Source organism: Cannabis sativa, chromosome 6, assembly GCF_029168945.1.
Source record: "Cannabis sativa cultivar Pink pepper isolate KNU-18-1 chromosome 6, ASM2916894v1, whole genome shotgun sequence".
Taxonomy (NCBI): domain Eukaryota; kingdom Viridiplantae; phylum Streptophyta; class Magnoliopsida; order Rosales; family Cannabaceae; genus Cannabis; species Cannabis sativa.
In genome coordinates, this window is record NC_083606.1 from 48,252,691 (window position 1) to 48,324,779 (window position 72,089).

Genomic DNA, 72,089 nt, shown 5'->3' on the forward strand with positions numbered 1-72,089 from the left:
AAGAATGGGATACAATAATCCGTTGATTTTGACACGAATCTACTAAGTGCGGCGATTTGACTAGTTAGGCTTTGTACCTCTTTGGTTTTTGTTGGCGAATTCATATCCAGGAGGGCTTGGATTTTTTCTGGATTGGCTTCAATTCCTCGAGCGTTGACGATGAAGCCTAGAAACTTTCCCGAGCTGACTCCGAAGGAGCATTTTAGGGGATTCAGTTTCATGTTTTATTTTCTGAAGACTTTGAAACATTCGTCCAGGTCGTCTATGTGTCCCCCAGCCTTTCTAGATTGGACGAGCATATCATCCACGTACACTTCCATATTTCTGCCGATCTGATCTTTAAACATTTTATTGACCAGTCTTTGGTATGTAGCTCCGGCATTTTTAAGACCAAATGGCGTGACTTTGTAGCAGTAGAGACCCATATCTGTCCAGAAACTTGTATGTTCTTGGTCTGGCGGATGCATCTTGATTTGATTGTAGCCCGAATAAGCATCCACGAAGCTTAATATTTCGTGCCAGGTTGTTGCATCGACGAGCTGATCGATTCTTGGAAGTGGGAAACACTCTTTAGGGTATGCTTTATTGAGGTCTGTGAAGTCAATACAGACTCGCCATTTCTTGTTCGGCTTAGGCACGAGTACGGGGTTCGCAACCCAACTGGGTAAAAGGCTTCAATGATGAAGTTGTTGTTGTGCAGCTTTTGAACTTCGTCTTTCTGGGCTACTGCTCGTTTTTATCCAGCAATTTTCGTTTTTGCTGAACTGGCCGGATATTAACATCGATATTCAGGACGTGCAAAATAATAGAAGGATCGATCCCGACCATAACCGCATGTGACCAGGCGAAAACATCTAGGTTTGCTCTCAGAAATTTTATCAATTCCGATTTTACTCCGAGCAACAAACCCTTTCCGATTTTCAGCTTTCTGGCCGGGATAGCTGGATCGACCTCGATCTCTTCTAATTCTTCCACAGGTCCAACATTGCTGTTTGGGTCCCCAAGTCGAGGATCCACATCTTCATCCTCACCTTGGGAAGTTTCCTACTTGGGAATATTTATTCCTTTGTTCGGGCTCTGGCTGGAGGATACTTCCTTGTTAGCCTTGGCCACTGGAAGGTTGTAACATTCCCGAGCAGATTGCTGGTTCCCTCTAAGACACCCTACCCCGTTTTTGGTTGGGAACTTCAGGCACGAGTGGAATATTGATGTGAGAACTTTTAAGTCATACAGGGCTGGTCGGCCTAGCTTTACATTAAAGGCTGAAGGAACATCCAATATCAGGAATTGTGCCATGATAGTTATGCTCGTTGGAGCTTGTCCAACTGTGAGGGGTACGCGGATTTGTCCCAGAGGCGCAACTCCTTGACCGGAGAAACCATAGACGGGCTGAAGGCATGGAGTTAAATCCTTGAGCTGGAGCCCCATCTTCTCGTAAGCAATTTTAAACAGAATATTTGAAGAAGCCCCATTATCGATCATGGTTTTGGACACCATTTTGTTTGCTATCTCGACTTCCATGACTAGCGGGTCGTTGTGCGGAAATCTAATCTGGACAACATCTTCGTCGTTGAATGTTATGATTGGCTCTCCTGCTCGTGGAACTTTGGGCTTCCTTTCTTCCACGGCCAGGATGACTTCTTCTTGCTCGTATTGAGCTGTGGGGGCATATCGCTCCTGAGCTTTTCCCGTGTCTCCAACGATGTGCGGGCCTCCAATGATGACTTGCAAGTGTCCATCTATTGGTGGAGGCATCAGATCCTGGTTATTCTGACCTTGGTTGGCCTTGACATACTTCCGTAAGTGCGGGTTATTTTTCTTGATCAGAAGTTCTATTTCCCGCTTCAAGTTGTAGCATTCGTTGGTGTCGTGGCCGTAGTCTCCATGGAACCGACAAAATTTTGCCATATCCCTTTTGCTGGTATCTTTCTTCCTGGGCCCGGGCTTCTTGTACGGAATTAGCGACTGAGTCGCTATGTAGACACTTTCTATATCTTCAGTTAAGATAGTGAATGCAGTGTGTTTGGCGCGATCACGGGGAGTCTGTCTGGGTTTTTCGGTGAACTTTCCCTTCTTCCCGTTCCCTTGCTTGTGGTTTTTTCCTGAACGTTTGCCACTTGAATTGCAGGAATATTGAGGAAGCTGGGCAGACGTTCTAGTAGAAGGAGCCTTCTTTTTGTTCAGCTTTTGCTCACCTTCTGCTCGCTGAATGGCTTGTTCGAGCTTGATGAAACCTTCGGCCCGGTCAAGGAAATCACTCATTGAGTCGACCGGTCCGTTTTTCCTTATGTCCTTCCATAGTTCGCTAAGGACTTCAATGCCCCCCAGTATCGCGGATAACTTTCCATCCTCGGTTACCCGTGATACCTTGGTTACTTTCGTCATGAATCTGCTGATGTATGCCCGGAGTGGCTCGCCTGGTCGCTGTTTTACTTCGACCTAATCTCCAAGATGCAATGGGAGTTGGCGTGAGGAAGAGAATTGTCCATGGAATTCCGAAGAGAAGGTTTTCCATGAACTCAACTTTCCTGGAGCAAACTTGAAATACCATTGCTGTGCGGCCTCTGGGAGAGTTGCGTGGAAGATTCTGCAACATACGTCTCCTGGCACCCCTTGTAAATCCATTTGCATCTCGAAATACTTGAGATGAGAGAGAGGATCTTCTCTCCCACTGTACATCTTCCACGTTGGCATCTTGAACTTGTGAGGTAGTGGCAGGAGGTTGATTTCTGGTGAGAAGGGAGTTCCGCGTGCACGGTCTAACTCAAGATCGTTGTTACGCTGCCCAACCATGCCATGAAACATATGCTTCAGTTCGTAAAGCTGAGCCTGTACGGCTGGGCTGACTTGATTGGCATTCTAGTCGGGTTGGGCCACGTCAGCATCTTTCTGAGCGGGGATTTGAGTATGGACTCCGGACTACACATTCGTTGTAGTATTTTGCTCGTCTGTTCCCTTTCTTTTGTTTAGGTCGTCCCTTAGGTCACGGGTTGTTCCCAACCCATCAAACATAGAAGAACATGGCTGCCTTAGCGATTGGTTAGCTTGGTTGGCAGGTGGAATGGCTCCATTATTTTGCGTGGATCCATCGAGCATGACTCCTCCTGATGAATTCCCGGACAAGGTCTGTCTGCCTACCTCTTGGCCCATGAGCGGAACTCGTGACCGGGGATTGGACAGCTGACTGTTGGTTGTCTGGGAAGCATTCACCGTTGGGTAATCCTCGGTTTCTCCAAGGGGAATGACGCTCGACGCCTGCTGGCCTACAGTCTGATAGGCTCTTCGTATCAGCACAGTGGCTTGCCGACTACGATCTTCGATTTCTGCATGGTGAGCCCTTAATGCCTCCATCTCTTTGTCCCTCCACTCGGTGAACATACGCCTCTGTTTGTCAAACGCGAGGTTTACTGCGGCACGTAATTCCTCCTGATCGTGATCCAGTGTATTGTTGTGACCATGCATGAGTCCAAGCGCAGCGCAGAGGTTTTGTAATTCGGTTGCATCTTCGATGGTCGTCTGGGCGTTGATGCCTGGTTGAACAGTCATGTTATGAGTGTCCTGGCTGTGTGCGGAACCGTTTTCTCCGGTCTCTTGCACACCAGGCGCAGTTGCAGTAACAGGAGTTGTTCCATCATTCACCACGCTTCCCGTCTGTCCAGGATTTACAGCGGGTGGAACCCTCGAACTCCCTGGGTCCTGCAACATCGGATCCAGCGTCTGTGAGTTTGCTGGGTGGACAGGCCTCTACGAGTTTGCACCATCGTGTCGAAAGAGCGATCTGTGATTCTTCTCTCAATGAAAGCACCAAAATGTTGACTTCACTTTTAGCCAACGACAATGAGTCTTTTTGATAAGCGATAAACGATATGTCATAATAAGAATACGTAGTAAAGCAATAATATGACACAGAAATTTTATAGAGGTTCAGCCCCGAGCAGTTCGGTAATAGCCTAATCCTCGTTAGTTGTATTGACTTACGAATAAAGAAGAAGATTCCTTTTCTTATAGCTCCTACAATAATATCTCTGAATATATAATTCTTAGATAGCCTTAGCTTATAGCATTTCGGCGTACAATTTCTCCGTCCTTTGCCCAGTGAACATTCCTCACTATTTATAGGGCAGGAAACTTGAGGAGGAAGAGTTTGCTCTCTCGTTACAATGCGCATAAACAGAAAGATCGTGTGATCAATGCTGAATGCTAGGATCGTGGGATTGAGGCTGAATACACTGATAGTGGGATCGTGTGTATGCCACATCCACGCAAGTTGATCCCTAAGTTATAGGGATTGAGCTGGTGATTCACAATGCGCTTGGTTGAATTCGCTAAGTGTTGCTCATTCTGCTCGGCTCGTTGAGTATTCATTCCATTATGGACATGCCAGTGAGGCATCCTGCTCGGCATGTTGATCCGATAAGGTGCTCTAAGTAGATGCCACGTGTCACCGTTCTCGTGATGCCACGCTAGAGTGCTAATTTTGGGATAACACTAACAAATCAAATAACATGTATAACACTATTGAGATCGAACCTAACCATATCAGGATTAAGATCATTTGATCTTCGATCAACAAGGTGATATTAAATTGAATAGATAATACGGTAAGTTTATCATATTTAATCAAAGTTCAATATCGATACTTTCCAATGTATACTCCATACATCCGATACTGGTAAACTTTGCCAATGCCCTGGAAAGGACATAACACTTATCCAAGGTGTAAGTATACCTATCGCTGATTATCATGCCAGTCTAAAACCAGTGAACTGACAAATCAGGGAATTAAACTTTCGAACATGTAATCAAGATTATATTCCACTGTGCTGACAACACTATAATAATTAACAAATACATATGTTCTGGACTTAACAGAATTTATACATTAAATATAATCATGAAATAAATCATGTGAACCATGCAACATAAAATGTGATTTTTGATCTTTATTAGTAAGTAAATCTAATCATATTGAAATGGGTTTTATTTAGGGCACAAAACCCAACAGTACGAGCGTTGGCAAAATGCCAACAACAAAGCTCGATACTTCATACTTTCCAGCATGGTTGACACCTTGAAAACAAGGTTTGCAAACACTGTCACCACTGCAGAAATCATGACAGAGTTAACTAATATATACGAAATGGCATCAATCCAATCTCGCTTTGAAGCGACAAGGAAATTTATCAATGCACGGATGAGTCCTCATCAGAACGTGCGTGATCACCTTCTCCAGAGGGCAACTTATTTCCAGGAACCTTAGAATCATGGAGCTAAAATGGATTAGACAACTCAAGTAATAAGTCTAATCTTGAATAGTCTGACTCCAGCTTTTCTTCCTTACACCTCCAATTATGTCATGAATAAGAAGGAACAAGACTTTCACGAGTTGTTTGACGACCTTCTGGCTTTTGAAAATTTGATTGGAGGACCAAAGAAGAATGGGTCTAAAGCTCATAATTCTTGAAATTGTAATGGAGCGACTCAGGCTGAGGCAAACTTTGCCTCTACTTCCAAACCCAAGAACAAGAAGAAGTGGAAGAATAGCAAAAAGCCTATTAAAGCTGTGAAAACAGTTAAGAAGAAAAAGGTTGTTGCCACTGGTGATACACCAAAAGGAAAATGTTTCTATTGCAATGAAAAGGGCCACTGGAAACCCCAATGCCCTAAATTTCTAGCAAAGAAAAAAAGTATTTCTTTTCCTATAAACTAATGTGTTTTAGTGAATTATTATCCTCTTCGATTATTAATTCTGGACCTACTAACCATGTTTATTTGTTTTCTTCTTATTTTAGCCATAACTACTTGAACTCGGATGCTATCTTAGCAAGTTGAACCGGATAGTTGGACAGAAGGGTGGAAATAGTCCAAGATGAAGATGAAGCTCGGAATCTTCTTTATTTTTTGAATTAATTATTTTAGTTTAAGAAAAATTTGGATTTCGATTATTAGTTTGGGATTTTATTCCCTATTTTTCATATTATTGAAGACAATTCCTTTAATTTTGGAGAATTTTATAATAAAGTTTTCCATTTTGGAAATGAATTGCATTTATGAATTGAGCTTTATTTACTTTATCTTATGTTTGCCAGTACCATTTATATTTATATTTTTTTTTTATGCTTGTGTATGTGTTTTTATTATTGATACAAATTCTATAGTATCTTCAACGAGTTAATACTACATAAGCACTTAGAATTTCATTTCTATGTTTATGAATAATTGTTAATTCTAAAAACAATTATTAAGAATTTGTTTAATAGAAAGATATTTTGATCTGATAGGGGTGGAAAAAGTTAAGAATAATATGCAGTTCAACGATCTTTTATATCTATTGAACTCTGGATTATATTCATAACTCCACATGATCTCTATAACACTAAGAGATGGACCATGATCTCTATATCCCTTAGGGGTGGATCATAGTCTCTATATACTTAGGGCTGGACTATAATATTGAAATATGTAGTTCATTTTGAACTCTGGACTATACTCAATACACCATAGTACTCTTTGTCACACATATTTTAAACATGGATGTAATATAATGAATTAGTAAAATTATCAGAATAAATTCTTGATCTTGATTTATGTTCTATTTAATATATTACTGTTGTAATAGAAATTGATACTAACAAAGTTCTTTGACATTGTATCACACTACCTTATTTGAGTGGGAGAATTTTAAAATTCTTTAACCCATCTTCATTTGGTTGACACTTGTGATAGGAACTTTAGAACACAACTGAAAAAGTAAATCTAACCATTCATATGGATAGAAATAACTGATAAAAATTATGAGAATAAGATAGTAGAATTCGTGCATAGTCTATTCGAATGACTTGGGCAAAAATTCCTAATCCTGATAAAATTTTATTGTATCTCTATTTGATTACTTAACCTCCTGCAAGTATTTCACACTCAATTTAAAATACTAGATTGCTATGTTGATGACTTAATCTAGAAGGAACTTACTGTTTCTGACTAAGATAATATGTCACAACAAGATATCCCTCAAAACAATAGTAAGTGGTTAAATGTACTTTTATGTATGAATTTAACCAGACTCCTACTGTTGAGTGGGAGCCATCTGAGATGTAATCAAACAAGGAACATTAAGGGACAGTCAAGAAAGATTTATGAATGTGACCTATGTGCTAGATAATAAGGAGGTATATATTAGTAGTCCATATATCTACACCAACTCATAAGGTATACGAGATGGTGGTTACTCTTGGGTGGAGGAGTTATTCTAGAAGGATGTAAAAACCCATCTATAATAATTCAAGCTCCATCAGTGAAGATATATAACTTTGTAAATTCGAAATTACCAGAAAGTTATTCAACTGAAGAAAATTCTACACTGTATTATCTCTATTTCATTTTTAAAAGAATCAGAGATATGTCTTCTTTTTATTCAGATGCACTTTATAAGCAGTAAAGATTTCAGTATCCCTTGATGAGTAATGCATATAGTAAACGGATGTTGCATAAAGTTTATGAACATGGTTCCAGAAATTTGGGTTGAGTCAAAAATACTATGCTTGATGTGAAGATCAAGCCAATAGATTGATTGGAATGCACAACTTGTTTTATGTTAGTGCAAGTGGGACTTTTTTGGGATTTTATGCCTCAAATAAAACCCATTTCAATCTAATCTGATTTGTTATCAATAAATCTAGATGGATTCTTATAAATAGATAGTGATGGTCTCAAATTAAAAGATGATGATGCACTCAAGAATTTTAGTCAAATTTTGAGCCTAGTCTTCTCTTTCTATTTCAAATCCTTCCCCTCTCTTTCTCTATTCAATTTTCGAACCCTATAGTGATAGAGTACATGCCCACACATAGCAAGTTTCCACTCAATCATAATGTGTAAGAATGTGAAGAATCCAATTCAACTGAAGGAGACTCAGGCTCAAATCTTGGTGATACTTTGCTACTGAAAGGATACAAGGGTTAAACATTCGAGCGGAAGGAGTCATTTAATTCCGCTACAACCAATGTAAAGTTTCTTCAACTATATATGTGTTTAAATTACATTGTTTTAGAAATTAATATTTAGGATGTTAAACAACATACATGGTAGTAAATTTAAATTTGGGTAAATAATCCCCAATACATTCTACCTAAATGATAAAGATATTGAGTATTCATGCTGGACTCAATTTTCCAAGTGGCTTCCTCCACCTTGCTATTCCTCGAGAGTACTTTGACCAATGCAATGGTCTTGTTCCAAAGAACTTTTTCCTTCCTATAGAGGATTTGAATTGGTTGTTCCTCATAGGACAGATCTAATTGTTATTTTAAGGCTTCGTAACTCAAGACATGAGTCCGGTTTGACGCATATTTCTTCAACATTAACATATGAAATACGTTATGTACAGTCGATAATGCTGGTGGTAAGGCTAGCTAATACGCTTCCTACCCGACCTTCTTCAGTATCTTGAATTGCTCTATGAACCTAAAGCTTAACTTTCCCCTTTTTCCGAAGCGTCGTATACCTTTCATTAGTGAAACTCTTATGAAAACATGTTCTCCTGCCTAAAATTCAATGTCTTTGCGCTTAGGATCTGAATAACTTTTCTACCCGCTTTGTGAAGCAAGCTGTAAAGACCGCTTAGCTTTAATTTGGAAATTAGCAGATAATTAGGACTTAATTATGAAAACTATTTATTATCATTGAATTAATTATTTATGACGATATATTTGAATTCAGAATGCATTTTATATATCATATATAGAAATTTCATAATTTTGCATGTTTTGTGCCCCGCAACATTAGAACGCGGTGTTTGGCTATTAGAATCAGATCCTACTATTTTTAAGTATAGCGGGACAATAAAGTTAGACATTGGGAATGGCGGCATTATCTCTACGGAGAGAGATGTGAAATTTGTACTGATTATAAAAGTCTCAAATATTTCTTTACTCAGAAAGATTTGAATATGAGATAGAGGCGTTGGTTAGAGTTGGTTAAGGATTACGATTGTGAGATCCTTTACCATCCTGGGAAAGCCAAGGTAGTGGTTGATGCCCTGAGTAGAAAGGGTCTCAGGCAGGTAACTAGTATGGTTTAGATTTCACCTCACTTAGCAGAAGACATGGTCAGATCAAGTATCGAGTTTGTTGTAGGTAAACTTCATAACTTGATGCTACAATCTGATCTATTAGAACGTATTAAAGCTGCTCAGTTAATTGATCCAGAGTTAGTAAAGATCAAGGAAGAGGTTTCAGCTGGTCAAGCCAAGGACTTTACAGTGTCAGATAATGGGATGTTGTTGTTTAAGACAAGGGTTTGTGTTCCTTGTAGTGCGGAACTTAGAAATAAAATTCTTGAGGAGGCGCATACCACTCCATATTCCTTGCATCCTGGCACCACCAAGATGTATCAGGATCTTAAACCCTACTTTTGGTGTAGCGGAATGAAGAAGAATGTGGTAGAATTGGTATCAAGATGCCTAACCTGTCAACAGATAAAGGCTGAACATCAGAGACCGGCAGGGTTGTTGCTGCCTTGAACCCTACCGTAATGGAAGTGGGAAGATATCACAATGGACTTTGTGGTTCGATTAACTAGAACCACGGGTTTATTTGATTCAATTTGGGTTGTGGTAGATCGATTCACGAAGTCAGCTCATTTTCTACCAGTTAAGATAACCTTTGCAGTGGATCAATATGCGGACTTTTATGTTAAAGAGATAGTAAGATTACATGGTGTACCAAAGTCCATAGTTTCGGATAGGGATTCGAGGTTTACCTCTAAATTCTTGCAAAGTATGCAACGGGCTATGGGTACCAAACTGAAATTCAGTACAACTTTCCATCATCAGACTGATGGATAGTCCGAAAGGACGATTCAGATACTGGAGGATATGTTGCAAGCCTATGTTATGGATTTCGAGGGCTCCTAGAGTAAGTACCTACCATTGATTGATTTCTCATACAATAACAGTTTTCAAAGTACGATAGGGAGTGCTCCTTATGAACTATTATATGGCAGAAAGTGTAGATCTCCCATTCATTGGGATGAAACAGAGGAGAAGAAATACCTAGGTCCGGAGTCAGTACAACAAATTAATGAAGCGATTGAGAAGATTAAAGCCAGAATGCTTGCCTCTCAGAGCAGACAAAAGAGTTATGCAAATCTGAAATGCAAAAATGTAGAATTTCAAGTAGGAGATCATGTATTCCTACGTGTCTCTTTGATGAAAGGGATCAAGCATTTCAGGAAAAGAGGCAAGTTATGCCCTAGATTTACAGGACCTTTTGAGATTCTTGAGAAGGTTGGACAACTGGCATATCGATTAGCTTTGCCTCTAGCCCTTTCAGTAGTTCACAACGTACTCCATGTCTTTATGTTGAGAAAATACGTTTCAGACCCTGCTCATGTACTTAGCGATGAAAATCTTGAGCTGCAACCAGATATGTCATATGAAGAGTAGCGAGTTCAGATTCTTGACAGAAAGGATAAGGTCCTTCGGAACAAGACCATAGCTTTGGTCAAAGTACTCTTGATAAACAGCAAGGTGGAGGAAGTCACCTGGGAGTTGGAATTAGACATGAGAGCTCATTATCCAGAGTTTTTCAGGTTAGATTTCGAGGACGAAATCCTTTTCAGGGGGGATAATTGTAAAGACTACTTAGCTTTAATTTGGAAATTAACAGATAATTAGGGCTTAATGATGAAAATTATTTATTAGCATTGAATTGATTATTTATGATGATTTATTTGAATTCAGAATGCATTTTATATATCATATATTGAAATTTCATAATTTTGCATGTTTTGTGACCGACAACATTAGAACGCAGTGTTTGGCTATTAGACTCACATCCTAGTATTTTTAAGTATAGCGGGACAATAAAGTTAGACATTGGGAATGTTGGGATTAGTCGGGATTTTAGAATTTTCCAAAATACCCCTAAGTGCATTCTTTTGCCCTTTTAGTAAGGAAGGGGAAAAATGGTCTTTTTGCCATTTGTAATTTGTCCTTTAGAATTTGATTTAAATTTAATAAGCTGATTTTAGATAATAAAATGGTTGAGATATGTTTAATAACATAAGATTTTTAATATCATTTACTCAAAATTGGAAAAAATAAGAAAAAGTCATTCTCTTTCAAACTCTCTCTCTCTCTCTCTCTCTCTCTAAATCCCTAGAACCAACTAGGGTTTGGTCTGAATTTTTTCCATTTGAAGCTAGTTACAGCAAGGATTAGGTGGTCTCAAGCTCTAGGTAAGTCTCTAGTATCCTCCTCTTTGTTTTCTTGAAGTATAAGAAAAGGGGTTCTTGCATGAATTGATGATTTTGGCTACTGTTATGGTTGTAGTTGTTTGATATTGTTTCCAGGAGTTAAATTATGTTTTGATAGGTTGTTTTGAGCATGATTTTATGGTTGTTAGTAGGTTTATCAAGTTTTGAGTTTTAGAACTAAAACTTGAAGCTTTAATTGTGTTTTTCAATTCTAAGCTTGGGTAGTTGTTTTATTGTTTGGAAATGGTTTATTGGGGTATAATATGTTGGTCTGGAAAGTTTGGTTGAGTTTGGAATCGTTTTGGTGAAGCTTCAAATTTTTGTTTGTTTTCTTGGGAAAACTGGGTAACCGGTTTTACAGGTGCCTATAAAACTTGTTAACCGATTTTTGCAGCTGGGAATCTCGAAAAATTCAGCTTGTTGATTCGTGTTAGTTTCAGGTTTCTAGTTGGTTAATTCCCTACTAGTTTAGGGTATTGCCATATTAAGTTGCAGTAGCTAGGTTTTTGGTTTAAGCCTAAGTCCCAGTTGTGATTTAGCGAGTCACTTATTTGTGTTATTGTTGTATTAAGTTAAAGTAGGTTAAGTTTTGGTTTTAAACCTTTGTCCCGGTTGTGATTTAGTGGATCACTTATATGTTTTGAATCCGATGTGATTGAGGAGCCTATAATTTGCCGAGCAGTTGTTCCCCTCAGGTTTGCTGGCAGACCTGGATTCAGAATTGAGGTAAGATAAGTATAATGTCATGCATATGTTATTACATGTTTAACATACCTGTTGTTTATGCCTCTTAGATTATATTGATAGCAGTAATAGTATACTTTAGAGTTTTATAGATTACTGATAAGTGTATGTTGGCTAAAATACTGATTGATGTTGTCACATCAATATGGCTATAGTATTACTAGCATATTGAGTATAGGTTGACATTATGGTCGATAGTATTGTTGTATGAACGTTCTAGACTCAGTACCGTGTGGGACACAGGGATTAGGGTTATGATTGGGTGTATGGGCGCTAGTTTATAACCCGAGATATTAGCATGTTTTATGTTATGCTTTTATTACTTAGTCTTTCGAATCACAGGACTATTTTCATGTGTAAGGAAGAGCAAGGCTAAAGCTGAGGAGTCGTGAGAACGAGCAGGTGAAGATTGTACATGTCGGGGAAGTTAGGCCTGGAGCGTACGATCTTAGGGGACATCAAGGCTTTTGCTGACAGTCGCTAGGTGACAGAACTTTTGTATTAAACTAGCAAACTTTTATAAATGTATTTTGTATCGGGATCGCAAAATTTTATATATGTATTACTTTAAGTTTATTAATTAAATAAGAAAGCTTTAATTAATAACGTTTTTTATTAATCTCGTTGCTTAGCAACGAGCAGTATAGTAAGTTTAAAATCACATTAACATGCCTAATTAGTTATGGTGTTACACAAGATCCGAGCCTTAATATTACTTATTGCTTCATTGGTCCGCTAAACTAACTCAGGACGCAAATACTTGTTTTCCCCAATCTCATCCCAGTTAATTAGGGAATGACATTTCCTATCGTACAACATTTCATAGGGAAGAATCCCTATTGTACTTTGATAGCTATTTTGGTACGAAAACTCTATCAAAGGCAAGTATTTGCTCCATGAACCGTCAAAGTCCATAACACAGGCTCGTTGTAAATCTTCTAATATTTTTATTGTCCTTTCACACTGTCCACCGCTCTTTGGGTGGAAAGTAGTTCTAAACTTCAACTTTGTACACATAGCTTTCTCAAGACTTACCCATAACTTTGATCTAAATTTTGAATTTATGTTTCAAATGATGGATTTCAAAGTCCCATGAAGATGCACTATCTCTTTTTGATAGAATTCCGCATACTGATCCATGGTATAAGTTGTCTTCACCAGGAAAAAAGTGTCCTGACTTTGTGAATCGGTTCACTATGACCCACACTAAATAGTACATTCTCGTGGTTCTGGACAAACCAACCACGAGGTCCATTTTAATATCCTCTCACTTCCATTTAGGAAGCGCTATATAGAACTAGAATTTACCAAGTAAATCCACTAACTTATTAATTCCTCGTTGCATCCACCTTAGAACTTGGAATTGCACTCTCTGTTATATAGAACGCTCTATATGTTCCACGATATAGATAGACTATAATATCCATGTTATAATCCCAATAATCAATGATCCTCTATAGATGATTTCAATTGCATAGGGATTAATTTACCGTTACACCCTTCAATGTATTTTATCTTTAAAACACTTAGCCACCTAAAAATGATATTTCACTAAACTAAAATAATCAATGAAATGAGTACTCAACCATATATCTTTGTTAAGCCAAGCTCGAAGGAAACCATCATTTCGCTTCTATGTCCAGATAGAAGCTATAGATTCCATATCTATGATTAGCGCTCCCACTCAATTGCACTACCATGTTCCGAAAATGTACGTATCACCTTGACCAAAAAGTAGGCTTAACTAACAAATCAAAGAACATGTATAATACTCTTCAGATCGAACCTAACCATGTCAGGATTAAGATCATTTGATCTATGATCAACTAGGTGATATTGAATTGAATAGATATTACGGTAAATTTATCATATCTAATCCAAGTTCAATATCGGTCCCTTCCAATGCATACTCTATGCATCCAACCCAAGCTTTACTTCAACCAATGCCCTAGAGAGGACGTTGTTCGAAATTATTTTACCAAGATCTAGATTTACTAACAAGTATGTTTATTAACAACTTAATATGAATTCTAAAACAATGAAAATAAACACATATAAAGTTTAGAAAACCTTACGGTGGGTGCAGCGAAATAATATGACTCCTTCAATTCAGATCTCTAGCCCTTGATTCCTTTCTGTAGCAGAGCATAATCAAGATCTGAATCTGGATCTTCTTTTCTCCTTCTTTGATGTAGATTTTCCATAGTCTTACATACTATGATTGAGATACCACTTGATGTGTGTGGGCACTACTCATTCACTCAAGCAATTTCGAAATTTTCTCTCTTCATTTCTCTCTTAATTTCGTGAGCTATGATGTTCAAGAGAAGAGAACAAGGGCTGCTATATATAGGGAAAAGGGAGAGCTCAACTTTCCAAATAAGCAGTTTCCTCTTTTACTGTGTAATAGATTAACTGCCTTATTTAGTGGGATCCACCACTTTCCTATTATTGGTAGGCTTTGATTAGCAATTACATGGAAATTAAAATTGAAAATAATAATTGGGAAGCAAGCAAAGAGGTGGCCGGCCATGGTGTGTTATGGGCCTCACTTGGATTTTGTAGTTTCCTCTATTTTATTTCTATTTCTCCAAAAATGTCATTTTTCCAATTCTAACCATTTAAATGCCAAAACTAATTATTTAATAACTAAAATAGATTATTAAATAATATTTTTATTTAAAATAATTATTAATTAGACATAAAAAGTCTCTCAATTAATAATTAAACCTTCAAACCCTTTTATTTACAATTTCATCCTTAAACTGTGAGAATTCACAAATTAGACATAGTCTAACTTTTAGAATTTTAATTGATTAATTAAAATCAATTAACTGAGTCTTACAAGTAGTATGGTCTTAACTAGTATGGGGACCATGGGTCTATATAACCGAGCTTCCAATAAGTCGAACCGAATTTACCAAGTAAATTCCGTAACTTATTAATTCCTCATTGAATCCACACTTAGAACTTGGAATTGCACTCTCAGTCATATAGAACGCTCTATATGTTCCATGATATAGACACGTCATTAGTTATCCATTGTTATAACCCTAATGTGATCAATGATCCTCTAAATAGATGATTTACACTGAAAAGGGATTAAATTACCGTAACACCCTACAATGTATTTTATCCTTAAAACACTTAACCCTGTATAAATGATATTTCAGCTAAGTGAAATGAGATCTCCACCATTTATTTTTCGTTTGGTTAAGCTCCAAGGAAATCATCCTTTACTTTCTATTCGCCAGATAGAAGCTATAGATTGCATATTTATGTTAGCGCTCCCACTCAATTGCACTACCGTGTTCCCAAAATGTACGTATGTTGGAAATTTATTTTACCAGGATCTTAGATCTACTCACAAGTATGTTGATTAACACCCTAAATATGAACTTTCTAAAACGATGAAATAAACACGTATAAAGTTTAAGAAACCTTACGTTGGGTGCAGTGGAACATAATGACTCCTTCCATTCAGATATCTAGCCCTTGATTCCTTTCTATAGCAGAGCATTATCAATATCTGAACCTCGATCTCTTTCTCTGAATCTTTGATGATGAAACCTTCTTTTTTTCTGAAAGTCTTTTGTAAAGACCGCTTAGTTTCATTTGGAAATTAGCAGTTAATCATGTTTAATTATGAAAATTATTTATAGCTATTTAAATAATTATTTATACTGTTATTATTGAATTCTGAAATGCATTTTTTGTCATTTAGAGATTTTCATAAGTTTGCATTTCCGGTGCCCGGTAACATGGAACTCGGTGTTTGGCTAAGTAAAATCACAACTTAGTATGTTAGTATTGTGGGACGGTTTATTAGACATTGGGAATTTTGGGATTGGCCGGGAATTTAGAATTTCCCAAAATACCCCTTTAGTGTTATTTTTGTTATTTTAGTGTGAAGGGGCAAAATGGTCATTTTTCCCCATTGTTAGTTTGTCCTTTAGTGGACTTTATTTGGTTAAATTAAATGTTATTTGATGTTAATATTGGCTGAAGTAAAAAGCGAGTTATGTTGAATTTATTTTCATTTTTCCAAACTTAGAAAAAAATTAGAAAATTTTCAAAAAGCTCTCTCTCTTTTCCTCTCTCTTTTGGCCTCCTTGTGCGGCAAGGATTCTTGCCATTCTTCTTTGATTTCGGCCTCCTTGTTGTTGGTATGTTTCCTCTAGCTTCCTTTTAAGTTTTCTTGAAGAATTTTGATGTAAAATGGTGTAATGCATGTTTAGTTTAGGTTGTTGTTGTTGTTGTGATTTTGTTGTTGTTTGCAGAGATTTACACATGTTTATTTGAGTTGAATTAAGCTGCTTGTGATGCATGATAGTTAGGTTGATTTGAGTTAAGGAATTTTTATTTCAAAAGGTTAAGTTTTCAAAGAAAAATTGGAAATTTGTTGCTGTGATTATTGCATGAGCTTGTATTTGTTTTTTGCAGCTTTAGTAAGCATGTTTAAGTAGTTTTGGTATGATTTGAATGCATGATAGGTTGCTTGGTCAAGTTTTGAGTTTTAGAACTCAATCTTGAACCTTTAATGGTGAAATGAGTTTCTCTGGTTGAAGCTCGGTTTTGTTGCTTTAGAAATGCTCTATGGGATGTTTAGAACAGGTCTGGAAGGTTTTGTGTGATTTGGATTTGATTTCAAAGAGTTATGAATTTTTGAGTTCTGCCTGCGAGGAACCGGAATTCCAGTTGTGCATCCGGAATTCCGGATGGGGTTCAGGAATTTCTAGAACCGGAATTCCGGTTGTGCAATCGGTCTGTCGGTTGGGGAATTTTCCGGAACCCTAGATTTCCTCGTTTTTATGTTATTTGGGGTATTGCCATGCTTTTTATTGATAGGGAAACTTTTAGTTCCTAGTTTAAGTCCCCGGGAAGTGATTTAGCGTATCACTTATAGTGTTGTGATTGTTATGGTTTAGGAGCCTGTAATCCGCCGCGCAGTTCGTTCCAGTAAAGTTGACCGGCACACTTGAATTCGGAATTGAGGTAAGATTAGTATAACAATATGCATATATAGATTACATGTTTAGCGTGCATGTAGGAAGCCTGTTAGATTACATTAGATATGTATGTTGGCTTTGAACCATCCGACTGTGTCACATCAGTACAGGCTAGAGTATGACTAGCAGCTGGAGTATGACCAGTGTACTGAGTATAGGCTGACACTATATCACATCGGCACAGGCTAGAGTATGACTAGCAGCTGGAGTATGAGCAGTGTGTCGAGTATAGGCTGATACTCAGGTTGGTGGTTCCGTACTATTTGACGTATCACATCAGTACAGGCTAGAGTATGAGTAGCAGCTGGAGTATGACTAGTGTACTGAGTATAGGCTGATACTGTAACACATCGGTACAAGCTAGAGTATGACTAGCACCTGGAGTATGACCAGTGTATCGAGTATAGGCTGTTACTTATCAATAGTACCGTCTTATGAACGTTCAGGACTCGGTATCGTGTGGGACACGGCAATTTGGGTTATGGTCTGGGGTATGGGCGTCTGATCATGACTCGGGATTTATGTATGTTTCTAATTATGCTTTTCTTACTGAGTCTGTCGACTCACAGTGCTATGTTTATGTGTAGGTAAGGGCAAGGCTAAGGCTGAAGAACCGTGAGAGCGAGCCGGTGAAGATTGTACATGTCGGGGCGGTTAGGCCTGGAGTGTACGATCCTCGGCGTAGCAAGGCTATTTTTGTAATTAGTCGCTAGGCGACAAGTATTTGGTATAGACAGTAAACTTTTGTAAAAGGTTTTGTAATCGGGATCCCGAGTATTTTGTATAAATATTTTTCAAGTTTAATTAAAAAGCAAAATTTTTAATTAATCACGTTTTCCATAAACCTCGTTGATTAGCAACGAGCTACACAGTATGTTTAAAAATCACGTAATACACCTATGCTAGTTAGGGTGTTACAATTGGGTATCAGAGCCGCCAGGTTGTCTTCCGAAGATCGTCACGACATGTACAATCATCATCAGCAGTTAGCTCGTTCTACAGTTCAGTAAGCTTTTACTGCTTTAGTAGCTTATTATTTATTTTTAAAATAAGAAAAGCCTGATAGGAAGCATGTTAGTAGCCTGATAGTAGAATAGGCGCATGTTTTTTTTTTAATTTCCAAAATTAAGCGGCATTAGTAAGCTCTCCTTGATTATGACCTGATGTGCCAACTCTTGGTTTCGCAGGCGGTTCCGACTAGATGGACGCCAGGCGGAAAACCAGGAGCCAGGGCAACTCAGTAGGGTCGAATCAGGGTCTGCGAGCTCAGTTTCCCCCGCAAGCTAGGGGCCGTGGTAGAGGTCCCAGGGGCAGAGCTCGTGGTCGGGGTGATGAGAACCCGCCACAGGCTGCCCAAGCCGAGCAAGAAGCCCAGAATTGGGAGACTAGGTTTGCTGAAATGCAAGCCAGAATTGAAGAGCAAGATCTTGAGATTCAAAGATTGAGGCAGCAGGGGGCTCCTACGGTGCCTGTGCCAGAAGTTCCTGTGGAACCCGCCCCTACTGCTCAGGCCGAATTGGTAGTAGCGGCAAACATAATGGAACCCTTGTATGAAAGGTTCCGGAAGCAAGCACCTCCAGTTTTTCTGGGAGGTCACGATGTTTTGAAGGCCGAACAGTGGCTAACGGTGATCACCAGAATTCTGAACTTTATGGGTTTCACCGGGAATGACAGAGTGGTGTGTGCCACCTTCCAGTTCCAAGAAGACGCTCTAGTCTTGTGGGAGATGGTGTCTCAGATCCATGACGTCACCAACATGACCTGGGAAATGTTCCAGGAACTCTTCAACGCAAAATATTATAACGAGGCAGTCAGAAGTGCCAAGAGGAAAGAGTTCATCCACCTAACCCAGCGGGAGAATATGAGCGTGACAGAGTATACCACCCAGTTTGACCGGTTGGCGAGGTTATCCTCGGGAATAGTGCCAACCGATATCAGCAAAAAGGAGAAGTATCTGGACGGGTTAAATGCAAAGATTAAACACGACTTGATGATCACCACCGACGACAAGACCACCTATGATGAGAAGGTGGAGAAGGCACTGCAAGCTGAGGGCACAGTTGGATGTATTTCGGAGTCAGCTAGTACTCCAGTGAGTGGCGGGGCTCCCACCCCTCCTGCATCAGGCTTTAGCAGGGGAGGTAGTGGTTCAGCCATGGACCAGAAGAGGAGAACATCCACTGCATCTGGTGGCTCGAGTCAAAACAAGAGGTTCCGGGGGAACCAGAGTAGAGGTAGTCGTCAAAGTGGTGCAGAGACTCGGTTTTCTTATCCTGAGTGCCCCAGTTGCAAAAGGCACCATCAGGGTGAGTGCAAGGGTCAGGGATGCTTTCAGTGTGGCATGCCCGGGCACTACAAGAGGGATTGTCCTCAGCTCCGATCAGAGGCACCGAGGGCTCCGGCGAGACCCACTCCAGCTAGGGTGTTCGCCATCACTCAGGCTGATGTAGATGCCAGCCCCTCAGTTGTAACAGGTCAGCTTTTAGTTAATAACTCGTATTACTCAGTGCTGTTTGATTCTGGGGCCACACATTCTTATGTGGCAGCCAAAGTCTTTAGTAAATTGGATAGACCATTTGATAGATATGAATCAGGGTTTGGAACCCTATTACCTGGCGGAGAGTTAGTTATCTCCAAAAGGTGGATTAGGTCTATGCCGATCAGAATAGATGGTAGAGAGTTAAGTGCTGACTTGATAGAAATGAGCTTGGTAGAGTTCGATATTATTTTAGGAATAGATTTCCTATCTAAATATTCGGCCAGTATTGATTGCAAAAGGAAGATGGTGATCTTCCAACCGGAAAGTGAAGAACCTTTTGTGTTTGTTGGTTCGGTTCGGGGATCTCGGATCCCAGTGATTTCGGCCATGTCAGCTAAGGAGTTATTGCATGGCGGTTGTTTAGGGTTTCCGGCCGTGGTGATGGACACCACTCGGCCAGATACCATTTGGCCAGAGGACATTAAGGTGGTTCGAGAATTTTTAGATGTTTTTCCTGAAGAACTTCCAGGGTTACCACCTCAGCGGGAGATCGACTTCGTTATAGATTTGGCACCAGGGGTGGAACCGGTTTCCAAAGCCGCGTATAGAATGGCTCCAGCTGAACTTAAGGAATTAAAGATTCAACTTCAGGGGTTGCTTGACATAGGGTTCATTCGGCCTAGTGTGTCACCCTGGGGAGCTCCTGTTTTGTTCGTCAAGAAGAAAGATGAAACTATGAGGATGTGTATCGATTATAGAGAATTGAACAAGCTAACAGTGAAGAATAAATATCCATTACCTAGGATCGATGATCTGTTCGATCAGCTTTAGGGGAAGACGGTCTTTTCCAAGATTGATCCGAGAGGAGGACATTCCGAAGACGGTATTCCGTACTAGGTATGGACATTATGAATTTTTGCTTATGTCGTTTGGACTAACCAATGCTCCTGCAGCATTTATGGATTTGATGAATAGAGTATTCAAGGATTTCCTCAATATCTGTGTGATTGTGTTTATCGACGACATCCTCATGTACTCTTAGTCAGAAGAGGAGCATGAGTTACATCTTCAGATGGTTTTTCAAAGGCTTCGGGAACAAAAGCTTTATGCCAAATTCAAGAAATGTGAATTCTGGCAATCTCAGGTGTCCTTCTTAGGGCACATCGTTAGCAAAGATGGGATCAAGGTGGATCCCGGGAAGATAGAATCCGTCAGGGATTGGCCAAGACCGAAGACAGTGACAGAAATTAGAAGCTTCTTGGGTTTAGCTGGGTATTATCGTAGGTTCGTGGAAGGGTTTTCTAAAATTTCAACACCCTTAACCAAACTTACAAAGAAGAATCAGCAGTTTGTCTGGTCAGACAAGTGCGAAGCTAGTTTTCAGGAGCTAAAACAGAGATTGAGTACCGCTCCAGTGCTAGCTTTGCCTTCAGACAACGAAAAATTTATAGTTTATTGCGATGCATCCAGACAGGGTCTGGGGTGTGTGCTGATGCAAGCCGACTGGGTTATCGCTTATGCCTCCCGTCAGTTAAAGGATTACGAACAGCGATACTCGACTCATGATCTAGAGTTGGCCGCGGTGGTTTTTGCATTGAAGATGTGGCGGCATTACCTTTACGGAGAAAGGTGTGAAATCTATACCGACCATAAAAGTCTCAAATATTTCTTTACTCAGAAAGATTTGAATATGAGACAGAGGCGTTGGTTTGAATTAGTGAAAGACTACGACTGTGAGATTCTCTATCACCCTGGGAAGGCCAATGTAGTGGTCGATGCCCTGAGCAAGAAGGGTCCCGGGAAGGTAGCTAGAATTGTTCAGATCTATCCTCAGTTAGCGGAGGACATGGTTAGATCCAGCATCGAGTTTGTGGTAGGCCAGCTTCACAACTTGATGCTGCAATCTTATCTGTTGGAAAGAATTAAAACCGCTCAGATGACTCATCCAGAGTTTGTGAAGATCAGAGATGAGGTTTTGGCTGGTCAAGCCAGGGACTTCTCAGTGTCAGACAACGGGATGCTTCTGTATAAAGCTAGGGTTTGTGTTCCGAGTAGTGTGGAACTCAGGAATGAGATCTTTGAGGAGGCTCATTCTACCCCTTATTTTCTGCATCCCGGCACCACTAAGATGTACCAAGATCTTAAACCGTACTTCTGGTGGAGCGGTATGAAGAAGAATTTGGTAGAATTCGTATCGAGATGCCTCACTTGTCAGCAGATTAAGGCTGAAGATCAGAGACCAGCAGGGTTATTGCAGCCTTTAACCTTACCTGAATGGAAGTGAGAAGATATCACGATGGATTTCGTGGTCGGGTTACCTAGAACCACGGGCTTTTTTGATTCCATCTGGGTTGTGGGGGATCGATTCACGAAATCTACTCATTTTCTGCCTGTTAGAACAACATTTACAGTGGATCAATTGACAGAAGTGTATGTTAAAGAGATTGTAAGACTTCATGGGGTACCGAAGTGTATAGTTTTGGATACAGATCCGAAGTTCACCTCCAAGTTTTGGCAGAGTTTGCAACGAGCAATGGGTACAAAGTTAAAATTCAGTACAGCATTCCATCCTCAGACAGATTGTCAGTCCGAAAGGACAATTCAGATTTTGGAGGACATGTTACAAGCCTGTGTTATGGATTTTGAAGGCTCTTGGAATAAATACCTACCGTTGATAGAATTTTCTTACAACAACAGTTATCAGAGTACGATAGGGATGGACATTATGAATTTCTGGTTATGTCGTTTGGACTAACCAATGCTCCTGCAGCATTTATGGATTTGATGAATAGAGTATTCAAGGATTTCCTCGATATATGTGTGATTGTGTTTATCGATGACATCCTCAGGTACTCTCAGTCAGATGAGGAGCATGAGTTACATCTTCAGATGGTTTTGCAAAGGCTTCGGGAACACAAGCTTTATGCCAAATTCAAGAAATATGAATTCAGGCTATCTCAGGTGTCCTTCCTAGGGCACATCGTTAGCAAAGATGGGATCAAGGTGGATCCCGGGAAGATAGAATCCGTCAGGGATTGGCCAAGACCGAAGACAGTGACAGAAATTAGAAGCTTCTTGGGTTTAGCTGGGTATTATCGTAGGTTCGTGGAAGGGTTTTCTAAAATTTCAACACCCTTAACCAAACTTACAAAGAAGAATCAGCAGTTTGTCTGGTCAGACAAGTGCGAAGCTAGTTTTCAGGAGCTAAAACAGAGATTGATTACCGCTCCAGTGCTAGCTTTGCCTTCAGACAACGAAAAATTTGTAGTTTATTGGGATGCATCCAGACAGGGTCTGGGGTGTATGCTGATGCAAGCCGACTGGGTTATCGCTTATGCCTCCAGTCAGTTAAAGGATTACGAACAGGGATACTCGACTCACGATCTAGAGTTGGCCGCGGTGGTTTTTGCATTGAAGATCTGGCGGCATTACCTTTACGGAGAAAGGTGTGAAATCTATACCGACCATAAAAGTCTCAAATATTTCTTTACTCAGAAAGATTTGAATATGAGACAAAGGTGTTTGTTGGAACTAGTGAAAGACTACGACTGTGAGATTCTCTATCACCCTGGGAAGGCCAATGTAGTGGCCGATGCCCTGAGCAGGAAGGGTCCCGGGAAGGTAGCTAGAATGGTTAAGATCTCACCTCAGTTAGCAGAGGACATGGTTAGATCCAGCATCGAGTTTGTGGTAGGCCAGCTTCACAACATGACGCTGCAATCTTATCTGTTGGAAAGAATTAAAACCGCTCAGATGACTGATCCAGAGTTAGTGAAGATCAGAGATGAGGTTTTGGCTGGTCAAGCCAGGGACTTCTCAGTGTCAGACAACGGGATGCTTCTGTATAAAGCTAGGGTTTGTGTTCCGAGTAGTGTGGAACTCAGGAATCAGATCTTTGAGGAGGCTCATTCTACCCCTTATTTGCTGCATCCCGGCACCACTAAGATGTACCAAGATCTTAAACCGTACTTCTGGTGGAGCGGTATGAAGAAGAATTTGGTAGAATTCGTATCGAGATGCCTCACTTGTCAGCAGATTAAGGCTGAACATCAGAGACCAGCCGGGTTGTTGCAGCCTTTAACCTTACCTGAATGGAAGTGAGAAGATATCACGATGGATTTCGTAGTCGGGTTACCTAGAACCACGGGCTTATTTGATTCCATCTGGGTTGTCGGGGATCGATTCACGAAATCTGCTCATTTTCTGCCTGTTAGAACAACATTTACAGTGGATCAATTGACAGAAGTGTATGTTAAAGAGATTGTAAGACTTCATGGGGTACCGAAGTCTATAGTTTCGGATACAGATCCGAAGTTCACCTCCAAGTTTTGGCAGAGTTTGCAAAGAGCAATGGGTACAAAACTAAAATCCAGTACAACATTCCATCCTCAGACAGATGGTCAGTCCGAAAGGATAATTCAGATGTTGGAGGACATGTTACGAGCCTGTGTTATGGATTTTGAAGGCTCTTGGAATAAATACCTACCGTTGATAGAATTTTCTTACAACAACAGTTATCAGAGTACGATAGGGATTGACATTATCAATTTCTGGTTATGTCGTTTGGAGTAACCCATGCTCCTGCAGCATTTATGGATTTGATGAATAGAGTATTCAAGGATTTCCTCGATATATGTGTGATTGTGTTTATCGATGACATCCTCATGTACTCTCAGTCAGATGAGGAGCATGAGTTACATCTTCAGATGGTTTTGCAAAGGCTTCGGGAACACAAGCTTTATGACAAATTCAAGAAATGTTAATTCTGGCTATCTCAGGTGTCCTTCCTAGGGCACATCGTTAGCATAGATGGGATCAAGGTGGATCCCGGGAGGATAGAATCCGTCAGGGATTGGCCAAGATCGAAGACAGTGACAGAAATTAGAAGCTTCTTGGGTTTAGCTGGGCATTATCGTAGGTTCGGGGAAGGGTTTTCTAAAATTTCAACACCCTTAGCCAAACTTACAAAGAAGAATCAGCGGTTTGTCTGGTCAGACAAGTGCGAAGCTAGTTTTCAGGAGCTAAAACAGAGATTGATTACCGCTCCAGTGCTAGCTTTGCCTTCAGACAACGAAAAATTTGTAGTTTATTGCGATGCATCCAGACAGGGTCTGGGGTGTATGCTGATGCAAGCCGACTGGGTTATCGCTTATGCCTCCCGTCAGTTAAAGGATTACGAACAGCGATACTCGACTCATGATCTAGAGTTGGCCGCGGTGGTTTTTGCATTGAAGATCTGGCGGCATTACCTTTACGGAGAAAGGTTTGAAATCTATACCGACCATAAAAGTCTCAAATATTTCTTTACTCAGAATGATTTGAATATGAGACAAAGGTGTTGGTTGGAATTAGTGAAAGACTACGACTGTGATATTCTCTATCACCCTGGGAAGGCCAATGTAGTGGCCGATGCCCTGAGCAAGAAGGGTCTCGGGAAGGTAGCTAGAATGGTTCAGATCTCACCTCAGTTAGCAGAGGACATGGTTAGATCTAGCATCGAGTTTGTGGTAGGCCAACTTCACAACATGACGCTGCAATCTTATCTGTTGGAAAGAATTAAAACCGCTCAGATGACTGATCCAGAGTTAGTGAAGATCAGAGATGAGGTTTTGGCTGGTCAAGCCAGGGACTTCTCAGTGTCAGACAACGGGATGCTTCTGTATAAAGCTAGGGTTTATGTTCCGAGTAGTGTGGAACTCAGGAATGAGATCTTTGAGGAGGCTCATTCTACCCCTTATTTTCTGCATCACGGCACCACTAAGATGTACTAAGATCTTAAACCGTACTTCTGGTGGAGCGGTATGAAGAAGAATTTGGTACAATTCGTATCGAGATGCCTCACTTGTCAGCAGATTAAGGCTGAACATCAGAGACCAGCAGGGTTGTTGCAGCCTTTAACCTTACCTGAATGGAAGTGAGAAGATATCACGATGGATTTCGTGGTCGGGTTACCTAGAACCACGGGCTTATTTGATTCCATCTGGGTTGTCGGGGATCGATTCACGAAATCTGCTCATTTTCTGCCTGTTAGAACAACATTTACAGTGGATCAATTGACAGAAGTGTATGTTAAAGAGATTGTAATACTTCATGGCGTACCGAAGTCTATAGTTTTGGATACAGATCCGAAGTTCACCTCCAAATTTTGGCAGAGTTTGCAACGAGCAATGGGTACAAAACTAAAATTCAGTACAGCATTCCATCCTCAGACAGATGGTCAGTCCGAAAGGACAATTCAAATTTTGGAGGACATGTTACGAGCCTGTGTTATGGATTTTGAAGGCTCTTGGAATAAATACCTACCGTTGATAGAATTTTCTTACAACAACAGTTATCAGAGTACGATAGGGATGGACATTATGAATTTCTGGTTATGTCGTTTGGACTAACCAATGCTCCTGCAGCATTTATGGATTTGATGAATAGAGTATTCAAGGATTTCCTCGATATCTGTGTGATTGTGTTTATCGACGACATCCTCATGTACTCTCAGTCAGATGAGGAGCATGAGTTACATCTTCAGATGGTTTTGCAAAGGCTTCGGGAACACAAGCTTTATGCCAAATTCAAGAAATGTGAATTCTGGCTATCTCAAGTGTCCTTCCTAGGGCACATCGTTAGCAAAGATGGGATAAAGGTGGATCCCGGGAAGATAGAATCCGTTACGGATTGGCCAAGACCGAAGACAGTGAAAGAAATTAGAAGCTTCTTGGGTTTAGCTGGGTATTATCGTAGGTTCGTGGAAGGGTTTTCTAAAATTTCAACACCCTTAATCAAACTTACAAAGAAGAATCAGCGGTTTGTCTGGTCAGACAAGTGCGAAGCTAGTTTTCAGGAGCTGAAACAGAGATTAATTACCACTCCAGTGCTATCTTTGCCTTCAGACAACGAAAAATTTGTAGTTTATTGGGATGCATCCAGACAGACAGGGTCTGGGGTGTGTGCTGATGCAAGCCGACCGGGTTATCGCTTATGCCTCCCGTCAGTTAAAGGATTACGAACAGCGATACCCGAATCATGATCTAGAGTTGGCCGCGGTAGTTTTTGCATTGAAGATCTGGCGACATTACCTTTACGGAGAAAGGTGTGAAATCTATACCGACCATTAAAGTCTCAAATATTTCTTTACTCAGAAAGATTTGAATATGAGACAGAGGCGTTGGTTGGAATTAGTGAAAGACTACGACTGTGAGATTCTCTATCACCCTGGGAAGGCCAATGTAGTGGCTGATGCCCTGAGCAGGAAGGGTCCCTGGAACGTAGCTAGAATGGTTCAGATCTCACCTCAGTTAGCAGAGGACTTGGTTAGATCCAGCATCGAGTTTGTGGTAGGCCAGCTTCACAACTTGACGCTGCAATCTTATCTGTTGGAAAGAATTAAAACCGCTCAGATGACTGATCCAGAGTTAGTGAAGATCAGAGATGAGGTTTTTGCTGGTCAAGCCAGGGACTTCTCAGTGTCAGACAACGGGATGCTTCTGTATAAAGCTAGGGTTTGTGTTTCGAGTAGTGTCGAACTCAGGAATGAGATCTTATAGGAGGCTCATTCTACCCCTTATTCTCTACATCCCGGCACCACTAAGATGTACCAAGATCTTAAACCGTACTTCTGGTGGAGCGGTATGAAGAAGAATTTGGTAGAATTCGTATCGAGATGCCTCACTTGTCAGCAGATTAAGGCTGAACATCAGAGACCAGCAGGGTTGTTGCAGCCTTTAACCTTACCTGAATGGAAGTGAGAAGATATCATGATGGATTTCGTGGTCGGGTTACCTAGAACCACGGGCTTATTTGATTCCATCTGGGTTGTCGGGGATCGATTCACGAAATCTGCTCATTTTCTGCCAGTTAGAACAACATTTATAGTGGATCAATTGACAGAAGTGTATGTTAAAGAGATTGTAATACTTCATGGGGTACCGAAGTCTATAGTTTTGGATACAGATCCGAAGTTCACCTCCAAGTTTTGGCAGAGTTTGCAACGAGCAATGGGTACAAAACTAAAATTCAGTACAGCATTCCATCCTCAGACAGATGGTCAGTCCGAAAGGACAATTCAGATTTTGGAGGACATGTTACGAGCCTGTGTTATGGATTTTGAAGGCTCTTGGAATAAATACCTACCGTTGATAGAATTTTCTTACAACAACAGTTATCAGAGTACGATAGGGATGGACATTATGAATTTCTGGTTATGTCGTTTGGACTAACCAATGCTCCTGCAGCATTTATGGATTTGATGAAAAGAGTATTCAAGGATTTCCTCGATATCTGTGTGTATGTGTTTATCGACGACATCCTCATGTACTCTCAGTCAGATGAGGAGCATGAGTTACATCTTCAGATGGTTTTGCAAAGGCTTCGAGAACACAAGCTTTATGCCAAATTCAAGAAATGTGAATTCTGGCTATCTCAGGTGTCCTTCCTAGGGCACATCGTTAGCAAAGATGGGATCAAGGTGGATCCCGGGAAGATAGAATCCGTTAGGGATTGGCCAAGACCGAAGACAGTGACAGAAATTAGAAGCTTCTTGGGTTTAGCTGGGTATTATCGTAGGTTCGTGGAAGGGTTTTCTAAAATTTCAACACCCTTAACCAAACTTACAAAGAAGAATCAGCGGTTTGTCTGGTCAGACAAGTGCGAAGCTAGTTTTCAGGAGTTGAAACAGAGATTAATTACCGCTCCAGTGCTATCTTTGCCTTCAGACAACGAAAAATTTGTAGTTTATTGTGATGCATCCAGACAGACAGGGTTTGGGGTGTGTGCTGATGCAAGCCGACCGGGTTATCGCTTATGCCTCTCGTCAGTTAAAGGATTACGAACAGCGATACCCGAATCATGATATAGAGTTGGCCGCGGTAGTTTTTGCATTGAAGATCTGGCGACATTACCTTTACGGAGAAAGATGTGAAATCTATACCGACCATAAAAGTCTCAAATATTTCTTTACTCAGAAAGATTTGAATATGAGACAGAGGCGTTGGTTGGAATTAGTGAAAGACTACGACTGTGAGATTCTCTATCACCCTGGGAAGGCCAATGTAGTGGCCGATGCCCTGAGCAGGAAGGGTCCCTGGAAGGTAGCTAGAATGGTTCAGATCTCACCTCAGTTAGCAGAGGACCTGGTTAGATCCACCATCGAGTTTGTGGTAGGCCAGCTTCACAACTTGACGCTGCAATCTTATCTGTTGGAAAGAATTAAAACCGCTCAGATTACTGATCCAGAGTTAGTGAAGATCAGAGATGAGGTTTTCGCTGGTCAAGCCAGGGACTTCTCAGTGTCAGACAACGGGATGCTTCTGTATAAAGCTACGGTTTGTGTTTCGAGTAGTGTGGAACTCAGGAATGAGATCTTTTAGGAGGCTCATTCTACCCCTTATTCTCTACATCCCGGCACCACTAAGATGTACCAAGATCTTAAACCGTACTTTTGGTGGAGCGGTATGAAGAAGAATTTGGTAGAATTCGTATCGAGATTCCTCACTTGTCAGCAGATTAAGGCTGAACATCAGAGACCAGCAGGGTTGTTGCAGCCTTTAACCTTACCTGAATGGAAGTGAGAAGATATCACGATGGATTTCGTGGTCGGTTACCTAGAACCACGGGCTTATTTGATTCCATCTGGGTTGTCGGGGATCGATTCACGAAATCTGCTCATTTTCTGCCTGTTAGAACAACATTTACAGTGGATCAATTGACAGAAGTGTATGTTAAAGAGATTGTAATACTTCATGGGGTACCGAAGTCTATAGTTTTGGATACAGATCCGAAGTTCACCTCCAAGTTTTGGCAGAGTTTGCAACGAGCAATGGGTACAAAACTAAAATTCAGTACAGCATTCCATCCTCAGACAGATGGTCAGTCCGAAAGGACAATTCAGATTTTGGAGGACATGTTACGAGCCTGTGTTATGGATTTTGAAGGCTCTTGGAATAAATACCTACCGTTGATAGAATTTTCTTACAACAACAGTTATCAGAGTACGATAGGGATGGACATTATGAATATCTGGTTATGTCGTTTGGACTAACAAATGCTCCTGCAGCATTTATGGATTTGATGAATAAAGTATTCAAGGATTTCCTCGATATCTGTGTGATTGTGTTTATCGACGACATCCTCATGTACTCTCAGTCAGATGAGGAGCATGAGTTACATCTTCAGATGGTTTTGCAAAGGCTTCGAGAACACAAGCTTTATGCCAAATTCAAGAAATGTGAATTCTGGCTATCTCAGGTGTCCTTCCTAGGGCACATCGTTAGCAAAGATGGGATAAAGGTGGATCCCGGGAAGATAGAATCCGTTACGGATTGGCGAAGACCGAAATTAGAAGCTTCTTGGGTTTAGCTGGGTATTATCGTAGGTTCGTGGAAGGGTTTTCTAAAATTTCAAGACCCTTAACCAAACTTACAAAGAAGAATCAGCGGTTTGTCTGGTCAGACAAGTGCGAAGCTAGTTTTCAGGAGCTGAAACAGAGATTGACTACCGCTCGAGTGCTAGCTTTGCCTTCAGAGATTGAAAAATTTGTAGTTTATTGCGATGCATCCAGAGAGGGTCTGGGGTGTGTGCTGATGCAAGCCGACCAGGTTATCGCTTATGCCTCCCGTCAGTTAAAGGATTACGAACAGCGATACCCGACTCATGATCTAGAGTTGGCCGCGGTGGTTTTTGCATTGAAGATCTGGCGGCATTACCTTTACGGAGAAAGGTGTGAAATCTATACCGACCATAAAAGTCTCAAATATTTCCTTACTCAGAAAGATTTGAATATGAGACAAAGGCGTTGGTTATAATTAGTGAAAGACTACGACTGTGAGATTCTCTATCACCGTAGGAAGGCCAATGTAGTGGCCGATGCCCTGAGCAGGAAGGGTCCCGGGAAGGTAGCTAGAATTGTTAAGATCTCACCTCAGTTAGGAGAGGACATGGTTAGATCCAGCATCGAGTTTGTGGTAGGCCAGCTTCCCAACTTGACGCTACAATCTTATCTGTTGGAAAGAATTAAAACCGCTCAGATGACTGATCTAGAGTTAGTGAAGATCAGAGATGAGGTTTTGGCTGGTCAAGTCAGGGACTTCTCAGTGTCAGACAACGGGATGCTTCTGTATAAAGCTAGGGTTTGTGTTCCGAGTAGTGTGGAACTTAGGAATGAGATCTTTGAGGAGGCTCATTCTACCCCTTATTCTCTGCAACCCGGGACCACTAAGATGTACCAAGATCTTAAACCGTACTTCTGGTGGAGCGGTATGAAGTAGAATTTGGTAGAATTCGTATCGAGATGCCTCACTTGTCAGCAGATTAAGGCTGAACATCAGAGACCAGCAGGGTTGTTGCAGCCTTTAACCTTACCTGAATGGAAGTGAGAAGATATCACGATGGATTTCGTGGTCGGGTTACCTAGAACCACGGGCTTATTTGATTCCATCTGGGTTATGTTGGATCGATTCACGAAATCTGCTCATTTTCTGCCTGTTAGAACAACATTTTTAGTGGATCAATTGACAGAAGTGTATGTTAAAGAGATTGTAAGACTTCATGGGGTACCGAAGTCTATAGTTTCAGATACAGATCCGAAGTTCACCTCCAAGTTTTGGCAGAGTTTGCAACGAGCAATGGGTACAAAACTAAAATTCAGTACAGCATTCCATCCTCAGACAGATGGTCAGTCCGAAAGGACAATTCAGATTTTGGAGGAAATGTTACGAGTACGAGTACAATTCAGATTTTGAAGGCTCTTGGAATAAATACCTACCGTTGATAGAATTTTCTTACAACAACAGTTATCGGAGTACGATAGGGATGGCTCCCTATGAACTGTTGTACCGTAGGAAGTGTAGATCTCCCATCCACTGGGATGAGACAGGGGAGAGGAAGTACTTAGGTCTGGAGTCAGTTCAGCGGACCAATGAGGCAATAGAGAAAATTAAAGCTAGAATGCTTGCCTCACAGAGTAGACAGAAAAGTTACGCAGATCCGAAAGGGAGAGATGTTGAGTTCCAAGTAGGGGACCATGTGTTTTTAAGAGTGTCTCCAATGAAGGGGATCAAACGTTTCGGGAAAAGAGGCAAGTTATGCCCTTGATTTACAGGACCTTTAGAGATTCTTGAGAAGATAGGTCAAGTGGCATACCAGTTAGCATTGCCTCCAGCTTTATCAGCAGTTCACAACGTATTCCATGTCTCTATGTTGAGAAAGTACGTTTCAGATTCCTCTCATATACTCAGTTATGAGAGCCTTGAACTGCAACGAGATATGTCTTACGAAGAACAGCCAGTGCAGATCCTGGATAGAAAGGATAAAGTCCTTCGGAATAAGACCATTGCATTGGTCAAAGTTCTCTGGAGAAACAGCAAGGTGGAGGAAGCCACCTGGGAGCTAGAGTCAGATATGAGAGCTCAATATCCAGAGTTATTTAGGTTAGATTTCGGGGACGAACTCCTTTTAAGGGGGGAATAGTTGTAAAGACCGCTTAGTTTAATTTGGAAATTAGCAGTTAATCATGTTTAATTATGAAAATTATTTATAGCTATTTAAATAATTATTTATACTGTTATTATTGAATTCTGAAATGCATTTTATGTCATTTAGAGATTTTCATAAGTTTGCATTTCCAATGCCCGGTAACATGGAACTCGGTGTTTAGCTCAGTAAAATTACAACTTAGTATGTTAGTATTGTGGGACGGTTTATTAGACATTGGGAATGTCGGGATTGGCCGGGAATTTAGAATTTCCCAAAATACCCCTTTAGTGTTATTTTTGTTATTTTAGTGTGAAGGGGCAAAATAGTCATTTTGCCCCATTGTTAGTTTGTCCTTTAGTGGACTTTATTTGGTTAAATTAAATGTTATTTGAGGTTAATATTGGCTGAAGTAAAAAGGGAGTTATGTTGAATTTATTTTCATTTTTCCAAACTTAGAAAAAAATTAGAAAATTTTCAAAAAGCTCTCTCTCTTTTCCTCTCTCTTTCGGCCTCCTTGTGCAGCAAGGATTCTTGCCATTCTTCTTTGATTTCAAGCTCTTTTAGCAAGGTTTTGTGACCTCTTGTTGTTGGTATGTTTCCTCTAGCTTCCTTTTAAGTTTTTCTTGAAGAATTTTGATGAAAAATGGTGTAATGCATGCTTAGTTTAGGTTGTTGTTGTTGTTGTTTGCAGAGATTTATACATGTTTATTTGAGTTGAATTAAGGTACTTGTGATGCATGATAGTTAGGTTGATTTGAGTTAAGGAATTTTTAGTTCAAAAGCTTAAGTTTTCAAAGAAAAATTGGAAATTTGTTGCTGTGATTATTGCATGAGCTTGTATTTGTTTTCTGCAGCTTTAGTAAGCATGTTTAAGTAGTTTTGGTATGATTTGAATGCATGATAGGTTGCTTGGTCAAGTTTTGAGTTTTAGAGCTCAATCTTGAACCTTTAATGGTGAAATGAGTTTCTGTGGTTGAAGCTCGGTTTTGTTGCTTTAGAAATGCTTTATGGGATGTTTAGAACAGGTCTGGAAGGTTTTGTGTGATTTGGATTTGATTTGAAAGAGTTATGAATTTTTGAGTTCTGCCTGCGAGGAACCAAAATTTCGGTTGTGCATCCGAAATTCCGGATGGGGTTCAGGAATTTCCAGAACCAGAATTCCGGTTGTGCAACCGGTCTGTTGGTTGGGGAATTTTTTCGAGCCCTAGATTTCCTTGTTTTTATGTTATTTGGGGTATTTCCTTGTCGATAGGGAAACTTTTAGTTCCTAGTTTAAGTCCCCGGGAAGTGATTTAGCGTATCACTTATAGTGTTGTGATTGTTATGGTTTAGGAGCCTGTAATCCGCCGCGCAGTTCGTTCCAGTCAGGTTGACCGGCACACCTGAATTCGGAATTGAGGTAAGATTAGTATAACAGTATGCATAAATGGATTACATGTTTAGCGTGCATGTAGGAAGCCTGTTAGATTACATTAGATATGTATGTTGGCTTCAAACCATCCGACTGTGTCACATCAGTACAGGCTAGAGTATGACTAGCAGCTGGAGTATGACCAGTTCGACCGAGTATAGGATGATACTGTAACACATCGGTACAGGCTAGAGTATGACTAGCAGCTGGAGTATGACCAGTGTACCGAGTATAGGTTGTTACTTGTCAATAGTACCGTCCCTATGAACGTTCAGGACTCAGTATCGTGTTGGACACGGCAGTTAGGGTTATGGACAGGGGTATGGGCGTCTGATCATAACCCGAGATTTATGTATGTTTATGATTTATGCTTTTCTTACTGAGTCTGTCTACTCACAGTGCTATGTTTATGTGTAGGTAAGGGCAAGGCTAAGGCTGAAGGACCGTGAGAGCGAGCCGGTGTAGATTGTACATGTCGGGGCGGTTAGGCCTGGAGTGTACGATCCTCGGGACAGCAAGGCTATTTTTGTAATTAGTCGCTAGGCGACAAGTATTTTGTACAGACTGTAAACTTTTGTAAACGGTTTTGTAATCGGGATCCCGAGTATTTTGTATAAATATTTTATAAGTTTAATTAAAAAGCAAAAATTTTAATTAATCACGTTTTCCATAAACCTCGTTGATTAGCAACGAGCTCCGCAGTATGTTTAAAAATCACGTAATACGCCTATGCTAGTTAGCGTGTTACATCTTTCTTCACGATCTTCCTCACTATGATTGAGGTATCACTTGCTGTGTGTGGGCACTACTCATACACTAAGAATTTCGAAATTTAAGAGGAAAGAAAGAGAGGGGGAATGGTCGGCCAGATAGGGAGAGAGAAGGCTCAGGTTTTCCGCAGAAGGAAAAATAGAAAATTTAAGAGTAATTTTCCTGAAGCCTTTACTATCTATATATAGCATTCCACTAGGGTTAGGTTTGAATTATTTGGCATTAAAATAATGAAAATATTAGTTTAAATTTCCTACAAAAGTTGTCGGCCCTATACAAGTGGATTTGGGCCTCACTTTTTGCAATTTTGTAGTTTTACCTTTTCTGCATCTGATTTTCTCAAAAACGCCAATTTTCTAATTCAACCATTTAAATGCCAATTCTAACTATTTAATTACTATAAATAATTATTAAATAATATTGTCATTTATCATATTTATTAATTGAACCATACAAAGTATCATAATTAACAAATATGCCCCTAAAACTCTTTCTTTACAATTTCACCCTTACTTAGTGAAAAATTCACAAATAGACATAGTCTAATTTGAGAATTATAATTGATTAATCAAAACCAATTACATGAGTCTTACAAGCAATATTATCTCAGCTAGTGCGGGGACCATGGGTCTATATAACCGAGCTTCCAATAAGTAGATCAAGAATTTATTACTAAAATTCACTAACTTATTAATTCTTCGTTGAATCCACGCATAGAACTTAGAATTGCACTCTCAGTTATATAGAATGCTCTATATGTTCCACAATATAGACGCATCATTAGTTATCCACTGTTATAATCCTAATGTGATCACTGATCCTCTATATGAATGATCTACACTGTAAAGGGATTAAATTACCGTTACACCCTACAATGTATTTATTCCTTAAAACACTTGACCCCGTATAAATGATATTTCAGCTTATGTGAAATGAGTACTCCACCATTTATGTTCGTTTGGTCAAGCTCGAAGGAGATCATCCTTTGCTTACTATTCGCCAGATAGAAGCTATAGATTCCATGTTTATGATAGCGCTCCCACTCAATTGCACTACCGTGTTTCCAAAATGTACGTATCATCCTGACCTAAAAGTAGGCTTAACTAACAAATCAAAGAACACGAATAGCCTCTTGAGATTGAGCCTAACCATAACAGGATTAAGATCATTTGATCTAGGATCAACTAGGCGATATTGACTTGAATAGATATTACAGTAAGTTTAATAAATCTAAGTTAAAGTTCAATATCGGTCCCTTCCGATGCATACTCCAAGCATCCAACCTGAGCTTTACTTTAACCAATGCTCTGGAAAGAACATAGCACTTCTCCAAATACAAGTAAACTTTGTTGTAGATTATCATATCAGTAAAACTCTATGTCTGATAAATCTAGGAAACTTTATTCACATAGTCATGTTTAGTTTCTAATGTGTTGACGGCACAATAAACATGATGAAGTATGTGAAAAGGGTTTCAGATGAATTTATACATTATATACATATAATCATGAAATAAATCATGTGAACCTTGCAACATTAAATGTTATTTCTGATCTATATTAATAAGTAAATCTGATTATATTGAAATGAGTTTTATTTAGGGCATAAAACCCAACAACATATCACCCTGACCCAAAAGTAGGCTTAACTAACAAATCAAATAACACGGTTAACACTCTTGAGATTGAACCTAACCATATCAGGATTAAGATCATTTGATCTAGGATCAACAGGTGATATTGAATTGAATAGATATTACTGTAAGTTTTAATATATCTAATCAAAGTTCAATATCGGTCCCTTCCGATGTATACTACATACATCCGATACTGGTAAACTTTGCCAATGTCCTGGAAAGGACATAACACTTTTCCAAGGTGTAAGAATACCTATCGCTGATTATACCATGTCAGTCTAAATCCAGTGTTCTGACAAATCAGGGAATAAACTTTTGAACATATACATAAGATTATATTCCACTGTACTGACAACACTATAATATTTAACAAACTCATATGTTCTGGACTTAAAAAGAATTCATACATTATATACATATAATCATGAAATAAATCTTGTGAACCATGGAACATGAAATGATCTTTATTAATAAGTAAATGTTAATATATGAAATGAGTTTTATTTAGGGTATAAAACCCAACAGACGTAACACTTATCCAAGGTGCAAGTAAACTATCTTTTAGATTGTTATATCAGTTAAACCCTGTGTACTAATAAATCTAGGAATACATTTAATTACACATTCTTGATTACTTTCCAATGTGCTGAAGACACAATAAACAAGAATACCAATGTTATAAGGGTTTGGATGAATTTATAAATCTAATAAACATATAAATGATAACATGAACCAATTGACACACTAAATAAGTGATGAAAATACTTGTGTGTCTTTGTTGATAATTAAATGATAAAGATTACATTGAAACAGAGTTTTATTTAGGGCACAAAGCCCAACAAACTCCCACTTGCACTAATATAAAACAATCAGTACATTTCAATTAATCCTGAATTCAGTCGGTGCTTTTCAAATGCAGTTCCTGCCAAAACTTTGGTCAATGGATTAGCCCAACAAACTCTGATGATGTGATATTTCCTTTCCATGTGTTTGCTTCTCTTGTGGCTTCGAGGCTCTTCACTCTTGGCTATGGCTCCAGTGTTATCACAATGCAAAGCAATTGTTTTATTATTCCAGGAACAACACCGAGTCTTGTGAAGAACTTTCTAAGCCAGACAAGTTCCTTAGCAGCCTTCGCGGCAGCTATGTATTCTGCCTCCATGGTAGAGTCTGAAATTGTGGTTTGTTTAGCACTTCTCCAAACCACTGCTCCACCACTAAGAGTAAAACCCATCCCAGATGTAGATTTCCTGTCATCAAGTCATGCTTGAAAATCTGAATCATTATAGCCTACGGGATTCAAAGCACCACCCTTGTAGACTAACACGAATTGGCTTGTACTTTTCAAGTACTTCAGTATATGCTTAACAGCATTCCAATATTCTTGTCCTGGATTTGTCTAATACCTGCTCACAATTCCTACTACATAACAGATGTCAGGTCTAGTGCATAACATTGCATACATTAGACTTCCAACTGCTAAAGCATAAGGAACCCTTCTCATGTCCTCTATCTCTTGAGGATCAATGGGACACTTCTCCTTAGATAGACGGACACCAAATCTAAAAGGCATTGTTTCCCCTTTGGTGTTTGTCTTTGAATCTCTCTAAAACCTTATCTATGTAAGTTCTTTGAGAGAGTACAAGGGATCTACTCTTTCAGTTTCTGATAATCTGAATACCGGGAACATATGCAGCTTCACCCAAATCCTTCATTTCGAATTGAGTGTCAAGCCATTCCTTGTTGCCAGTCATTTTCTTGATATTGTTGCCAATAATCAAAATGTAATCAAAATAAAGGACCAGGAAGACTACCACTTGATTTTCCTTGAGTTGGTAAACACAAGGTTCATCAAAATTCTGAAGAAAACTGTAGGTCTTGGTGATCTCATCAAACCTTTGGTTCATGGAGCGAGAAGCTTGCTTAATTCCATAAATGGACCTATTGAGTTTGCAAACTTTCTTTTCCTACCCTCGAAGAACATAGCCTTCTGGTAGCTTCATATAGATGGTTTCTTCAAGAATTCCATTAAGGAAGGTTGTCTTAACATCCATTTGCCAAATTTCATAATCAAAAGTGGCTGCTATGGAGAGAAGAATTTAGGTGGATTTGAGCATGGCAACCGGGCTAAAAGTTTCCTCATAGTCCACACCTTCTCTTTGGGTATAACCCTTGGTGACCAGTCTAGCTTTAAAAGTTCCGACTTCGCCTCCAGCGCCTCTATCCTTCTTGTAGACCCACTTACATCCAATTGGATGATAGTCATTTGGTGTGTCTACATATTCCTAGACTTTATTCTTTTTCATGGAATCGATTTCTGAATCCATGCCGGCTAACTAATTTTCTGTTCAGGACTTGCCATTGCATGTTTATAGGTTAATGGATCGTCATCAATACCGTCTCCAACAACCATATTGATTTCAACATCCAAGCCAAAACGAGATGGTTTAGTAGAAACCCTCCCACTACGACGAGGAGCGATGACCTTCTGAACAAGAACTTTTGTGGTAGTTCCCTCAGTTGTAACATCTTGTGTTGTTTCAACTGAGGGAGTGGGATTATCCTCTACTTGAGGTGAAGAGGATGGAACATCAGAAGGTGCTATATGTTGGGTTTTATGCCCTAAATAAAACTCATTTCAATATAATCAGATTTACTAATTAATATAGATCATAAATAACATTTAATGTTGCATGGTTCACATGATTTATTTCATGATTATATGTACATAATGTATAAATTCATCTGAAACCCTTATCACATACTTGATCCTGTTTATTGTGCTGTCAACACATTGGAAAGTAAACATGACTATGTGCATAAAGTTTCCTAGATTTATCAGACATAGGCTTTTACTGATATTATAATCTACAACAGAGTTTACTTGCATTTGGAGAAGTGCTATGTTCTTTCTAGAGCATTGGTTAAAGTAAAGGTCAGGTTGGATGCATGGAGTATGCATCGGAAGGGACCGATATTGAACTTTGACTTAGATTTATTAAACTTACCGTAATATCTATTCAAGTGAATATCGCCTAGTTGATCCTAGATCAAATGATCTTAATCCTGTTATGATTAGGTTCAATCTCAAAAGGCTATTCGTGTTCTTTGATTTGTTAGTTAAGCCTACTTTTAGGTCAGGGTGATACGTACATTTTGGGAAAACGGTAGTGCAATTGAGTGGGAGCGCTAACACAAACATGGAATCTATATCTTCTATCTGGCAAATAGTAAGTACAGGATGATCTCCTTCGAGCTTGACCAAACGAAAAATAAATGGTGGAGATCTCATTTCACATAAGCTGAAATATCATTTATACGGGGTTAAGTGTTTTAAGGATTAAATACATTGTAGGGTGTAACGGTAATCTAATCCATTTACAGTGTAGATCATTCATATAGAAGATCATTGATCAAATTAGGATTATAACAATGGATAACTAATGATGTGTCTATATGGTGGAACATATAGAGCATTCTTTATACTAAGAGTGCAATTCTAAGTTCTATGTGTGGATTCAACGAAGTATTAATAAGTTAGTGAATTTTAGTAATAAATTCTTGATCTACTTATTGGAAGCTCAGTTATATAGACCCATGGTCCCTGCACTAGTTGAGATAATATTGCTTGTAAGACTCATATATTTGGTTTTGATTAATCAATTATAATTCTCATATTAGACTATGTCTATTTGTGAATTTTTCACTAAGTAAGGGCAAAATTGTAAAGAAAGAGTTTTAGGGGCATATTTGTTAATTATGATACTTTGTATGGTTCAATTAATAAATATGATAAATGACAATACTATTTAATAATTATTAAATAGTTAGAATAGGCATTTAAATGGTTGAATTTGAAAATTGGCATTTTTGAGAAAATCAGATGCAGAAAAGATAAAACTGCAAAATTGCAAAAGGAGAGGTGCAAATCCACTTATATAGGACCGGCCACTTTTGTAGGGAATTTAAACTGATATTTTCATAATTTTAATGCCAAATAATTCAAACCTAACACTAGTGGAATGCTATAAATAGATAGTGAAGGCTTCAGGAAAATTACACTTAAATTTTCTATTTTTCCTTCAGAGAAAAACCTGAGCCTTCTCTCTCCCTATCTGGCCGACCACTCCCTCTCTCTTTCTTCCCTGTTGAATTTCAAAATTCTTAGTGTAAGAGTAGTGCCCACACACAGCAAGTGATACCTCAACCATAGTGAGGAAGATCGTGAAGAAAGACTTTCAGCAAGAAGGAGTTTCAGCATCAAAGATTCAGATAAAGAGATCCAGGTTCAGATATTGATAATGCTCTGCTACAGAAAGGAATCAAGTGCTAGATATCTGAACAGAAGGAGTCATTTAATTCCGCTGCACCCAATGTAAGGTTTCCTAAACTTTATATGTGTTTATTTCATCGTTTTAGAAAGTTCATATTTAGGGTGTTAATCAACATACTTGTGAGTAGATCTAAGATGGTGGTAAAATAATTTCCAACACTATACTTGAAAGCATTTCTTCTAACACAAACTTTCTTTTCGGCTTGAAGTCTTTAATATAATCATCTTCAAGGAACGTAGCATTTGTAAAAACAAACACTTGTTGGGTTTTGTGCCCTAAATAAAACCCATTTAAATATAATCAAATTTACTTATTAATAAAGATCATAAATAATATTTTATGGTGCATGGTTCACATGATTTATTTCATGATTATATACATATAATGTATGAATTCTATTTAAGTCTAGAACATATAAATCTGTTAATGATTATAGTGTTGTCAGCAGAGTGGAATATCATCTTAATTATATGTTCGAAAGTTTATTCCCTGATTTGTCAGTTCACTGGATTTAGACTAGCATGATATAATCAGCGATAGGTATTCTTATACCTTGGATAAGTGTTATGTCCTTTCCAGGGCATTGGCAAAGTTTACCAGTATCGGATGTATTGAGTATACATCGGAAGGGGGCGATATTGAACTTTGATTAGATTTGCTAAAATTTACTGTACTATCTATTCAATTCAATACCACTTGTTGATCCTAGATCAAATAATCTTAATCCTGATATGGTTAGGTTCGATCTCAAGGGTATTATACATGTTCTTTGATTTGTTAGTTAAGCCTACTTTTGGGTCAGGGTGATACGTACATTTTGGGAACATGATAGTATAAATGAGTGGGAGCGCTAACATAAATATGGAGTCTATAACTTCTATAGGAATTTAGAAGTGAAACGATGATATCCTTCTGTTTGAAATATTTTACTAGGATCTAGATTTACTACCAAGTATGTTTCATTAACATCTTTATATGAATTCTAAAACAATGAAATAAACACATAAGAGTTTAAAAAACCTTACATTGGGTGCAGCAAAATATTATCACTCCTTCCATTCAGATCTCTAGCCCTTGATTCCTTTCTGTACCAGAGCATTATCAAGATCTGAATCTAGATCTCCTTCTCTCCTTCTTTGATGTTGATTATCCACAGTCTTACATACTATGAGTGAGGTACCACGTGATGTGTGTGGGCACTACTCTATCACTCAAGGAATTTTCAAAATTTTGAAGAGGAAAAGTGAGAAGGGGCGGCTTGTCTTTTGTCTGAAGGAAACAATATTCAAAGTCATGAGTTTCCTGAAGGCAATACTTTCTATTTATAGAATGGCTTCTAGGTTTAGGTTAGAATTGTATGGCATTAAATAATGAAAAAAGAAAATGGTAAAAGCCTATGCATAGTGGGCGGCCCAGATAAGGAAATTGGGCCTCACTTTACAACTTTCCCATTTTGTTATTTTCATTCCCATTTTCTCAAAAATGCCAATTTTCTAGTTTAACAATTTAAATGCCAATTCTAATTATTTAATAACTTAAAAATAATTATTAAATAATATTGCCATTTAATATATTTATTAATTTAGACATATAAAGTCTCTTAATTAATAAATAAACCTTGAATCTCTTTTTTTTTTTACAATTTCGCCCTTGCTTAGTGAAAATTCATAAAGTAGACATAGTCTAACTTTATCATTATAATTGATTAATTAAAATCAATTAACTGAGTCTTACAAGCAGTATGGTCTCAACTAGTATGGGGACCGTGGATCTATATAGCCGAGCTTCCAATAAGTCGAACCGAATTTACCAAGTAAATTCCCTAACTTATTAATTCCTTATTGAATCCACACTTAGAACTTGGAATTGCACTCTTAGTCATATAGAACGCTCTATATGTTCCATGATATAAACACGTCATTACTTATCCATTGTTATAATCCTAATGTGATCAATGACCCTCTAATAGATGATCTACATTGAAAAGGCACTAGTTTACCGTTAAACTTCAATGTATTTTATCCTTAAAACTCTTAGCTCCGTATAAATGATATTTTAGCAAAATGAAATGAGATCTCCACATTTATCTCTGTTTAGCCAACCTCGAATGATATCATCGTTTCACATCTAAATTCCTATAGAAGTTATAGATTCCATATTTATGGTAGCGCTCCCACTCAATTATATTATCATGTTCCCAAAATGTACGTATCACCCTGACCCAAAAGTAGGCTTAACTAACAAATCAAAGAACATGTATAGTACCCTTGAGATCGAACCTAACCATATCAGGATTAAGATCATTTGATCTAGGATCAACATGTGATATTGAATTGAATAGATATTACGGTAAATTTTAATACATCTAATCAAAGTTCAATATCGGTCCCTTCCGATGTATATTCCATACATCCGATACTGGTAAACTTTCCCAATGTCTTGGAAAGTACATAACACTTTTCTAAGGTGTAAGAATACCTATCGCTGATTATACCATGTCAATCTAAATCCAGTGTTCTGATAAATCAGTTAATAAACTTTCGAACATATAATTAAGATTATATTCCACTATGCTAACAACACTATAATCATTAACAAATTCATATGTTCTGGACTTAAATAGAATTCATACATTATATATATATAATCATGAAATAAATCATGTGAACCATGCAACATAAAATGTTATTTCTTGTCTTTATTAATAAGAAAATCTGATTATATTGAAATAGGTTTTATTTAGGGCACAAAACCCAACAAACTCCCACTTGCACTAATATAAAATAAAATGTGCATTTTAAATAATCATTAACACATTGATATACAAATCAAGTGTAGTAGTAGTAAACTCCTCGTAATAGGATCTAACAGGTTGAATTAACAACAACCTTTTCTCCACCATTACTTTCCCTTAATCACAAAATCCTTGATATTGTGAAATTCCTCTCTATATGTCTACTCTTTTGGGATACTGGATTCTATACCTTTGGCAACTACTTTTGGTTATGAAGGAAATAACACTAGTTGTTAAGACAAGTTGGAATGGTGCCACAATTGTATAGAACTTTCCTTAGACTGAATAAGTACCTTTCCTGCAACTTTAACATTCAGTCTCTCTCTAGTAGACTAAGAGATTTCAGATAGGTTTTTACACTTCTCCAAAATCACTACTCCACCCCAGAGTAATCACCATCTTATCAGCAGACTTTCTAGCACAAAGGCAAGTCTCGAAATCTGATGTGGTGTAGTCTAAGAGTTTTAAACACACCCTTATTGACTAACATATAGTTCCTCTCCTTAATCTTAAGATTTACTTGATTGTCTTCCAATGTTCTTCTCCTGGATTAATCTGATACCTACTCATTACTCCCACTCAACAGCAGGTGTCTGGTCTAAGGCATACTAAAGCATATCTGAGACCTCTCACTGTTGTTTTAAGAAATTCTTTCATGGCTTTATCCTTTCTGGAATAGTTGAGACTTTTCCTTAGATAAATAAAATCTATGTCTAGAAGTTGTGAAGCTTCTATAGATTGCCTTGGAAAGAAAATGCTTCAGCATCTTACTTAAGTAAGTTTCTTGCATTAGAGTAAGTAATTACCAGGTATACCATAAGCCATAGATTTAGATAGACTCAAACCTATAATACTAGGAACAGGAAGTTTTGTTAAGTCCATTGAATAGACTTATTAACGAAAATTTGCTTTTATGTCCTTGTAATAGAAAACTTTAGGTTACTCCACGTGAATGGATTAAACCATAGTTCTCTTGGCTTTCTTCTTAGTTTTTTTTTATCTTGACTATCCATTACATGTTTAAACTCACAATGTGTTTTAATCACTAGTGTCTTCCAAGTCATAATAAGGTGGATTCCTAGAAACCCTCCCACTACGACAAGGTACCGTGAATTGTGTCTAAGAAAACTAAATGGTATTGACCTCTTCGGTTGTGACAAGACAACAGAGGTAGTGGAATTATCATAATAAGATGATAGAAAACTTTTGGAATCAAGAAAAAAAAATATCTCCTTTATTTGCTACTTTATTTTCAGACTTAGTCATTTTCTTAGAAAAGTAGTATTTGTTTAAACGAACACTTTCTTATCTAATGACTATGGGATGGTCCACCCCTAATCCCTTAGAATAGCTAACAAACATGCAAACCATTGTTTCGATTAGGTCATCTATGAATCTAGTAATGATTTACATTAAGTATACAACCATTGCATCATTCTGAAATTATATTACCATAGAAGGATTTTGGGCAACGACTAGTAACTAATCATCAATATGCAAAACGAATTTTCTGGGGAGGTAAGTTTGGATATAATTCAAAAAATCAAATTAATGATCTTTGAAATTCATATCTACTAACTATTTCTCCACCCCTATCAGTTTGCAAGATCTTTAACCACTTACCTTAATGGTTTACCACCATTGCTAGAAATTCATGAAATTTTTCAAACATTTCAAATTTCTTTTGCATAAGGTAAAATCTAGAGTGATTGTTTTAAGAATCCAACAAAAACTCATATCCACCCCTGAATGTACATCCACCTACGAATGAGATGATTATACTTTCAGTGGATATATGCATATTAACTCTTTGCAGAGATTGATCTCGTCAAAACCACTATGAACAAGATACAAATGCCATAGATTAAAAAAAATGGTTGTAGTCTTTTGATGACTTAGGTTTAGTTACATCAAAGAGTTCTTAGAATAGTGCAAGTGGATTCTGGACACAGAATTCCATACAGTTTGAATCCATTGATAGAAAATGGTTATTAAACACTTGTGAAAGTCTAATTGTATTATGAGTAATTCTTTCTTGTACCACCACTACTAATCTAACTCTAAGTTGACTTGCCTATACAAGTAGGATATATCTAAGATTGAGGATTTATATCATTTTAGGATAGAATTTCGAGAATATAATCATATGCGTCATTTAATTTCTTAAGAGAAAATAGATGACATTGTATGATTTATAAACCATTCATCCAATGATATATTATTGAGTTAATTTAAAATGAATAAACTAAGAGGAATTAGGATAATTTCGTATTTAAATAAGAATCCAACGATACTCTGATTAGCGAGAGTCAAAGTAATCTTATTTATACAATCTTCTTGTTTCATATTGTAAATACTAGTCTAAGGTGTCATCAATTGATGAGCAGCTAGATGTTGCATTTACAATATTTATCTTTCGAGATATAACACTATTATGTTAGTTGTAACGCCCTGTCCAACAGGGACGCCACGTGTGTGCACTTTATTTAAAATACCAATAATTATATAAGATGTAATTATACTAAAAGTGTGGATAATTAAATTTTTGATAGTTAAAACTCAACCTTTAAACTGTTTAACAAAAGATAAGTAACATGATTTATGGGGTCCCCCTGTTTTCAAAATATTTACAAACTGGTTTCAAAGTATTTTACAACATAAGCTTTATATTTTCCAAAATACAATCAAAATAGAGCATCCTGTAAACTGGGCTGCCTACGGCTGGTATGTACATTGCTGCTGCGACCCTAAACTCATGGTTGCTCGACTTTAGCCTTTCCTTTACCTGCACCATAAAGCAACAGTGAGTCATAGAGACTCAGCAAGAAAGTGATCAAAACAATAATTGAAAGAAAATGATTATCAACTTATTCTCATGCCATTATATTTACTCACTATTCGATAATAATAAGCATTCCCTTAAACATCTCACATTCCTGGTACTTAATAAAGTACCACTTTTTACCACTCGTTACATACGAGCTGAATATGTCACTATCGTTGCCCGATAAAGCAACCGATAAGTAAGAAACCTAACCGCGGTTTCAAGAGTAATTACTCATAACGGTAATAACCGTTTCCAACCCTAGGTCATAACCTAGGCTTAATAAACTTTTAATCAGCATCATGATAATAATTAAGGCCACTTCCATTCATCCATTAATCTTTAACCACATACGGTGCTTACCACTTTTCTTACCTTTATTCTGAAGTCAAAAGTATGGCCGACCTGAGTGGAAGAACAAGCTAAGCTATCCCGGTCCTATGTCACGACAATTGAAACACAATAAATACCTTAATTCAAAGTTCCGGATTAAAACCCTAATTTAGAAATCAAACGTAACCTAACTCCCAGCAACCCCAATTTAGGTCAAGCATCCCATATTTAATTTAAAACAGATAGTACACAACTCCCCGGGTCAAAACTGAACATAAAGCAAACCCGAAGAAATTCTCCCTCGCAGTAACCGGTCGGACCGGTTCGATACACCGTAACCCATCCGGTCGACCGGCTTCGCGTACCAGAACAAAAGTTCCTCTTCACCAAAATCGAACCAAAACCCCTCCAAACCTAACCAAACTTTCCAGAACAGTATATTAACATAAATATGGCATAACCTAAGCTGCAAAACACAATGGTTCAATCTCTAGCTTAAAATCACACACTCAAGTGAAGAAATCAAATTTCTTTTAGCTTCCTCACTCACCAATCAATCCCAACAGCCATGAATTCAATTCAAACATGCATTAACAGACCTTATTCAACTTGGATAACAAACCTAAACCTTCACTAAACCTACAGCTTTGAAAACTTTCAAAAAAAGTAGCAAACCTAGCTTGAAAACCTAAGAAAACACCAAAACTTAAAGATGAACTTACCTAGGGTGCAAGGTTAACTTGAAGATGGAATTTAGCCCTGAAATTTGGAGTTGGCTGAAGCAAATCAATCCCTCTAGTGGCTGGTTCAGCTTGCTCGAAGGAAGAGGAGAAGAAGGTTGAGAAAAATATGTTACTTGCCTTGGAAGAAAGCTTCCTCTTTCTTTAAAAAAAATGCTTTCTTTTCTTTTCTTTCTCTTTTTTATTTCCTTCCTTAAATAACAAAAGGCAGCAGCAAAGAAAAGAAGAAAAGCCAAAAAAAAGTTTTCTTGAATTCCTAATTTACCCCTCTCACAAATAAATAATTTTTTTTTTTAAAAGAAACCCTAGGGGCATTTTGGTAATTTTACTAATTCCCCATTCCGACATTCTAATAAAATTCTAACTTAATCCGGGATATTCTCAAAATAATTCTTTCATTTAATGTCGTGACATTGCTAACCACATAGCTAAAATTCCACAATTGCCGGGCCCAAAATAACGTATTTCATTAAATAATTTCTCAACAATTTACCTAAGTAAGATCATAATCCTACTTCATTTTCCAAGCAAATACATATTTAATAAAATATGTCCATTTAAATATTATTTATTTTCTGGGATATTACATTAGTCTAATGGTGAAAGTGTTGGGTTTTATGCCCTAAATAAAACTCTATTTCAATGTAATCTATTTTATTCAACATCAATAAAGAAATAGAAGTATTTTTTATTCATTTGTGTATGTTTTGGTTCACTTTATCAATTGCTTGTCTATTTGATTTATAAATTCATCTGAAACCCTTTTCACATACTTGATCCTGTTTATTGTGTTGTCAACACTTTGGAAAGCAAACATGACTATGTGAATAAAATTTCCTAGATTTATCAGACACAGGGTTTTACTGATATGATAATCTACAACAAGAGTTTACTTGCATTTGGAGAAGTGCTATGTTCTTTCTAGAGCATTGGTTAAAGTAAAGCTCAGGTTGGATGCATGGAGTATGCATCGGAAGGGACCGATATTGAACTTTGACTTAGATTTATTAAACTTACCGTAATATCTATTCAAGTCAATATCGCCTAGTTGATCCTAGATCAAATGATCTTAATCCTGTTATGATTAGGTTCAATCTCAAAAGGCTATTCGTGTTCTTTGATTTGTTAGTTAAGCCTACTTTTAGGTCAGGGTGATACGTACATTTTGGGAACACGGTAGTGCAATTTAGTGGGAGCGCTAACACAAACATGGAATCTATAGCTTCTATCTGGCAAATAGTAAGTAAAGGATGATCTCCTTCGAGCTTGACCAAACGAAAATAAATGGTGGAGATCTCATTTCACATAAGCTGAAATATCATTTATACGGGGTCAAGTGTTTTAAGGATAAAATACATAGTAGGGTGTAACGGTAATCTAATCCCTTTACAGTGTAGATCATTCATATAGAGGATCATTGATCAAATTAGGATTATAACAATGGATAACTAATGATGTGTCTATATGGTGGAACATATAGAGCATTCTATATACTGAGAGTGCAATTCTAAGTCTATGCGTGGATTCAACGAAGAATTAATAAGTTAGTGAATTTTAGTAATAAATTCTTGATCTACTTATTGGAAGCTCGGTTATATAGACCCATGGTCCCCCCACTAGTTGAGATAATATTGCTTGTAAGACTCATGTAATTGGTTTTGATTAATCAATTATAATTCCCAAATTAGACTATGTCTATTTGTGAAATTTTCACTATGTAAGGGCGACATTGTAAAGAAAGAGTTTTAGGGGCATATTTGTTAATTATGATACTTTGTATAGTTCAATTAATAAATATGATAAATGACAATATTATTTAATAATTATTTATAGTTATTAAATAGTTAGAATTGGCATTTAAAAGGTTGAATTAGAAAATTGGCGTTTTTGAGAAAATCAGATGCAAAAGTGATAAAACTGTAAAATTGTAAAAAGTGAGTCCCAAATCCACACTGCCATGGCCGGCCACTTTTATAGGGTTTATCCTCTGATCTTTTTATTATTTTAATGCCAAATAATTCAAACCTAACCCTAGTGGAATGCTATAAATAGATAGTGAAGGCTTCAGGAAAATTACACTTTTCATTCAGAAAAACCTCAGCCTCTCTCTCTACCTTTGGCCGCCCACTCTCTCTCTCTCTCTTCTTCCTTAATATTTCGAAACACTTAGTGATTAGAGTAGTGCCCACACACAGCAAGTGATACCTCAATCATAGTGAGGAAGATCGTGAAGAAAGACTTTCAGCAAGAAGGAGTTTCAACACCAAAGAATTAGAGAAAGAGATCCAGGTTCAGATCTTGATAATACCCTGCGACAGAAAGGATACAAGGGTTAGAGATCTGAACGGAAGGAGTCATTTAATTCCACTGCACCCAATGTAAGGTTTCCTAAAATTTATATGTGTTTATTTCATCGTTTTAGAAAGTTCATATTTAGGGTGTTAATCAACATACTTGTGAGTAGATCTAAGATCCTGGTAAAATAATTTCCAACAACTGGCCTCAGAGCCATGGTAATTGATTTTCTTGCAAGAAATTTGGACTTTAAAACGATTGTTTGATGTTTTGGATGGTATCATGTTGTACTGAGTGTTATATGATGATTGAATGATGTTTGTGAATTTTCGTGAAAAATAATTGAATATCTGCTTCTGTAATTTTTTTTATTCGATAGTATGGAAAAAATTAAGAAAGTTACTTTTTTACAGAACTCAATTTCGATTTAATTTGAATTCGTTATGATTTTTTGAAGTTTCAGAAAAATTTCGAGATTGAGCAACAAGACACGCGCGCGGAAATCATGCAGATTCCTCCCTGCGCCCAAGTCACCCACCTGCGCGCACGGACGGGTATGCACAGCATCCCGTCCGTACAGCTGGCAATTGTTTCGTTTTTCTTCGATTTTTCATGCTTTTTCATGGATTTAACTTCCGATTTTTTGTGTAGTTCTGTATCTATACATTTACTATTTCTAATTCAATTCTAATTATCATAATTAATTTAATTAATATTTTTTAAATTTAATTCATGATATTAGTGTAATTTGAATTTAAAAATAGTAATATCTATCTTTTTTGCTTAATTATCTATCTTATTTTTAAATTTAATTATATCTTATCTTATTTTTAAATTTAAGGCCAGATATTAAATTTTTTAAATTATATTTTTTTTAAATAATTTGACCTTATTTAAATTTAACATAAGATAACTATAATCATGTAATTTTAAATAGATGTAAGATATTTTGCTAACTTTTAAATTTTATTATTTTATTTATTTAAATTATATTTAAAATCTGAAAAAGATATTTATTTATCTTTTTTAATTTTTTATTTAATTTTTATTTATAAAATAACCTTAAATTTTTAAAAATAGTTACCAAATTTTGAAATGATATTTAGGTTGGTTGAAACCTAATTTTTAAAATTGTTTGTTTAATTTTAATTTTTTTAAAAAATTTCGAATTTTTAATTTTCTTTTAATTTTAAATTTTCGAAAATAATTTTTTTTAATTTATTTAATTAATTATTTTTCGAAATTATTTATTTAAAATTAAATAAATCCTACATCCAACTATCCATCTAACCTTGTTGCAGGAGTATGTGTTTTAGCTTGTTTGTAAGTTCTTAAAACCTATTATTGCTTGATTGCAAATAGCCATGGTTAACTTGTTGACAGATCCAATGATCTGATTTTAACTCATGGCTCCCTTGGTCAAGTAAATAATTTGTAACAGGTATATTTACAATCTTCTTTTATCTTGTATGACCTAGCAACATGATAGGATCCATCCAAATTGTCTGTCTGTGTGAGCCTATGTGTTTAATTTCATTACAGATCCATATAGGTTGTTGTTGCTAAATAAAATATCATAGTACTTGATAGATTTTATTTAGGCCCATTTAGTTTTTGGGCCTATTCAATTAATAACAGTTGCTCATTTTAAAGTTAAATTCCTCTCTTTTGGGCCTTGTGTGAGAGTTGGGAGCCATAGAAGTGGGTACGACATACTGAACCCAGCACCCCCTCACATGAACCACCCCAATTGTGAAGGTCCATTTGCCTGATTTGAATAACTATACTAGGTTAATTAAATTAGTTTAACCTAATAAAATTGATTAGCAACATAATTAATTTCATTTATTTTGAAATTAATTTAAGAAAACCATAGTTTAAAGAATTTTATATTCTAAGCTAAACTATATGTATTTTCTTGTATTTAATTAAATATAGAATTATAACCATCTAGATTCTTTCTGAAGCTTAATTTAAATTTTTTATTAAATATTCCTATTTAAGTTGATATTTAGTTATCTATAACTAACCAGCTTAAATCAAAATATCTTTTGGATTTACAATTTCAAAATTAAGTTGAGAAATTTTAGGCATTGGTTATTAAGATTCTTTAAATATTTTTTAAGTTGATATTTTTTCAAATATTAACTTAAAATGGAATATATTCAAATTAAGTGGTTACAACTTAATTTTAAATTTAATTAAGTCTAATTTGAAATATATTTAAGTTGATTTTTTTTAGATTCTTCTAAAATAACTTATACAAGATATTTTCAAATTTGTTCCATTATATTCGAATTTATTTTTCGAATTTAAATAATAATTGAAATTTAATTAAAGTTCATTTTTTTATTTAAACCAACTTTAATTTGTAATTTTTCATTATTATATGGAACTCATTCAATTTTTTATTCGAATTTAATTTTTCGAATTTAAATAATAATAGAAAATTAATTGAAGTTGATTTTTTATTTAAACCAACTTTAATTTGTAATTTTTCATTATTATAATATGGAATAAATGATTATACAAAATACATATTTTTTTTATATAATGAGCTTTTAATCAAGAGACATTCAATCTCCATCGTTGGTTTTACATCTCGTTTGTTTTAGTGAGTAATCCTCCCTAATGGAGGAACATTCATTAGCAATTTCACACCGTTTAATCTCGAAAGATAAGTAGTTTGTAAGTGTTTTGTATGGTATGGATCACCCTAATGGTGGCGACCATACTTGACTTGCAAATTATGAAACAATGGTGGAAGCTCATAAGATAGAATTGCCTTGACTCTCGCCTAAACGGGACAACGCTGAATTCCAATCTTGATCGAATAAAATGTTGCTAGAATGGTTATCATTTTAGATGAGTTGACAACTCTATTCAATAGATGATGCTTTGACTCTCGCCTAAACGGGATACTGTATCAGTTTGTTAAAAGACCTTGGAAAATAAACTATGTTAGATTTAGTATTTTTATAACATATGTAATTATTTGTTACTTTCTGAACATGTTTGTGAATTTATGAACCAAAACCTTACTTCTGTTTTATTGATGTGTTGTAGTGCCATTATGAATAACCCTCACCCCGATCCTCTCCTAGTTAGTCTCTTAGCAAAAGAACTCTATAGTGTGAAAATGCATCCTGGTAGTTGCATAAACTCGCACCTGTTGATGATGAATCTGAAGTTCCAAAAGGCAAATCTACTAGGAATTGATTTATCAAGAGAACAATGGGTCCAACTCATTCTTAATAGTCTTCCTCCGGAGTATAATGAATTTGTTATTTCTTACATTGTAAACACCGCTTAGTTTAATTTGGAAATTAGCAGTTAGTTATGTTTAATTATGAAAATTATTTATAGATATTTAAATAATTATTTATGCTGTTATTTTTGAATTCTAAATGCATTTTTATGTCATATAGTGAAATTTCATAATTTTGCATTTCCGGTGCCCGGTAACTTGGAACACAGTGTTTGGCTCAGTAAAATCACAACTTAGTACGTTAGTATTCTGGGACAGTTATTTTAGACATTGGGAATGTCGGGATTGGTCGGGAATTTAGAAATTCCCAAAATACCCCTTTAGTGTTAGTTATGCTATTTTAGTGAGAAGGGGCAAAATGGTGATTTTGCCCCATTGTTATTTTGTCCTTTAGTGGACTTTATATGATGAAAATATATAATTTTTAGTGTTATTTGTTGGCTGAAACAAATAAGGAAAAGTGATTATTTTTAACTCATTTCTTCAAAAATTAGAAAATTAGAAAGAAAAGCAAAATAATTTTCTCTCAAGCCTCTCTATTTCGGCCCCCCTTTGAGCAGCACCAATCTTGGTGTTTCTTTGGTTTTCAAGCAGATTTTTGTGTGCAATTCAAGCTCTAGGTATAGCTCTTACTCTTCTCCTCTTTAGTTTCTTGAAAAATCAAGTAAGAATGGGTTGCATGCTTAGTTTTGTTGTTGTTCTTACTGTTGAATGTTGTTGTTGATTTCTGGAGTTAGAACATGATTTAAAAGGTTGATTGAAGCATGATTGTGTTGGTGATTTGTTGGTTTTATCAAGCTATGAAATTTTTACTCAAAACTATGTTTTTCAAAGGAATTGATGAATCTGTTGCTGCTCTTATTGTTGTTGCTTGTTGTTGTTTTCTGAGATTATTTTATGCATATCTAGGAAGATTTGAGTTGGTATGGATGCTTGTTTGTTAGATTTAACCAAGTTTGAGTTTTGAACTCAAAGCTTGGAGCTTTAATGGTGGATTTTGAGATTGTGCATGAAGCTTTGTTTTATCACTTGGAAAATGTTTATTAGGGTCTAATTAGCAGGTCTGGAAAGTTTGGTTAAGTTTGGAAACGTTTTGGTTGGAGAATTGATTTTTGGTGTTTTTTTCTGGGTAAAACTTGCTAACCGGTTTTACACTGCTTGTAAAACCGGTTACCCGGATTTTGCAGTAGGGTGAGAAACCAGTTTTTCTCAATTGGTCGTTTCGTGCTAGTTTCAGGTTTTCAGGCAGTTTGTTTCCTGCTAGTTTGGGGTATTTTTGTATTAAGTTACAGTAGGTTAAGTTTGGTTTTAAACCTTTGTCCCGGTTGTGATTTAGCGTGTCACTTATCGGTGTTGTGATTTTTACGGTTTAGGAGCCTGTAATCCGCCGAGCTGATAGTTCCACTCAGGTTGACCGGCACACCTGAATTCAGAATTGAGGTAAGATTAGTATAACAGTATGCATATATAGATTACATGTTTAGCGTGCATGTAGGAAGCCGGTTAGATTACATTAGATATGTATGTTGGCTTCGAACCATCCGACTGTATCACATCAGCACAGGCTAGAGTATGACTAGCAGCTGGAGTATGACCAGTGTGCCGAGTATAGGCTGATACTTAGGTTGGTGGTTGTGTACTATTTGACGTATCACATCGGTACAGGCTAGAGTATGACTAGCAGCTGGAGTATGACCAGTTCGACCGAGTATAGGTTGATACTGTAACACATCGGTACAGGCTAGAGTATGACTAGCAGCTGGAGTATGACAAGTTCGACCGAGTATAGGCTGTTACTTGTCAATAGTACCGTCCCTATGAACGTTCAGGACTCAGTATCGTGTTGGACACGGCAGTTAGGGTTATGGACAGGGGTATGGGTGTCTGATCATAACCCGGGATTTATGTATGTTTATGATTTATGCTTTTCTTACCGAGTCTGTCTACTCACAGTGCTATGTTTATGTGTAGGTAAGGGCAAGGCTAAGGCTGAAGGACCGTGAGAGCGAGCCGGTGTAGATTGTACATGTCGGGGCGGTTAGGCCTGGAGCGTACAATCCTCGGGACAGCAAGGCTATTTTTGTAATTAGTCGCTAGGCGACAAGTATTTTGTACAGACAGTAAACTTTTGTAAATGGTTTTGTAAACTGGATCCCGAGTATTTTGTATAAATATTTTATAAGTTTAATTAAAAAGCAAAAATTTTAATTAATCACGTTTTCCATAAACCTCGTTGATTAGCAACGAGCTGCACAGTATGTTTAAAAATCACGTAATACGCCTATGCTAGTTAGGGTGTTACAATTTGGTATCAGAGCCGCTAGGTTGTCTTCCAAAGATCGTCACGACATGTACAATCATCATCAGCAGTTAGCTCGTTCTACGGTTCAGTAAGCTTTTATTTCTTTAGTAGCTTATTATTTATTTTAAAATAAGAAAACCTGATAGGAAGCATGTTAGTAGCCTCATAGTAGAATAGGCGCATGTTTTGTTTTAATATCCAAATTAAGCGGCATTAGTAAGCTCTCCTAGATGGATGGATGCCAAGCAGACTACCAGGAGCCAGGGCAATTCAGTAGGGTCGAATCAGGGACAGGGAGCTCAGTTTCCCCCGCAAGCTAGGGGCCGAGGTAGAGGTATCAGGGGCAGGGCTAGTGGTCGGGGTGACGTGAACCCGCCACAGGCTGCCCAGGCTGCCCAAGCCAATCAGGAAGTCCGGAATGGGGAGACTAGGTTTAATGAAATGCAAGCCAGGATAGAGGAACAAGGTTTAGAGATTCAGAGATTGAGGCAGCAGGGGGCTCCTGCAGTGCCTGTGCCAGAAGTTCCAGTGGCACCAGCCCCTGCTGCTCAGACCGAAATTGTAGTAGCGGCTAATAGAATAGAACCCTTGTATGAAAGGTTCCGGAAGCAAGCACCTCCGGTTTTTCTGGGACGTCCAGATGTCATGAAAGCCGAACAGTGGCTAACGGTGATCACCAAGATACTGAACTTTACGGGTGTCACCGGTAATGACAGGGTGGTGTGTGCCACCTTCTTGTTCCAAGAAGACGCTCTGGTCTGGTGGGACATGGTGTCTCAGATCCATGACGTCACTACCATGACCTGGGAAAGGTTCCAGGAACTCTTCAACGCCAAGTATTATAACGAGGTGGTCAGAAGCGCCAAGAGGAAAGAGTTCACCCACCTGACCCAGCGGGAAAATATGAGCGTAACAGAGTATACTACCCAGTTCGACCGGTTGGCGAGGCTAGCCTCGGGAATAGTGCCAACCGATTTCAGCAAGAAAGAGAAGTACCTGGACGGGTTAAATGTGAGGATCAAACACGACTTGATGATCACCACCGACGACAAGACCACCTATGCTGAGATGGTGGAGAAGGCACTGCGAGCTGAGGGCGCAGTTGGATGTATGTCGGAGTCAACTAGTACTCCAGCGAGTGGCGGGGCTCCTACCCCTCCTGCGTCAGGCTTTAGCAGGGGAGGTAGTGGTTCGGCCACGGACCAAAAGAGGAGAACATCCACTGCATCCGGAGGTTCAAGTCAGAACAAGAGGTTCCGGGGGAACCAGAGTAGAGGCAGCTGTCAGGGTGGTGCAGAGACAAGGTTTTCTTATCTTGAGTGCCCCAGCTTCAAAAGGCACCATCAGGGATGCTTTCACTGTGGCATGCCCAGACACTTCAAGAGGGATTGTCCCCAGCTCCGATCAGAGGCACCGAGGGCTCCGGCGAGACCCACTCCAGCTAGGGTGTTCGCCATCACGCAGGCTGATGCAGATGCCAGCCCCTCTGTTGTAACAGGTCAGCTCTCGGTTAATAACTCATATTACTCTGTGCTGTTTAATTCTGGGGCCACACATTCTTATGTGGCAGCTAGAATTTTTAGTAAGTTGGATAGACCGCATGATAGATATGAATCAGGGTTTGGAACCCTATTACCTGGTGGAGAGTTAGTTATCTCCAAAAGGTGGATTAGGTCTATGCCGATCAGAATAGATGGTAGAGAGTTAAGTGCTGACTTGATAGAAATGAGCTTGGTAGAGTTCGATATTATTTTAGGCATAGATTTCCTATCTAAATATTCGGCTAGTATTGATTGCAAAAGGAAGATGGTGATCTTCCAACCGGAAAGTGAAGAACCTTTTGTGTTTGATGGTTCGGTTCGGGGATCTCGGATCCCAGTGATTTCGGCCTTGTCAGCTAGAGAATTATTGCATGGTGGATGCTTAGGGTTTCTGGCCGTGGTGATGGACACCACTCGGCCAGAAACCATTCGGCCAGAAGATATCAGAGTGGTTCGGGAATTTCTAGATGTTTTTCCCGAAGGACTTCCAGGGTTACCACCTCAGTGGGAGATTGACTTTGTTATAGACTTGGCACCAGGGGTGGAACCAGTTTCCAAAGCCCCGTATAGAATGGCTCCAGCTGAACTTAAGAAATTAAAGATTCAGCTCCAGGGGTTGCTTGACATTGGGTTTATTCGGCCTAGTGTGTCACCCAGGGGAGCCTCGGTTTTGTTCGTCAAGAAGAAAGATGGAACTATGAGGATGTGCATCGATTTCAGAGAATTGAACAAGCTAACAGTGAAGAATAAATATCCACTACCTAGAATCGATGATCTGTTTGATCAACTTCAGGGGAAGACGGTCTTTTCTAAGATTGATCTCCGCTCGGGTTATCATCATTTGAAAATCCGAGAGGAGGACATTCCGAAGACGGCTTTCCGTACTAGGTATGGACATTATGAATTCCTGGTTATGTCGTTTGGACTAACCAATGCTCCTGCAGCGTTTATGGATTTGATGAATAGAGTATTGAAGGATTTCCTCGATATCTGTGTGATTGTGTTTATCGATGATATCCTCGTGTACTCTCAATCAAAAGAGGAGCATGAGTTACTTCTTCAGATGGTATTGCAAAGGCTTCGGGAACACAAGCTTTATGCCAAGTTCAAGAAATGTGAATTCTAGCTATCTCAGGTGTCCTTCTTAGGGCACATTGTTAGCAAAGATGGGATCAAGGTTGATCCCGGGAAGATAGAATCCGTAAGGGATTGGCCGAGACCGAAGACAGTGACAGAGATTAGAAGCTTCATGGGTTTAGCTGTGTATTATCGTAGATTCGTGGAAGGGTTTTCTAAAATTTCAACACCCTTAACCGAACTTACAAAGAAGAATCAGCGGTTTGTCTGGTTAGACAAGTGCGAAGCTAGTTTTTAGGAGCTGAAACAGAGATTGATTACCGCTCCAGTGCTAGGTTTGCCTTCAGACAACGAGAAATTAGTAGTTTATTGCGATGCATCCAGACAGGGTCTAGGGTGTGTACTGATGCAAGCCGATCGGGTTATCGCTTACGCCTCCCGTCAGTTAAAGGATTACGAACAGTGATACTCGAGTAATGATCTAGAGTTGGCCGCGGTGGTTTTTGCTTTGAAGATCTGGCGGCATTAACTTTACGGAGAAAAGTGTGAAATCTACACCGACCATAAAAGTCTCAAGTATTTCTTTACTCAGAAAGATTTGAACATGAGACAGAGACATTGGTTGGAATTAGTGAAAGATTACGACTGTGAGATTCTTTATCACCCTGGGAAGGCCAATGTAGTGGCCGATGCCCTGAGCAGGAAGGGTCCCGGGCAAGTAGCTAGCATGGTTCAGATCTCACCTCAACTAGCAGAGGACATGGTTAGATCCAGCATTGAGTTTGTGGTAGGTCAGCTTCATAACTTGACGCTGCAATCTGATCTGTTGGAAAGAATTAAAGCCGCTCAGATGACTGATCCAGAGTTAGTGAAGATTAGAGATGAGGTTTTGGCTGGTCAAGCCAGGGATTTCTCAGTGTCAGACAACGGAATGCTTCTGTATAAAGCTAGGGTTTGTGTTCCGAGTAGTGTGGAACTCAGGAATGAGATCTTTGAGGAGGCTCATTCTACCCCTTATTCTCTGCATCCCGACACCACTAAGATGTACCAAGATCTTAAACCGTACTTCTTGTGGAGCGGTATGAAGAAGAATTTGGTAGAATTCGTATCGAGATGCCTCACTTGTCAGCAGATTAAGGCTGAACATTAGAGACCAGCAGGGTTGTTGCAGCCTTTAACCCTACCTGAATGGAAGTGGGAAGATATCACGATGGATTTCGTGGTTGGGTTACCTAGAACCACTGGCTTATTTGATTCCATCTGGGTAGTGGTGGATCGATTCACGAAATCTGCTCATTTTCTGCCTGTTAGAACAACATTTACAGTGGATCAGCTGGTAGAATTGTACGTTGAAGAGATTGTAAGACTTCACGGGGTACCGAAGTCTATAGTTTCGGATAGGGATCCAAAATTCACCTCCAAGTTCTGGTAGAGTTTGCAACGAGCAATGGGTACAAAACTGAAATTTAGTACAGCATTCCATCCTCAGACAGATGGTCAGTCCAAAAAGACAATTCAAATATTGGAGGACATGTTACGAGCCTGTGTTATGGATTTTGAAGGCTCTTGGAATAAATACCTACCGTTGATAGAATTTTCTTACAACAACAGTTATCAGAGTACGATAGGGATGGCTCCCTATGAACTGTTATATGGTTGGAAGTGTGGATCTCCCATCCACTGGGATGAGACAGGGGAGAGGAAATACTTAGGTTCGGAGTCAGTACAGCGGACCAATGAGGCAATAGAGAAAATAAAAGCTAGAATGCTTGCCTCGCAGAGTAGACAGAAAAGTTATGCAGATCCGAAACGCAGAGATGTTGAGTTCCAAGTAGGGGACCATGTGTTTTTACGAGTGTCTCAAATGAAGGGGATCAAACGTTTCTGGAAAAGAGGCAAGTTATGCCCTAGATTTACAAGACCTTTCAAGATTATCGAGAAGATAGGTCAAGTGACATACCGGTTACCATTGCCTCCAGCTTTATCACCAGTTCACAACGTATTCCATGTCTCGATGTTGAGAAAGTACATTTCAAATCCCTCTCATATACTCAGTTATGAGAGCCTTGAACTGCAGCCAGATATGTCTTACGAAGAACAGCTAGTGCAGATCCTGTATAGAAAGGATAAAGTCCTTCGGAATAAGACCATAGCAATGGTCAAAGTTCTCTGGAGAAACAGCAAGGTGGAGGAAGCCACCTGGGAGCTAGAATCAAATATGAGAGCTCAATATCAAGAGTTATTCAGGTTAGATTTTCGGGACGAAATCCTTTTAAGGGGGAAATAGTTGTAAAGACCGCTTAGTTTAATTTGGAAATTAGCAGTTAGTTATGTTTAATTATGAAAATTATTTATAGATATTTAAATAATTATTTATACTGTTATTTTTGAATTCTAAATGCATTTTTATGTCATATAGTGAAATTTCATAATTTTGCATTTCCGGTGCCCGGTAACTTGGAACACTGTGTTGGGCTCAGTAAAATCACAACTTAGTATGTTAGTATTCTGGGACAGTTATTTTAGACATTGGGAATGTTGGGATTGGTCGGGAATTTAGAAATTCCCAAAATACCCCTTTAGTGTTAGTTATGCTATTTTAGTGAGAAGGGGCAAAATGGTCATTTTGCCCCATTGTTATTTTGTCCTCTAGTGGACTTTATATGATGAAAATATATAATTTTTTAGTGTTATTTTTTGGCTGAAACAAATAAGGAAAAGTGATTATTTTTAACTCATTTCTTCAAACTTAGAAAATTAGAAAGAAAAGCAAAATCATTTTCTCTCAAGCCTCTCTATTTCGGCCCCCCTTTGAGCAGCACCAATCTTGGTGTTTCTTTGGTTTTCAAGCAGATTTTTGTGTGCAATTCAAGCTCTAGGTATAGCTCTTACTCTTCTCCTCTTTAGTTTCTTGAAAAATCAAGTAAGAATGGGTTGCATGCTTAGTTTTATTGTTGTTCTTACTGCTGAATATTGTTGTTGATTTCTGGAGTTAAGAACATGATTTAAAGGGTTGATTCAAACATGATTGTGTTGGTGATTTGTTGGTTTTATCAAGCTGTGAAATTTTTACTCAAAACTATGTTTTTCAAAGGAATTGATGAATCTGTTGCTGCTCTTATTGTTGTTGCCTGTTACTGTTTTCTTATTGTTGTTGTTGCTTGTTTGTTAGATTTAACTAAGTTTGAGTTTTGAACTCAATCCTTGGAGCTTTAATGGTGGATTTTGATTTTGTGTATGAAGCTTTATTTTATCACTTGGAAAATGTTTATTAGGGTCTAATTAGCAGGTCTGCAAAGTTTGGTTGAGTTTGGAAATGTTTTGGTTGGAGAATTGATTTTTGGTGTTTTTCTGGGTAAAACCGGCTAACCGGTTTTACACTGCTTGTAAAACCGGTTACCCGAATTTCGCTGTAGGGTGAGAAACCGATTTTTCTCAACTGGTCATTTCGTGCTAGTTTCAGGTTTTCAGGCAGTTTGTTTCCTGCTAGTTGGGGGTATTTTTGTATTAAGTTACAGTAGGTTAAGTTTGGTTTTAAACATTTGTCCCAGTTGTGATTTAGCGTGTCACTTATCGGTGTTGTGATTTTTACGGTTTAGGAGCCTGTAATCCGCCGAGCTGATAGTTCCACTCAGGTTGACCGGCACACCTGAATTCAGAATTGAGGTAAGATTAGTATAACAGTATGCATATATAGATTACATGTTTAGCGTGCATGTAGGAAGCCTGTTAGATTACATTAGATATGTATGTTGGCTTTAAACCATCCGACTGTATCACATCGGCACAGGCTAGAGTATGACTAGCAGCTGGAGTATGACCAGTGTGCCGAGTATAGGCTGATACTTAGGTTTGTGGCTGTGTACTATTTGTCGTATCACATCGGTACAGGCTAGAGTATGACTAGCTGCTGGAGTATGACCAGTTCGACCGAGTATAGGCTGATACTGTAACACATCGGTACAGGCTAGAGTATGACTAGCAGCTGGAGTATGACCAGTTCGACCGAGTATAGGATGTTACTTGTCAATAGTACCGTCCCTATTAACGTTCAGGACTCAGTATCGTGTTGGACACGGCAGTTAGGGTTATGGTCAGGGGTATGGGCGTCTGATCATAACCCGGGATTTATGTATGTTTATTATTTATGCTTTTCTTACTGAGTCTGTCGACTCACAGTGCTATGTTTATGTGTAGGTAAGGGCAAGGCTAAGGCTGAAGGACCGTGAGAGCGAGCCGGTGTAGATTGTACATGTCGGGGCGGTTAGGCCTGGAGCGTACGATCCTCGGGACAGCAAGGCTATTTTTTGTAATTAGTCGCTAGGCGGCAAGTATTTTGTACAGACAGTAAACTTTTGTAAATGGTTTTGTAATCGGGCTCCCGAGTATTTTGTATAAATATTCTATAAGTTTAATTAAAAAGCAAAAATTTTAATTAATCACGCTTTCCATAAAGCTCGTTGATTAGCAACGAGCTGCACAGTATGTTTAAAAGTCACGTAATACGCCTATGCTAGTTAGGGTGTTACATACATGATTTACAATTTCAACTCCTCTGACATGGACAAGCTCGAAGCAGAATTACGAGCCCATGAACGGAATCTGATTGCAATGGGTCCCCCTGGATTTGCAATTCATAATCAGAGGAAAAGGACTAGGCATGAAGGCTCTAGCAAAGCTGCTTCTTCAAGTACAATTATCAGACATAATCTTATATGTTCGAATTGTAATGAAAAGGGACATCAAGAAGAACGATGTCCCAGGCTTCTAGTCAATTCAAACGAAGGTAATGCTTTTGTCTTTGAGTAATGTGTTTTAGAGAACGACAAATCCGTCTGGATTGTTGATTGTGGGTCTACTAACCATGTATGTTCTTCACTGCAGCTGCTTGAAACTTGGGAAAATCTGCTTCCAGGAGAGTTAAAGCTTAAAGTTGGAAATGGCGAGTTAGTGTCGGTAAAAGCTAGAGGAAAAGCCCGCATCATGTTTCAACAAAGATTTTTAATTTTAGAAAATGTTTTATTTATTCCAAACTTTAGTAGAAACTTGATTAGTGTCTCATGTTTGCAAACACAATCTTATATATTGAATTTTTCGAGTATAAATTGTTCAATTTCTCGTAATGGATTTCAAATATGTGTTGCTACCATGGAACAAGGGCTTTATGTTTTAAGACCGAATACACAAATCTCACTACACAGTGAACTTTTCAATGTAGCTAAACCTAGAAACCTCAAAAGAAAAGAGATTGATAATGATGATCAAACTTATCTATGGCATTTACGTTTAGGTCATATAGGCTTTGATAGACTCAATAGGCTAACCAAAGGCGGTCCATTGAAAAATGTCGTCTTAGGTGAACTGCCAGTATGCGAGTCCTGCCTAGAAGGAAAAATGACTAAACGTTGTTTCTCTGCAAAGGGAGAGCGTGCCAAAATCCCCATAGGGTTAGTGCATTCCGATGTCTGCGGACCTTTGAATATAAAAGCCCGAGGTTGTTATGAGTATTTTGTCACTTTCATTGACGATTACTCTAGATATAGTTTTCTTTACCTAATGCAAAAGAAATCTGAAACGTTTGAAAAGTTTCACGAGTTTCATGCTTTGGCTCAAAACCAATTAGGTAAATCATTAAAGATCTTGCGAACTGATAGGGGTGGAGAATATATGGATATGCAGTTCAAAGATCATTTAATTGAACTTGGAATTGAATCCCAATACACTGCCCCAGGCACTCCACAACAAAATGGAGTTGCAGAAAGAAGAAATCGCACTCTTTTGGAAATGGTTAGGTCTATACTGAGTTATTCAACTCTGTCTACATCATTCTGGGGATATGCTATACAGATGGCAAATGACATTTTAAATGTTGTTCCATCTAAAGCAGTCCCTAAGACACCCGTCGAACTTTGGAATGGTCGTACACCTAGTTTACGCCACTATAGAATTCTGGGGTGCCCTGCTCATGTCGTACACCTAGAAGGCTAACTTGAATCACGTACCGAAGTATGCATGTTTGTCAGAAATTCTAAAGAGGCTAGGGGTGGACTATTTTATAGTCACAAGGATAACAAAGTGTTTGTTTCTACAAATGCTACTTTCCTTGAAGAGAACTATATTAAAGACAACAAACCAATGTTCCGTCCTCCTCCACTCGTGAAGAGGACAATCCCACTCCCTCAGTCGAACCAACTGAGAAATCTACTATTAAAGTTTCTGTTCAGAAGATCACCGCTCCTCGTCGTAGTGGGAGGGTTTCAACAAAACCAGCTCGTTATGGCTTGGATGGTGAAATCAATATGGTCGTAGGTGACGGTATTGAAGACGATCCATTAACCTATAAACAGGCAATGGCTAGTCCGCAACGGAAATGATGGTCGGCTGGCATGGATTCAAAAATGGATTCCATGAAAAAGAACAAAGTCTGGGAATATGTAGACGCACCTGACAACTATCATCTGATAGGATGCAAGTGGTTTTACAAGAAGAAAAGAGGAGCTGGAGGCGAAGTCGAAACTTTTAAAGCTAGACTTCTAGCCAAGGGTTATATCCAAAGAGAAGGCGTGGACTATGAGGAAACTTTTAGTCCTGTTGCCATGCTGAAATCCATCTGAATTCTTCTCTCCATAGCTGCTGCTTTCGATTATGAAATTTGGCAAATGGATGTCAAGACTGCCTTCCTTAATGGGGTACTTGAAGAAACCATCTATATGGAGCAACCAGAAGGCTATGTTCTTCCTAGGCAGGAAGAACATAGCCAAGGATTATACCCGAAGAGAAGGCGTGGACTATGAGGAAACTTTTAGTCCTGTTGGCATGCTCAAATCCATCCGAATTCTTCTCTCCATAGTTGCTTCTTTTGATTATGAAATCTGGCAAATGGATGTCAAGACTGCCTTCCTTAATGGGGTACTTGAAGAAACCATCTATATGGAGCAACCAGAAGGCTATGTTCTTCCTGGGCAGGAAAAGAAAGTTTGCAAATTAAATAGGTCTATCTATGGACTTAAGCAAGCTTCTCGCTCATGGAACAAAAGGTTTGATGAAATCATCAAGACCTACGGCTTTCTTCATAATGAAGATGAACCTTGTGTTTACCAACTCAAGGAAGACCAAGTAGTAGTATTCCTTGTCCTTGATGTTGATGACATTTTGATTATTGGAAACAATGTCAAGAAAATGACTCACATCAAGGAATGGTTCAACACTCAATTCGACATAAAAGATTTGGGTGAAGCAGCATATGTTCTTGGTATTCAGATTATCAGAAACCGGAAGAACAGATCTCTTGCTCTCTCTCAAACAACCTACATTGACAAAGTCTTAGAGAGATTCTCCATGAACAACACCAATGGGGCAAACATGCCTTCTAGATATGGTATTCGTCTATCTAAGGAACAGTCTCCGACTGATCCTCAAGAGATAGAGGACATGGTAAAAATTAACTATGCTTCTGCAGTTGGAAGTCTAATGAATGCAATGTTATGCACTAGACCTGACATCTGCTATGCAGTGGGAATCGTGAGCAGGTATCAGTCTAATCCAGGACGGGAACATTGGAATGCAGTTAAGTATATTCTGAAATAGTTAAAGAGTACAAGGAATCTTGTGTTAGTCTACAAGGGTGGTGCTTTAAATCCCATAGGCTACACTGATTCAGATTTCCAGGCAAGTCTTGAAGACAGGAAATCTACATTTGGGATGGTGTTTACTCTTGGGGGTGGAGCAGTGGTTTGGAGAAGTGTAAAACAAACCACTATATCAGACTCGACAATGGAAGCTGAATACATAGCTGCAGCCGAAGCTGCTAAAGAACTTGTCTGGCTAAGAAAGTTCTTCACCAGCATCTGTGTCGTCCCTAGAATGGAAAAGCCTCTGGTCCTACTTTGTGATAATAATGGAGCGATAGCTAACAGTAAGGAACCTCGAAGCCACAAGAGAAGCAAACATATAGAAAGGAAGTACCATATTATCAGAGAATACGTGGCAAGAGAGGATGTACTAGTTGAGAAAGTGGACACAGAGGAAAACCTAGCTGATCCATTCACTAAAGTCTTGGCCATGAGTGCATTTGAAAAGCACCGTCAGAATTTAGGATTAATTGATATGTACTGATTAGTTTTATATTAGTGCAAGTGGGAGTTTGTTGGGTTTTATGCCCAAAATAAAACTCCATTTCAATGTAATATATTTTATTCAACATCAATAAAGAAACATAAGTATTTTTTCATTCATTTGTGTATGTTTTTGTTCACTTTATCAATTGCTTGTCTATTTGATTTATAAATTCATCTGAAACCCTTTTCACATACTTGATCCTATTTATTGTGTTGTGAACACTTTTGAAAGTAAACATGACTATGTTAATAAAGTTTCCTAGATTTATCAGACACAGGGTTTTACTGATATGATAATCTACAACAAGAGTTTACTTGCATTTGGAGAAATGCTATGTTCTTTCCAGAACATTGGTTAAAGTAAAGCTCAGGTTGGATGCATGGAGTATGCATCGGAAGGGACCGATATTGAACTTTGACTTAGATTTATTAAACTTACCGTAAAATCAAATGATCTTAATCCTGTTATGATTAGGCTCAATCTTGAAAGGCTATTCGTGTTCTTTGATTTGTTAGTTAAGCCTACTTTTAGGTCAGGGTGATATGTACATTTTGGGAACATGGTAGTGCAATTGAGTGGGAGCGTTAACATAAACATGGAATCTACAGCTTCTATCTGGCGAATAGTAAGCAAAGGATGATCTCCTTCGAGAATGACCAAACGAAAATAAATGGTGGAGTACTCATTTCACATAAGCTGAAATATCATTTATACGGGGTCAAGTGTTTTAAGGATAAAATACATAGTAGGGTGTAACGGTGATCTAATCCCTTTACAGTGTAGATCATTCATATAGAGGATCATTAATCAAATTAGGATTATAACAATGGATAACTAATGATGAGTCTATATGGTGGAACATATAGAGCATTCTATATACTGAGAGTGCAATTCTAAGTTCTATGCGTGGATTCAACGAAGAATTAATAAGTTAGTGAATTTTAGTAATAAATTCTTGATCTACTTATTGAAAGCTCGGTTATATAGACCCATGGTCCCCCCACTAGTTGAGATTATATTGCTTGTAAGACTCATGTAATTGGTTTTGATTAATCAATTATAATTCTCAAATTAGACTATGTCTATTTGTGAAATTTTCACTATGTAAGGGCGAAATTGTAAAGAAAGAGTTTTAGGGGCATATTTGTAATTATGATACTTTGTATGGTTCAATTAATAAATATGATAAACGACAATATTATTTAATAATTATTTATAGTTATTAAATAGTTAGAATTGGCATTTAAATGGTTGAATTAGAAAATTGGCGTTTTTGAGAAAATCAGATGCAAAAGTGATAAAACTGCAAAATTGCAAAAAGTGAGGACCAAATACACACTGCCATGGCCGGCCACTTTTATAGGGTTTATCCTCTGATATTTTCATTATTTTAATGCCAAATAATTCAAACCTAACCCTAGTGGAATGCTATAAATAGATAGTGAAGGCTTCAGGAAAATTACACTTTTCATTCAGAAAAACCTTAGCCTCTCTCTCTACCTTTGGCCGCCCACTCTCTCTCTCTCTTCTTCCTTAATATTTCAAAACACTTAGTGATTAGAGTATTGCCCACACACAGCAAGTTATACCTCAATCATAGTGAGGAAGATCGTGAAGAAAGACTTTCAGCAAGAAGGAGTTTCAGCACCAAAGAAACAGAGAAAGAGATCCAGGTTCAGATCTTGATAATACTCTGCGACAAAAAGGATACAAGGGTTAGAAATCTGAATGGAAGAAGTCATTTAATTCCGCTGCACCCAATGTAAGGTTTCCTAAACTTTATATGTGTTTATTTCATCGTTTTAGAAAGTTCATATTTAGGGTGTTAATCAACATACTTGTGAGTAGATCTAAGATCCTGGTAAAATAATTTCCAACAGACAATCCATTAGGGATTTATCTCATTAGAAAAACAAACCAAGTTAGACCAGCAATGAAGCTTCAAAATTAAACTACAATTTAATAACAGAAAATAACATGGTTCAATATAAATTCATACACAATTCAGAAATTATTAAACATATAGCAAGTAGGAATGGCAAGTGAAAATACTAAAACATACAATCCTAAATAATTTCCAAGGTCTTCAACAAACTGATATCAGTGTCCCGTTAAGGCGAGATTCAGTGATACCATCCATTGAATAGGTTGTCAGCTCATCTAAAATGATAAACATTCTAGCAACCTTTTATTCGATCAAGATTGGAATCTAGCGTTGTCCCGTTTAGGCGAGAATCATGGCTATTCTATCTTATGAGCTTCCACCATTGTTTCATATTCTTGCAAGTCTTATACAGTGGCCACCATTAGGGTGATCAATACTATATAAAAAACTTACAAGATTACTTATCTTTCGAGATTAAACGGTGCTAACTTGCTAATGAACGTTCCTCCATTAGGGAGGATTACTCACTAAAACAATAGCTATGTAAAACAAACAATGGAGATCGAATATCCTAATAAGAAAGCTCATTATTTAATGAAAGTTGTATTTTCTTCTTAAACTTATTTTAATTTATTTATTTTAAATATATATTTATTTAATTAAAATTTCCAATTTAGAGTGAAAAATTCTAAATATAAATTTTAATGTAATATTTATAAATTATACTTAGATGGATATGAAAATAACGTGAATTATTTCCATCTTAGTAATAATTTCCATGAATATTTAGAAAAATATGCAATTTAAGTTGTTTCAAAATTAATTTAAATTAATTTACAACTCAAATTCAATTTTCTATAAATATATATTGCATATCGAAAAAGGAAGTGTATAAGAATACTACTTTTGAAAATGCTTTAAAATAAAATTAAATTAAATCCTAGAAAAATTATCTTAATTTTATGTTGGCCCAAAATTTACTAATAAAATTAATTAACAACAAAAAATATAATTTTCTTATTTAATTAAATATTTAAGAAAAATTTCAAATATTTAAGTATCATGATTAAGAATCAACTTAAATATTAATTTTCTATTTAATTGAATACACTAGAAAAATACTTCAAGCAAAACAGATAATAACTATATAGACTTTCATGGACTAATTAATTCAATTTCTAATTACAATATATTTTAGTTCATTTATTTTAATTAATCATTAAATGAAAAAATTATTGATTTAAGTTGGTCCAAAATAAATAATTTTCAACTTTCATCTATTTTTCAAATAAAATTCGAAATTTCTGCATTAAAGAAATGCAATTTCGAAATTGTGGGAAAAAGATTAATAAAATAAAATAAAATATATTTTGAAAATTATTCAGATTTAAGTTATTCTGGAATAAGATTCCAAACTTAAGATAATTTTCAACTTTAATTAAATAACATGAAAATAACAATATTTAAGTATCATGATAAAAATCAACTTAGATATTGAAATTTTTAATTTAATTAAATGTATTAAATTCAAGAAATAAATAATTAAGTATAGAGGAAACTTAATTATTAATTCTAGTTTAATACTAAGAAAATATTCAAAACTTATATTGTACCAAAATTAATTATTAAACAATTAATTTCACAATCAATGATATTTTCCTATTTAATATTAGAAATAATAACTAGTATAGAAATAACTATCTAGAATATATATCATTAACTAAGTATTTTTCTAAAATTAACTTTAAAATATTAAATGAAAAATAAATTTCCTATATTTTAAAAGTTAATTATGTTGCTAATTCAATTTTAATTAGGTTAGACTAATATAATTAACCTAATACAATTATTTAAATAAGGCAAATGGGCCTTCACAATTGGGGTAGTTCATGTGAGGGGGAGCTGGGTTCAGTATGTCGTACCCACTTCTATTGGCCCCCAACTCTCACACAAGGCCCAAAAGAGAGGAATTTAACCTTAAAATAAACAATTGTTATTCATTGAATAAGCCCAAATCTAATTGGGGCTAAATAAAATTCCTAAATAAAATTACTTATGTCAAATTTTATTTTAGCAACCTAGTCCATTTACTTAGTAAAAACTTAAATGGGCTTCCTATATGCATCTAAGCCCAATAGCAAACATATAGGCTCACACAGGTCAAATGACTTGGATGGGCCCTATCATGTTACTAGGTTTACAAAGATGAAAGAATTACAAAATTTACCTGTTACAAATTATTTATAGGATCTATTGACAATTGGACTATGATTAAAATCAGATCATTGGATCTGTCAACAAGTTAATCATAGCAATTTAGATCAAATAAATAATAGGTTTGTTAAAAAAAATTGAATAAACAATATAAAACTAAACAAACATTGTCTGTGTAACAGATGTGAAAATAAGATATTAATATAATTAAATTATTATTCTTAAACTAACCAACTAGATTTTGAAAATTTAGGGTTGTTAAAACAAACCTTAAAATCTCAAAATAAAGGAAACTAATTTTAAAATATCTAGGTTTATTTGAATCAAATTAAATTAAATATCAAATAAGATCAATGATTTGAAAGAAAGAATCTTCAATATCACTTTCAAATCTTATAATTTAATTAAAATAAACCAATTTTAAAAAAGATTTGGTTAGATAGTTATTATTTTAGGAATAAAATAGTAAATAAATAATAATTACCATAATTATATGTCAAAATATCTAAATTAAGCAATATTCAAATTTCTACAAAATATCTAAGTTATTAAAATATTTAAGATATGATTTATAAATTTCCAATAAGAAAAAAAAAGGATATATATAGAAAAATATCATTTTTAAACTTATGATTTATAAATAATTAAATATTTAACAAAATAACAAATTTTGAATTTGAAAATATTATGGTAAGTGTATCTATAAAAATATCTATGTTAATTTCAAATTTATTAATTATTTAATTTGTCATATAAGATAATTTTAATATAATATTTTAAATAAAAAGACAAAGTTATCTTTTAATTTAAAATATGTTAAATATCAAAATATCTAATCTTATAATTAAATAATATACAAATATTAAAGAAGTTAACAAATTTTAAATCTTACCATAATAGGAAATATTTAAAATTAGAAATATTCCAAAATGGAAATATTTAAAATTGGAAAAATTCCAAATTGAAAATATTTTAAAATTGGAAATATTTCAAATTGGAAATATTTAAAATTGGAAAAATGAATTTTGGGAAACAATCCCATAAAAAATTGAATTTTTGGGGAAAAAATCCAAAAAATCGCAATTTGGTGTGGCTGCCCAGGAAAGGCTGCACGTGCAACCCTAGGTGTTGGGTTTTGTGCCCTAAATAAAACCCTTTTAATATAAGAAATTTGAAGTGATTTATGTTTGCAAGAATTTTACATGCTAATGGTTTAATAAGTTTATTACATTTACACACAAAATCAGTTAAGTCCAGATCATATGTTTATTCACAATTACAGTATCGTCAACACAGTGGAATGTGATTGTGATCATATGAATCAAAAGCCTAAGTCCCTGTTTCATCAATGTTTTGGATTTACACTAATGTGATAATCAACGATGATGTGTACTTACACTTGGAGTAAGTGTTATGTTCTTTCCAGGACATTAGTAAAGTATACTAGTTTCGAATGTATGGGGAATACATTGGACCAGACCGATATTGCAACTTAGTTAAGATATTATAAACTTAACATCATATCTTTCCAAGTCAATATCAGTAGTTGATCTTAAGATTAAAAGAATCTAAATCCTGATATGCTTAGGCTCAACTCAGGAGTACTATTCATGTTCTTTATTTATTAGTTAAGCCTACCTTTGGGTCACGGTGATACGTATATTTTGGTAACATGATAGTATGATTGAGTGGGAGTGCTGAACATAAATATGGAATCTATAGTTTCTACTGATGTATAGAAGTTAAGTGATGATTCCCTTCGAGCTTAGCTAAATAGAAGTAAATGGATGAGCTCTTGTTTAAGTGACTAATTCTTAGATCACTAAACATCATTTACAGGTAGCTAAGTGTTTTAAGGGGCAAAATACGTTGAGGGGTGAGAACAGTAAAATTATCCCATCTCGATGTAAATCATCTATATAGAGGATCTTTGATCACAATAAGATTATAACAATGGTTAAATGAGATGGCATATCTATATCGTGGAACATATAATATGCTCTATATAAGTCTGAGAGTGAAATTTTAAGTTCTAAGAGTGGATTCAAAGAAGAATTAAAGAGTAGGAATTTACTTTGTAAATTCGGTTCACTTATTGGAAGCTCAGCATATAGATCCATGGTCCCCATTCTAGTTGAGACTATACTGCTTGTAAGACTCAATAATTGATTTGTGATTAATCAATTATAATTCTAAAGTTAGACTATGTCTGATTTGTGAATTTTCACTAAGCAGGGGCGAAATTGTAAAGAAAAGAGATTCTAGGTTTATTTATTTATTAATAGACTTTATATGTCTAATTAATAATTAAATTAAATGACAATATTATTTAATAATCTATTTTAGTTATTAAATAACTAGTTTTGGCATTTAAATGGTTAGAATTGGAAAATTGGCGTTTTTGAGAAAATAGAAATAAAATTTGTGAAAACTGCAAAATCTAAGTAAGGCCCATTAACACACCATGGCCGGCCACTTGGAGTGGTTTTTCCAATTGAAATTTTCATTATTTTAATGCAAAATAATTCCTAACCTAAACCTAGTAGTTGCCTATAAATAGAAAGTGATGGCTCAGTCAAATAACAAGTTTTTCAAT